Source organism: Eretmochelys imbricata, chromosome 2, assembly GCF_965152235.1.
Source record: "Eretmochelys imbricata isolate rEreImb1 chromosome 2, rEreImb1.hap1, whole genome shotgun sequence".
Classification (NCBI taxonomy): domain Eukaryota; kingdom Metazoa; phylum Chordata; order Testudines; family Cheloniidae; genus Eretmochelys; species Eretmochelys imbricata.
Genome location: NC_135573.1, coordinates 76,983,189 through 77,055,277, shown reverse-complemented (window position 1 = coordinate 77,055,277; position 72,089 = coordinate 76,983,189). Strand labels below are relative to the sequence as shown.

The 72,089-nt window shown below is 39.9% G+C and overlaps 1 protein-coding gene across 1 annotated transcript; it reads right to left on the bottom strand.

The window, feature by feature from the left end:
- Nucleotides 1–21,203: 21,203 nt before the first annotated feature.
- On the bottom strand, nt 21,204–59,631 carry LOC144260413 (desmocollin-2-like). Its single transcript, XM_077809036.1, has 16 exons — nt 59,557–59,631; nt 55,954–56,038; nt 52,504–52,706; nt 51,838–51,957; nt 50,270–50,425; nt 47,711–47,855; nt 39,644–39,810; nt 38,063–38,197; nt 36,715–36,900; nt 34,161–34,420; nt 33,921–34,054; nt 31,307–31,522; nt 26,501–26,728; nt 24,443–24,564; nt 22,405–22,632; nt 21,204–21,401 (listed from the first exon to the last, which is right to left on the bottom strand). The coding sequence occupies exons 1-16, from the start codon at nt 59,629–59,631 to the stop codon at nt 21,204–21,206; spliced, it is 2,658 nt and encodes an 885-aa protein (XP_077665162.1).
- Between the last annotated feature and the right edge of the window lie 12,458 nt (nt 59,632–72,089).

Sequence of the window (72,089 nt, the reverse complement as noted above, 5' to 3'; positions counted from 1 at the left end):
GGCTTGGGGGCTGTATTGCCTGCTGCTTCTGCAGGAAATGTGCAAATTCTGTCTTCCCACCCAATAAAGAATTTGAAGGAAACTTAGTGGGCTTGTCTACACAGTGTGTTAGTCTGTTCCAGAGGGGTGTAAATTCTGGCATGCATGAGTGTGTCCTGCGCTAACTGGTCTGTGTGGACTTCTGTGGTGTGCACTAAAAGTTCCCTAGTGAACACTGTTTGAACCAGTATGATGTCAATGTGCACTAGGGAACTTTTAGTGTGTTCCAGCAGGGTCCACATGGGCCAGTTAGTGTGCAACACACTTGTGTGCACTAGAATATAAACCCCAGCTGGTGCAGAGTAATGTGCCATGTAGACAAGTCAAATGACTAGAACATCTTCTCATGGGCAGGCACTATCTGGGCCCACAGTAAATAGGAGAAAGAGGGAGAAACTGGGAAATCTCTGAAAAACTTTCTGTGGCTCAAAATGAGTGAACTCATGAAATAGCCACTTGATGGCACCATAAGCTATGAAATGAAAAAGGGCTGCTCCTATTAATCAGGCCATATGTACAAACTCTGTAAACAAGACAAATTGATTCTGAATGTTCTGCCTCGCAGACAAATCTGGGGGTGGAATGGTTTGATCACATATCTGATGAGGGGTTAAAGCAGAAGAGAGTACAGGACATCACAGTTCCTCCTCTTCCTCTGCTAAATGCAGAGAGAAACTTCCCCCAAATAACAATAATGGGAAGATGGTAAGCACTTTTCCCAGAGAGATTCCCCACCTCCAAGTTATAGAACTATTTTCATAGCAGCACCATTCATTCCCAACTCTCACTCTGACCAGGGGTAGTCTTCTCTGGTTGCCTATTTCCTGCTCTCTGCTGCTAGGCTCCCTTTGCCAGCCTTTCTTTGCAATAGGCAGCCTGAGGTTTCTCAGCACAAGCCACACCTATTCTCCTTCCCAGGCCAGATCTCTCTCTTCATGGGCCTGCTATCTCTGAAAGTGGTGGAAGAGGGAATGCCACTCACTGGGGTCTGGAGGAAGCCAGGTCAATGAAGCAGGGAATGTGTTGAAAAGGAAGTGGGGACCCTGGTCAGAGATCTCTGTGTGACAGACACAGCTGCAGAGAGTGAGGGAGCATCTTAAGAAATGCCAGCAGAAGGAACCGTCAGTGTGGGCAAGGGGGGAAATGGTCAGGAAACATCCAGCCCAGCTGGAAGAGCAGCTGCTGTGGAAAACAGGGTAGGCATGGAGAATCACATGAGGGGAGAGGTGGTGATGAAAGCCTGACCAGAGAAACCCATGTGCCTTTGTCTCTGCCCTAGTCTTCCTCCTTGTCCCTTTGCACCCCTCTCTCTTTGCCTATCTGTCTTTGTGTCCTGGTTTTTAATCCCTGCATCTTTTCTAGCTCTATGCCCTTGAATCTCTTCAGGCCCTCTGCTCTTCTCCCTTTCCTCCAATCTGTGGCTGAGTGAGCAGCAGGAGTATATATTAGGCAGCAAGTCTACTAAAACCATACCATTGTAAAGCTGAAGTTACAGTTTAAATAGGCAGTGACCAATCAGCCTGTCTAGATATTTTACAGGTCTTTTTTCAGTTTTACTCAGCCCATCAGTGATTTGTAAAAGAATTTCAGACTCGCAATTCACAAATCATCACATTACTTCATATAGGTTCCATCTTTCTGCAAGATTTGAGGCTGCACTCTAGGATCTGAGTTTAATTTGGGCAAGAAATTGGAACCTTTCAGTTTTACGTTGTGTACTGCCATCCTGTGGCCAATCCGTGCTGCATACTACACATTGTGATAGTACAGATTGATGGCAAACTGTGTTGTACTGCCTTTGCCGAATGAATAATTGCATTGTGAAATAGATCATCACTCAAGCCTGTTAAAATATTACAATTTCAGCATGGGATCAATTTGTTATTGTCATTCTAAGCAGGTAAATCAACTCTTATTTTTAGTGAGCTCTCAAATGTCTATCGTATTTTAGTTTTGAAACTATGCTAATTGCTATTTTTATGGTTGAAGTTTAGTCTACATTACCTGCTCATTGACTAAAAGTGCCTGACTCTCTAAGATACCATTAAACAGTGTCTTTTCCTTGAATACCAAGTTTATGAATTTTAGATTGCCTGTAAAATTGATTGGCGATAGTATAATACTAACCACAATTACCAAATATTGCCCAGGCTTTGTGGGTCCTCAATTATCTCCAGAACAGCATAATATCTCTCCATCTTTGGGTCAGCTGTTTTGAACCTGCAAATGACTGGCTGTAATTAAATTTAGCAATGCATCACAACCATATGATGAAGGAGAACATTAAAAACATAGTAGCACAGTAAGGAGACAAAGGCAGAGCAAAACAAGAAATGCTCAGCTTCATTTTAACATAGATAAACATCCAAAAGCTTAGCTATATAACCAAATGATAAGATCTCTTACCAGGTCCTGTCCTCCACTAGGATGTACACAATGCCACCTCCCCTCCATGGGTTTCAGCTACACCCCACTCCCTTTTTAGCCTATAGGTAAGGCACAGGTAGTAATGCAATGAGCCTACAAGCCTTAGCTAACCAAGGCGTAAGTCCCAAAAAGCCTTAGCATAAGCAGTTTACCAGTAGTAACCCTAGATCATAAGATATCACAAAATGCTGTAATGATGAAACTGCTGACATATAACCACAGGATACCAGTTTATACCAGCTTAAGATATTTTCAAGTTAGTAGAACATCAGTAGATGTCCAGCCACAAAGATACCATGGTAGCTAATAGACACATATGTTAATGAACCTAAGATAAAAGGAGTAGCAGCTTGTGGGAGAAGGTCATAACAACATTAATAGGGTGAGGAACTACAAATAAGGAAAAGGGGATGAAACCCTTTACTGAATATGCAATAGGCATAATGGCATCGACATTACACGTTATAAAAGTTGTATCCCGGCATGTGTGCCTTGGGAGATGTAGCTCTTGGGAAAAGCCAGGGTTATGGTGACGAGGATGATACTGATGGTAATGGCTAACACTTCAGGTTGTTTTGCAAGGGATTGTGTGAGTACACAGATGCTCTGATGCACACTCTCTATTATCTCTATCTGCCTTGCTGGGTTGGAGCGTTTGTCACTTCGCTAACTATATTAGTAAAACCATTACAAATACAGAAGGTGTGTCCTAAGTCTGAGTGTTGCAACCACGCATGTTGGGGTTCCCAGCTGAACAGTAATTCTAATAATAATGGGCCTGATCATGGAACAAGAACCTATCAAACCTCAGAGTGTTAACTAAGAATTATTAAATAATTAATATAATTTATACACAATCAAAAGATCAGGCAACATCATCTGTATGCCATTTCTTCTTCATGGAAACCTTTATCCTGCTACCCATTCCAACAGCCAGTCTTTTTTTAATTTTAAGGTGGCAACCAGGAGTCCCCCCCCGGGCTAGTGGTTGTGCTAATTTTCCCTCCACTGCTATAGAGAGATCCATAGCAGAGATGTTCTAGCACAGTGTTTTTCAACCTGTGGTCCATGGACCCTTGGGGTTCCGCAAACTATGTCTAAGGGGTTCACGAAAGGTTGTTATTCCCATAGAACAGTGGTTTTCAACCTGTGGTCTGTGGATTCCTGGCCTTCCACAGACTATATCTAAGATTTTTAATTGTTTTTTTTTTTCAAATTTTTTAAATTTGAAATTTTTAGGGGTCCTGAAATGAAAAAAAAAGTTGAAAACCACTGGTCTAGCAACATCCACCTTAATATGGTGGAGGCTGTGAAAGATGGAGGACATAGAACAACTATGCCAGCCTTTGCTATTTGGGGATTCCCCATGCCAGGGGAATCCTCAACTGGGTGGGCTGGTTCTATGGCCCTTTTGCACTGCCAGAGCAGTGCAAAGAGGCAAGCTAGGAGCCAGGCTTTTCCCAGTTTATGACAACAGTTACCATACAGTGAAAACCGAAATACTGAACTTTTCCCATTTACTTAGAATAGCAAATAACTGTGGTATCTCAGGTAATTGTTGCATGCTAACTGTTTGAAAGAGTTGACTTTTTAATGGTGACCATTGTATGACATAAAACAAATCACGTGATCTCTAATTGTTGCCCTTCTCCATCAACACCAAAATCACATTTGTCTGTTGTGATCACTTGCTGTAGTGTGTCTAATCTCGCCTGTAGACAGTTTTACATATCTCTGAAGTGCCATGCACCTTTGTTACCTTAAACTGTGTCTCAAATGTTTTACCAGTTATATTTTAACTACTGCATTTCCTTCATTAATTTTGTAGTTCTAGCATCGTATGCAGTTAACAATGGAATGATCATTTAGACTGGTTCCAGGATCACATTTCCAAAAGTGACCAGTATCAGATACTTTAGGGCAGGGGTTGCCAACATGAGCCTGAGAAGGAGCCAGAATTTACCAATGTACATTGCCAAAGAGCCACAGTAATACGTCAGCAGCCCCCCATGAGCTCCCCTCTCCCCCCGCTCCCAGCGCCTCCCACCCACCGGCAGTCCCGCCGATCAGCACCTCCCCATCCCTCCCCACACCTCCCGATCAGCAGTTTCATGGCATGCAGGAGGCTCTGGGGGGAGGGGAGAGTGAGGGCATGGCAAGCTCAGGGGAGGAGACGGGAAGGGGTAGAGTCGGGGCAGGGTCTGTGGCAGAGCTAGGGGTTAAGCAATGAGCACTCCCCTCCCTGGCAAATTGGAAAGTTGGCACCTGTAGCTCCAGCCCTGGAGTCGGTGCCTCTACAAGGAGCCGCATATTAACTTCTGAAGAGCCAGAGCCACAGGTTGGCCACCCCTGTTTTAGGGGAAGATGTAGAACCCCCCTCCCCCCCACACACACACACACACACACACGCCTCCCATGGTCAGTTGTGGCATAATTTGCCAATAGGAGAAGTTTCTCTCCAGCACTTGTCAGTTAGAATTTGGCTTATAGTCTGGAACATGAGGGGTTTATCCCTTCTACATTTTCTATAGGCTATTTTAATGTAAATGTGAAGGTTCCCATCTAAATGGATGATCTCTTTGAATTCCAGTAAGCCCTTGGCTTGATATCAACATTCCACCATGACTCCCTTCTCCTTTCTCTCAGGGCTCTCTCTCTCTTGCCTCCTGCCCCAGTTTTTGTGATACCATGTACTTTGCACTTACAGGACTTATCATTCTATTCAGCCCTCAAGGCAAGTGTTCTGCCCCCTCCACGCCTTTGCACACCTACATGTTATCTGGTTTGACACTGCATATCTCTGTTGAACTTGTTGTGAGCTCATCAAACCTGTGATCCCTGTTCTACACTAGCTGCCTATGGGTTTCAGGACAAAGTTTTAGGTGTGGGCTTTGACATATAAAACCCTGAATGGCTTAGAACCTAATGATCTGAGAGACTACCTAATGATTTGAGATACTACAGATACCCATGGCATCTGTCACAGCTGAATCCCCACTCTAGCACTTCGAGTGCAGAAGGTGGGGGCCCGCAAGGATTCTAAAACTTAATACTAGCCACTCCAGGCTTGTATTAAACTCCCAGGGTTACAGCTTTTCTATGACTTTGGCTTGGTAATGCTGCCACCACCCAAATGCAGCCAGGACCCAGGAAGGAGCACTTGGGAATTCCTCCCTGTGGGGTACCCTCAAGTCCTTTCAACCCACCCTCCCTCTGGAGAAGAGCTGAGAAAGAAAACAAAGGAATTTAGCTGTTGCCACCAGCTAATCCAACAGCATATGCACAAACTTCTTAGGACACCAAAAATCCAGTCCCGTTCTTAAAAATGTATATTTTATTAAAAGCAAAAAGGAAGAAAATACATCTGGAACTTAGGCTTTTGCTAGATTTTAAAAGAGCAATTCCAAAAAATTAAGCTCCCAAAATAACTTTCTTGGGGGTTCAGCTTAAAGGTTACAAGCAAACAAAAGCATCCGGGGTTAACGCAGAGGAGATCCAAAAGCCAAAATAAAGAAATAACCTGATCGCATCTATCTAAACATTCACTGTCCCAATAAATCCTGCTAGGTATGGAAAATAATTTTTCATACCTGGTTCAAACCTTACACAGCATTCCTGCTTATAGCATTGCTGCTCCATGTCCCTGCAGCCTAGAGAGAACAACAGACAACAAAGGAACAGCTTCTTTTCCAATTTTAAAAAATTCTAGCCTTCCCATTGGCTGTTTTGGTCAGGTGCCCACTTCCTATTTTTTTTTAAACCTGGGGGACTTTTTAACCCTTTACAGGTAAAGCAAGCAGAGAACCGCTACCAAGAGGGATTTTACAGCTAGCTGGCTGGCTGGGTGTCCATCAAAGGGAGCTACCTCCCACTTCATTTATCACACCATCTTAGCAGAGTTGAGATCAACAGAGGTACTCAGGGTGGAGCCCCATTATTACAAAGGAGAAGGGACTGGTAGTCAGGTGTTCTCCGTGAGAGACCCTTTAGGGTTAGAATAACTCATTTCCCACTGGTCTGAAATTGCCTGAATCTGGGGATCTTCAAGGCATACTGAGATAATCATACGTCCTCCCCAAACATTTGAAAATTTAGGGTAGAGTGGTGAGGATTGTGTGAGTGGGGAATTGTTGAAGGGGAAGGGGAGCTGAGGTCCTTGGTTGCGTGACTTATTAGTGGTGGGTTATATTAAATTGTACTGTTGCACTCAGAGATTGTGATATATTTTAAGCTCACTCAAGGATGCTTAGAGCATATAGATAGACACCTGGTTTAGCACTTGCATAAATATAAATAAAGGAAGGGGTATTATGATCTTTTAAGCTCTCCATCTAGCCTTCGGCAGGAGTTCTTCATGTAGATTCAATGGATGTTGCTTATGGAGACACTGGCTCCTTCTCAAGCCTTAATTGATATGAGCCTTTGATGTTCCCCTAGTTATTTATTATGGTTATTGTGTTGTCTTTATGGTAGTAGTTTTTTTATTCTTAATAATGGATGTTTTTCTTCTTTAAAACAAATTCAGTTGGCTCAGTTGCTGCACATAAAATTTTCTCAGTTAATTAATTGAGAAGTGAAATTTCGGAAAAAAATCAACTTTGTAATTGACTTGTGAGAACATTTAATAATTAAAACATTAATGGAGTTGTTTGAAAGCCACGTAATTATGAAAATTAATACCATGAAGGCTCACAGTTATCGTATATAAATATTAGAAAAGGAAAAAAGTATAAATGAATCCAACTGATGTGGAGGGGGGGAAAATCCTTGCCTTTGGGGAAAAATAACATGAAAGAAAATAAGAACCATGCAGTTTGTCAATATTGATTTAAGCCTTTTTGCAATAACTGGATATGTATGTAATTATCATTTATGAAAACCCAGCATGTGTGTTTGCCATGTAAGTTGAATACAAATTAAGGGTAAGATTGTCCCTCTCTGAGTATATAAGGTAAAGGCAGACAGGGGGGGATCCATGAAGGGACTTAGGCATTGCAACACTGAGCATCACAGCACCTAACGTTGAGGTGCATAGAAAATCAAAGGAACAACACTATGATCCACAAAGCTGAGCTAGGTGCCTAGGCTCCCTGTGCAGTGTATGGGGAGAGATGGGTAAGAACATACGTAAGAACAGCCATACTGGGTCAGACCAATGCTCCATCTAGCCCAGTATCCTGCCTTCTGACTGTGGCCAATGCCAGGTCCCCCAGAGGGAATGAACAGAACAGGCAATCATCCATTCCCTGTCACTCATTCCCAGCTTCTGGAAATCAGAAGCTAAGGACAGTCAGAGCATGGGGTTGCATCCCTGTACATCTTGGCTAGTAGCCATTGATGGACCTAGCCTCCATGAATTTATCTAGTTCTTTTCTGAACACCATTATAGTTTTGGCCTTCACAACATCCACTGCCAACGAGTTCCACAGGTTGACTGACTGTGCATTGTGTGAGGATGTACTTCCTTTTGTTTGTTTTAAACCTGCTGCCTTTTAAAATAATTGGATGCTCCCTATTGCTTGTGTTATGGGAAGGACTAAATAAAACTTCTGATTCACTTTCTTCACACTGGTCACAATTTTATTTACCTTTATCATATCCTCTCTTAGTCATCTCTCTTCCAAGCTGAAAGTCCCAGTCTTTTTAATCTCTCCTTATATAGAAGCTGTTCCCCCCCGCATAATAATTTTTGTTGCCCTTTTCTGAACCTTTTCCATTTCTAATATATCTTTTTTGAGATGGGGTGACCAGAACTGCACGCAGTATTCAAGTTGTTGATGTACCATAGATTTATTTTGTGGCATTATGATATTTTCTGTCTTATTATCTATCCCTTTCCTAATGGTTCCTAACATTCTGTTTGCTTTTTTGGCTGCTGCTGCACATCATGTGGATGTTTTCAGAGAACTATCCACAATGACTCCAAGATCTCTTTCCTGAGTGGCAACAGCTAATGTAGACCCCATCATTTTGTATGTGGAGTTGGGATTATGTTTTCCAATGTGCATTTCTTGGCATTCATCAACACTGAATTTCATCTGCCATATTGTTGCCCAGTCACCCAGTCTTGTGAAGTCCCTTTGTAACTCTTCACTGTCAGTTTTGGACTTAACTAACTTAAACAATTTTGTATCATCTTCAAATTTTTCCACCTCACTGTTTACCCCCTTTTTTTCAGATCATTTATACATAATGATACCCTTAAGCAACATTTCCCCTGGAAATACTTTCCCCTACCATGAAATTGCCCACTCGGTAACAACAACAAAGCTGCCACATAAGAGCAACATTTGTGACATCATAGCCAGAGGTAGATATTGGAGGGGGGCATGTAGGACCGTTGCCCTCTGCAACAGTGTCTTTCCACTCCCTTCCTGGATCTTCAGCACATCTCCAGGGCACGCAGCCCCATCCACTTGCTCTGCCTGACAGAACCTGTGGGAAGATCTTGTGAAGGGGGAATTTTGAGGGGTGAGTCTGGAAGAGAGAGATTTTTCTCGGGGAGAGGGGGATGTTGGGGTAGGGGAAGCAGTGGAGGTGCAGCTGGAAGGTTTCCTCCTCCCTTCATTGGTTTCTGGCTTACAGGCAGTGGGGTGGGGGTTGCTATTTTGCAGTGGGGAGTGCCCCGTCCATCTCGGTTGCCAGGGGCGGGGTGTGGGTGTGCTGTTTTTCAGTGGAGGGGGAGAGGTCGGGGAACCCCCCTCCTCAGGGCACTGATCTGTCCCCCTTCCCTCCTCCTGTCTCCACTGTCTGTGCTAGAAGCCACCCACCCTCTCCATTGGATGCTGTGCATGGTGCCTTCCCCAGCCATCCATCCATCCCTCACCAGAGTGGAGCATGACCCTGTCAGTGGGAGCATCCTCAGCTTGTCCCTGGCAGCCGGGCTTGCTCAGGCATTTTGTGGCCTGGGGCCTCCCCTACCAAACTTAAGGCTCCCCATTCCCCCCAAACTTGGGGGTCCACCTTGCCCTCCTACCCCCCCCCCCCAACATGGCTGCCCCACCCCTTCTGAAATGCCCTTAAAAGCTTCATATACCTTTGGTCAGACAACACTCCTCATAACAGTGACACCTCTTAGGAGCAACATAGCAAAAGGGCACTGATATGTTGCTCCTAACGAGTGTCTAGTGTGTGTGTGTGTGTGTGAGTGTGTGTGTATAAAAATAAGGTTCCTAAGGGGATATTATACTGCAGAGAAAACTTATGGCACCGAGTCTCAGAGCCCAGGTCAATTGACTTAGGTTTGTGGGGCTTGGATTGCAGGGCTAAAAATAGCAGTGTAGACATTCAGGCTCCAGCTGGAGCCCAGGCTCCGAGAACCACGCTCCCTCCCGCCCTTCCTTCACAGGGTCCAGCCCTAGCCAACCATCAGCACTTTACTTTTAGCCCTGCAGGCCCCATACATGACTTAGCAGGCTGAATGCCAGTCTTCCCCCAGTTTGTAGATCATTCTGGGGCTTAGGAGGCAGTAGGCAGCAGTGAACATGCTCAAAGGCACGAAAATAGGGGCCTAGGGAACTTTTACTCTGAAAAATGTAGGTCCCAAGCGAGTGAGGTTAGGTACCTACAGAGTTGTCCCCTTTCTGTTATAATAGTGATTTAGCAATTAATTCCTTTTTTGCTGATTAATTTCACATGGCTCTGAAGAATTACATTTCATAATCTTCTTGTAACTATTTCCTCAAAGACAACTCTCCAATTCATCAAGAGAAGTACCCACATTCCCACCCAAACCCATTCCTATTTAAGGAGTAGCAGTGGCCTAAAATGCACATAAACAAGAGTTAAATCCTCAGAGGGATAGCTCCATTGAAGTCATTGGGACTATGTTGATTTATAGTAGGTGAGGATCTGTCTCTCAATGTAGTGGTTCTCAAAGCCGGTCCGCCGCTTGTTCAGAGAAAGCCCCGGGCGGGCCGGGCCGGTTTGTTTACCTGCTGCGTCCACAGGTTCAGCCAATCGCGGCTCCCACTGGCCACGGTTCGCCGCTCCAGGCCAATGGGGGCTGCGGGAAGGACGGCCAGCACGTCCTTTGGCCCGCGTCACTTCCCGCAGCCCCCATTGGCCAGGAGCGGCGAACCACGGCCAGTGGGACCCGCGATCGGCCAAACCTGCAGACGTGGCAGGTAAACAAACCGGTCCGGCCTGCCCGGGACTTTCCCTGAACAAGTGGTGGACCGTCTTTGAGAACCACTGGATTAGACCATTTAAAATGCATAATACCTGTCTTTGGGCATAGTGCAAATCTCACTTCCCTCTCACAACTCAGCACTGTGCAAGATATTTAAGTGTAGAGCCACAAAGATATTTAGGCCCCTAACTTCAAGTGAAGTTAGGAGCTTAAATATCTTTGTGGATTTGGGCCTCTGTGAGTCTTCCTCCCCGTTCCATAAAACCTTTAACTATTCATATTCTTTTAAAAGCAACTCCTGAGACACCTGTTTGTCTTCAGTGGGTATTGGATATGGTCTATAATCTGTAGGTTTCATTAATGTGCTAATTATTGACCTCCTTGTCCAGATCCTTAGGGGAGTTATTGTTGACCTAAATCCCTGTGACACCTCTGTAAAAACACTGGAGGGGTATAATACTGATAGATTTGAATGTCTGTTAGCTTGAAATGCTGGGAGCAAGTAGGATGACATAAATAATTGTGTTGTTAAGCTTTGCTATGATATAAAGGCATGTTTTACTAGTGTGAGGCCTAGTGTGATAAATTCATGTTAAGGATTTATTTTAAATGAACCAAACAAGTCCCAAGGGCATAACCTTGGCCATGAATTATGCTTTCTCATTCTGTGAAGCAAACAAGTGCCTAGAAGGGCAGGTACAACACAAGCTTGCAACCGTTATCTCGAAAACGGGACACAGTTTGGGGGCTTTTGCAATATAGTAATTAGGCAGTTATACCACATCAATGTATACGATTTATTAAGAAATTGATTGACGCAAATGGTTAGTGATAAGAAGTAAAATTATGGACACATATGGGAAATGGGCAGGTACAAACCTTATTTTGGTCACAAAACATGGGTAAATATAGTTATACATCCAAGTAGCTACATAAACAAAGAGTATAAAAGATCTTAATCAGGTCCCTAAATTTGGGATTGTCAGGGTCCTGAAATGATGTTAACTAGTTTGGGCCCAGCCCTCTGATGCGCTCCACTGACCAACTTCTTCTGTTTTTGTTTTCCATAAGCCTTAGGAGTATGTAAGTATGCCTATAATTCTAAGAGCTCTCTCTCTGTGTTTGTAGCTTTAATCTGTTTAGTTATATTGATGAGTGGACTTATTTGAATGTTAAGTAAAGCTTGTACTTATTTCTGTCATCTGTCTCATCAACCCCAATCAGTCAATCAATCAGTCCCAATCAAGAATTACAAGAATCTTCTAAGTAGCCACCTCTGGGGAAAGAAGCTGTGTTTAAAATAATTATAATAACTCTGTTACACACACTTGCAATAATTGATCAGGCTACATTATTAAATGAGATAGGCCCTAACACAATATAGGTGTATACCACTAAACAATCTACCCCATCAATAGGAACATATATGTTTGCCACTGTAATCACAATCCTTTTGCCAGTTTTCAAACCATATACGATATTGCCAATCTCTAATTGTTCAAAAAACATGTCAGACCTCCCAACCCCCACCCCCAAAATGAGATTTTTAAAACTAATTTTTATGTACCTTCTGGTTTGAGGCTTTAGGGTTCACTCACTAATTTTTATTGACTAAGAGCTAATGTGATCATATAACTCAAGGAGGTTGGGCTTTAAGAAAAACATGAAACATCACCAGAGTTAGCAGCACTGCGTATATTTTATTATTTTGGATGGTTCAAGAATATGTTACCCTATATGGGGGGAGAGGCTGTGGGCAAGATTATGACTTTTTCTGTGCTGCCATGCAGGGGAGAAAAGGGAATAAGGCTTTTCCGGTGCTACCTCCCCACATTGCCAGTCTGTGCCTGGAGAAAGGGAGGAAGGAAGAGCATGTGATGGACTGGCTCAGAGGAAGAAATCATCCATTGATGTTGTGGGCCAATAGATGATCCCATCCCACCCAGTTCCTCTTCTGGGCTGCACATGAGGCCATGCATAGCTGAGTGACCCTTATGCAGGGTGAGACATAATGGACTTGTCTACAGGGTCAGTTAGTGCATGGAAAGCCGGGGTGTAAATCTGCCACACACCAGCTTGTTCCATTCTAACTGGCCGTGTGGACCCTACTATGCTACTACGAGCTAAAAGTTGTGTAGTGTCTTTTAACCAACTGCTGTATGAAACGAGAGTATATCAAAATGCATTACAGAGCTTTTAGTGTGCAGAAGCAGGGTCTGCATGACAACTGTGTGCAGCAGGTTAGTGTGTTGTACATTCACACCCTGGCTTGCTGCACACTGAGTCTCCTTGGGGACAAGCTCAAGGTCTCAATCTTTCCCAGATTTGTAGAACAAACAGTAGCTTTGCTGAACTCCTCGGCTTTAGTAGTGTTTTTTGTTTTTTTTTAAATGGGGAATAACTCGGGGGTGGGGGGAGGGGTTTGACTTCTGTATGTATATACCTGTATTATTTTTCTGCAATGCTCTCTTTCAAGGCGCCTGAAACTGGACAATATGTTTTCAGGAAAATTGCAGGTAAAGGTATATGGAGTGAGTTTTGATTTATGGTAATATTTTTAAAAGCTTTTTAGGAAATTCCAGTTTTGCTTATCTTTAATATAAATCTGTCCTGAGCTACCTGAAACAATTTCAGAGTAGGCAACAAACTCTCAAAGAAGAGGATTAAACTACCCATTTCATATCTCTTTTCTCGCTTCTTTTTTCTTTCCTTTTCTCTTTGCTCCTTTTCTTTCTCCCTTCTTTTTCTTTTCGCCTTTTCTGTCTTTCTTTTTTTAAAGCCCTACAAGAAATGTTAGGTCTTTCCTTGAGGGAAATAATTAACAAATAATCCCATAGCCATACATTTGTATATAATCACGCATTGTTTTAAGTATAAAAAGCAAACAAAGGAAGTATTTCTTCCCACAACACACAGTCAACCTGTGCAACTCTTTGCCAGAGGATGTTGTGAAGGCCAAGACTATAACAGGGTTACAAAAACGAACTAGATAAGCACATGGAGGATAGGTCCATCAATGGCTATTACTCAGGTTGGGCAGGGATGGTGTCCCTAGCCTCTGTTTGCCAGAAGCTGGGAATGGGTGACAGGGGATGGATCACTTGATGATTCCCTCTGGGGCACCTGGCATTGGCCACTGTCGGATGACAGGATACTGGGCTAGATCGACCATTGGTTTGACCCAGTATGGGCATTCTTATGTTTTTATACTAAAACAGTAATGTAAAAATATCTCTTGTTGTGAATATGGGAATTGTATCAGTCATGAGCTACAGATTTATTCTTACTTAGAGTGAATGAATAGATAACAAATCAGTGACCGTGTAAAAGGGAACTACATGCTGGCACTCTATTGCTCCATGTTTTCGTTCTTTTAAATCTGTATGGGCTTATGTAAAGGCGTTGACTGACAGCCCTGAAGATGAAATTAATCTAGTATTTCTCCACAGAACAGGTACAGCTCAGGCTGTGTCAGGGAAGCTAAGCCATGCTATCTCATCCCACAAATGTGGCTCAGCCCCAATCTGGAAGAACTACTTTTAGGGTGTGAAGGTAATGCTGTCTCTATGTACATTCAGTGCTTGGGTTCTGGGCTGGAACTGTCAACAAAGCTACCCACAGTGGGGTGTTATTGTATGGCTATTTTCTATTCGGAACTGGACTGGTACGGTTACATGTCAGGGTGCAATTCAAACCAGTGAGAGGTTGTGTCACTGCTTGTCCTGTAACTCTGAGTGCCTTGCAGCGCTCTGCTGCTGTAGCTCCCTGTCTGGATGCTCCCAGACAGCACACAAGCATGCACTCAATGTCTGTGTGTCGAGCAGCCATCGTGCAGCAACGCTGATGCCAGAAGCTACAGTAACACTCTCATCTCCACCAGCCTGGGTTACTACTGGCCAAGTGATCCCAACACACCCCCAGTCCCAAATTTTCCCAAAACTATCTTCCTTGAAATGCCCAACCCCCTCCTGGAATATTCAGAGGAGTATTAAGGTCCATTGCTCCTATAAAGAGACAAAAGCACAACAACTTCTTGCTTTAACTGGTATTAATAATCACTTCAAGTGGAACACAGTAATAGATTGTTTTAGAATAAAAGATAAAACACGTTTATTTAATCAAAGAGAGAGAGAGCTTTTAAGTGAATTGACCGAGAGAGTGGCATTGAATAATTCAGTCCCTCCTATCCTCCCAACACTTATTTATTTCGGGAAACACTGTCAATTTGCCTCTTACTGAGTGTTTGCATGAGGAAGCCTTCACCACGATGTGTGCAGGCTAGTTCAGCTTTCCTGCATATTTCTTGATTGGCATGTTTCATCTCAAACAATCTCATCCCTCCCTCTTTATTCTTCTCTGTCTTGGCTAACCACCCTTGTAATTACTTTAATTAATTAACACATGACAATAGTCAACATCAGTTGCGCAATGTATCCCTAGTTTGTTCTACTACATTTATGTTCTATCTTGTTCGTGAATTAGTCATGTTGAAAGAAATTTTGCAATCACTGTTCCTTAGGAATTTTAGTAGTATAATCATTCTGATTAGAGCCAGTTAAATCATGTTAGTAAAACATGTTTGAACAGCAAGAGGCGGCTTCCCTGTAGCAGCAAAACAACGTTCAGGACAAGTGTTGAATCGCATCAAGCAGAAATCATCATGTACTGATGTTGGAATCTCAAATCACTTTTTGAAACAGGTTGAATGACTCTGAAATGGAGACTGAGAAACAAGTAGAGATAAATCTGATTTCTGTGCATTCACTGGTGAACTTATAGGCAGACAGCCATCCTCTGAGATTCCCCTTCCTCACTCATGGTTGCACTTTTTGAGTGCTTCCTTTACTTTTGGCAGGTGCTGCAGATATTAGCACAAAAGGAAGATTATGCTAGAGCCACGCTCTGCTCAGTCCCACTTCTGTTCTCAAAGCCTTTACCCTATTTCTGTTTGTCTGGCATGGGGGATTGATCCAAGTCCCATTTAAGTCAAAGGAAGCAGAAAGACTTAACTGGAGATGGAAAATGCTTTTTCAGAGGCCTCAGCAAAGTTGCCATGGTCTTTTTTTGATTTAGATAATCAAATCTGAAAACATTTTAAAAATAAATTTGGATATTTTAAAAGACTTTTTATGAGACTCTCACGCTCAGAGCTGTAGCTAGTGGATACACAACATGGCTTGTCTAAAGCTGACTTCACACTGCTTTGAGCAACACTTGCTCATTACTACGTTATCTAAATTTGGGCCACCCAGTTCTGATATGAGTGCTCTGCCTTCATCCCCACAACTCTTAATGGGAACTCTTTCTTCCCAGTGTGATGCTATCAGCTGCCCTAGATTCTAAATCAACTGTGTCAGCAAAGAGTACACACGTTCCCAACCTGCTCAGACTTGATGTTTACCACTTCTAGCTCAGCTCCAGACCTGACAGTGGATCCAGAGTAAGAAAGCTAGCAGATTCTGTATGTATTTGTAAGACCCTGCTTTAGAAAAAGCAACAGGATGTTTTGTGTTCAAGGCATTTTTCAAATGGATTTTTTTAAGTCAACAAAGTCTGTCTGTATAGTTTATATAAAAATAGGTTTTAATGCTTCTTGTGTGTGAATTAAACTGGCTGGTTCTGGTAGCAGCAGCTATGTTTGCAACTGCAGAGCTATAACAAAATATTGGACTGAGAGTATCTCCCTCCAAAATCAAATCAAAGTGAAATTTGTAACAACAGCAACATGTAATCAAACTGCAGTTTATTTTACTACAAAGCCTACTCTGGCTTTGTTGACAAATTAAATTATCTCTTCTCTTTCTAGCAAAAACAACTTCATTTGAACTATCGGACTGTGGTCAATGGCTTGCCGTATTAAAATCAAATCAAACCAGTTCTTCTTTCTCTCTTCACGTGTTCCTCCTCCTCCTTTTAAAATGAGTTATGTTTCAGGCAAAATGTCTAGCTATGTTACAATTCTAGAATATGAATTACAAGCTCCTTGTGCAGTTTTTTCTGTCCAGTCCAGGCTGTAGCGTTGCCACTGCTCAGTTCCCTCAAATGAACGGCATATGACCCAAATTGTAAACTTAAAGCCAAATTATATCTGGTTTTGTGCAGGTGCAAGAGAAGATGTGGAGAGTCCCCTCCACCCAGCATATCCATGCCATAATGCGTGTGCTCCAATCAGGAGTGCCCAGAATGGGCCAGCTAGTGTTGCCAGCAGTAATCACCGCTCCAGAGAGGGCCTACATGAGTAGAGGAGTAGTGTGGCCGGGACCTTATCCCTCCCCACCTCTGTAGAGAGAAGTACTAGAAGGTGAGTACTGGGAGTAGGGCAGGCCACACTTACTTAAAAATATCCCTAGGGGTATTATGCCTTACATAGACATAACTGTAATGTATCCTTCCACTACCATCAGAGCAGCTGGTGCTCTTCCCAAGCCAGGGGCTCCGAGTCATATTTTGACCTTCAATTTTTTGTTTTATATAATATATTCTAATTAAACAAGGTAAGTGCAAAGAGATATTCTCAAAGGATATGTGGGAAAAAATGAAATTAAATGATTTTAGTGAGAATGGTTATGGATGATCAGGTGTTATGTACCATCTGATACTTTCAGCAATCAATAGCCTGTTCACATATGAAGTCACCTACTGTATAAATGTGTACAGCCTTGGAGTGTAGTACTAACAACCACCATGTTTAAATACAGTTGCTGCTGGCATGCTGCTATCTCCACTTCCCTTACGAGTGTGAACTGAGTTTCATTCCCCCCTCCCACACACGACCATGTTACAGGCTAGCACAATCTATGCTACAGATGCTTGGAAGGATTAGATTTTTTTTTATCAGTAAATGTCAATTTACCTATACACACGACAACTGATTAAAAAACATTTCCACCGCTAATCATCAAAATTCACAGAATTAAGAAAAAAGTTGCTTGAGACCTTTAAGTCTGTTGACTGTGTATATGTTTACATGAGGTTGACAATTTGTGTTTGAACAGGTTTCAGAGTAACAGCCGTGTTAGTCTGTATTCGCAAAAAGAAAAGGAGTCCTTGTGGCACCTTAGAGACTAACCAATTTATTTGAGCATGAGCTTTCGTGAGCTACAGCTCACTTCATCAGATGCATACCGTGGAAACTGCAGCAGACTTTATATATACACAGAGAATATGTGTATATATAAAAGTCTGCTGCAGTTTCCACGGTATGCATCTGATGAAGTGAGCTGTAGCTCACGAAAGCTCATGCTCAAATAAATTGGTTAGTCTCTAAGGTGCCACAAGGACTCCTTTTCTTTTTGTGTTTGAACAGTTACAAAGCTTTAACTTTTTGAATCTCAACATCTGTCATTAAATAATTTCCCACAACTGTGAAATTAAATTGATAAATATAAAAAGAAACTGATGTCACAATTATAAAAAAGAAAAAAAAAATCTAGCACAGAATATCCCAGGGAGTAGTAAATAGCATTGTTTGACTAGAGCAGATCTCCGCAGGAAAAATATCACTTGGACACAGTGGTTACAGAAAAGGTTCTAGCAACACTGTCCTTAGTTCAGTGTGGACAAGGCTTAAAATCTATAGCAACTTCAGGTCTACATCTGTTCTTTTTCTAGTATACAAGAAATGAACTACTTTTGCAGTCTTTATTTTCCAAAAATCCACTTTATTACTCACTGTTGTACAATTTTTTTAAAAGACGACATTAAACAAGATAATGTTTACACAACTAGACAGTTTTTGAAATTACCTAGTTGGAGAGAACAAGTCATCCAAGACAGTAACAATCAGTGAAGTATACATTTTCAAATAATGTGTGCTTAGTGCAATTTTTTTTAATAGTTAAGTGTTTTAAGATTTATAAATCTTACGGTTTATACAAATTCTCAAATTAGATTAGACAATTTTAAAGTTAGTTTCCTAGTTTAGGCTATTACCGTTTTTAGCATAAGGTTACCAAATGTAATGGGAACACTACTAGGTAGCGATGGCACCACATTTAGGCTTGGTAGTAACAAAAATACTTGACAAAAATGAATAGTAATGTCAATGGAAAATGGTTTATTTGGATTTAAACATTCACCTGCTATTCAAGCAATGCATGCAGCAATGTACAAGTGAAACTGACTCATTTTAATTGTCCAAGCTGAGTAAAAATGTACAAAATAATCAAACAGGATAAATGGTGAATGTAAATTAGATTGGTAACATGCTTTTGGCTCCAATACACTCAATTAAGTCACACCAAGGATGAATATTTTTGGACCCTGATTTTTAAACAGAGTACTGTTCTGGTGTCTTCTTGAATAATGAAAACATAGTTCTGGAATTTTACTTTTTATATCCATTGTTTATAAAAGACTGGTGGGTTGGGTTTTTGTTTGTGGTTACATTTACCATGGACCCTCATGAGTCAAAGGCTTTCTTATAGCTAAAAAAATAAAAGATTCTAAAGGGAGGAGGAAATAAAGTCATCTTAAAATATCTACACCTAACATTGAAGATACTGTATATGAAAACAGAGAGGCTAATACTAAGTCCCTTAAGGCCTCATCTTCAATTGGTGTGAGGCTCATAGCTCCATTTGCATCAATAGAGATATGCCAAATTTATACTGGCTGAGGACCTGGCCCTTAATATACAAAGAAACTCACTGGTGTGGGTGAGTAGCAATGCCATCAGGATTTACTTTTACTGTAACAAGATTAGTTCAGAATACCTTCGATCTTATTAAAATCTTTGATGTCAGTGATGGTCTTGCCTTTAGCGTTGGCAGCAGACATTTTCAGTGCAGCTGAATTTACACTGAGCACACTACTGATAATCTAGAATACCTTGAACATTTTCATCCTTGTGAAGACTATCACAATTAGGTCTTATTAGAAATATTCTGAAGTCTACTTACAGTCTGATAGATAAAATATTAAAGTGTAAAGCTTCGTATCTACCTTTTGCAATTCTTTAGACAATTAGGGTTTTGCACTGATTTGTATTCATGTGTGGAATTCTCATGATCAATGGCAGTTCTCCACACAGACTCAGAGCAACATGACCCTTTGTCATAGATAACTTGTTTAAAAAAAAAAAAAAAATCATATAATACAGGTTAAAAACAATTTCCATCCTAAGGCACGTGTTTACAGAGCAACTCCAAAAAGCAGCATTAGAAAAAAAACAAAAGACCCTTAAGTTTCTCTTTTTTTAAAGAATACAAGGGAAATTTATTTAATGCACAAAAGAATCTTGGGAGCATAGAAAAGATGAATAATTTACCCAGTATAGCAAATATTAACCAGCTGAAGACTTACTGAATTCAGGAACTGGTGGTTTATATCTTACTATCACAATCATGAGGTCACAATCTTATATACAGTGTTAAAGTATTTTAATATGTCAACTTTAATTATGCTTGTGCAATATACTTGTTCATTTTCCTAAGGGGTCTATATTTGTAAACTCCTCATATTAATAAATAGTAGGATATTTACCGTCCACAACAGTGGGCATCATACTTGAATTTTTTTAAAGAAAAATTCGTCAATGCCATCTGTGTCCAGTTTTATGCTATATTTTGTCAGTTCTGCTCACAGAAAGAAATGACTGATTCCATAATACGATTAAAAATAAAGCTGTCACTGCCTCCTTTGCCTTGGGGTCCTTTTTCTCCAGCGACACAGACCTAACCTGAATTTTACAGTAGGCATGAGTAGCCACATTGTATAAAACTTTAGGAAATATTCACCATCTCTGATGTGGTTATACTGAAGCTCAAACAGCTGAGGAACAAATTATATCTAGAACAAGACAATAAGTAATGCTCTTGGAGTTCAAGATATGGTGTCTATTGCACTTCATTTACATTACAATAGTTATCCCTATATGCTGAATTCATGATCTCCAAGTGTATTACTTAAAGTGTTTACATACAATACTTATCTACATCCTTTGGGATAGTACATTTGGTGGGCACTAGTCCAATAGGAGGAAATATATTTTTGAATATTGTAACGTATATACTGGTTTTTCATTTTTTTTTTTTTTTGTTTTCCATCCAACAAAATTTCTTCCAATGTAATCCTCTAGTATCTTGGTCTGAAATTTTACTTGTAAAATTTAAGTCTTGGATCTCAATTTGTACAGCTAAGACATTAAAACTAGTTATTTTGATATACACTATTTTTTCCTAAGAAAAAGGATGAATGAAATAAAGCTTTCCACCTCTCAAGCCAAACAGAAGAAAAAATTTGAATACTTAAAATAAAGAATACACTAAGTCTTGTATTAAAAGTAAACACAATAGAAAATATAATACTAAGTAGAATGCAATATTATTGTATTCACATCATTTTAAAAGAAACACCTAAGATATAAACTTTAAAGCATAGGTAATGAGTACAGGTCAAAAATCTATTATATACTGCTGAACTAATGCAGGATTTACATCCTTATAACAACCCTAAATATATTTTGTAAACCACTTCCCTTAGCAAGAAGGAAGAAAAAAAAAAAAAAAACCACAGAATCGGCTACATTCAAGTTTAAAAATATCTATCCTCTGAGAAGCACGACAATACCATTTATTTACAGATTTCAGTACTCTGACAGGCACATTCATCTCTTTACACATGTTTCTGCTAATGTCCTAAACTTGGGTTCCAGCTGATCTAAAAAGTCAAGCACCTCCTCTTCTTGCTGATCACTGCAGCAGCCTACAGAACCAGCCAATGATCCTCTTCCTTCATAGTTATATGGAAGGACATAGTCTTCAGAATGCTTATTTTCTTCATCCTGTCTGCACATATACACCTTCTGCATAAAAAGAAAAAAAACATACTATTAGTTTTCTTAAACTGTTATCCTAAACATATGGCATAAAAATAATTTTTGATTTACCTTTCATTGTTTAATTTTTAATCAGAGTGTGTCCTCTAATGGGTTCCTACATACAAAAAATGCACATGATTGGTCTATATCATTCATACTATAAAATAAGTATTTAACAAAAATCATTTTCTAGTGATCACACACAATAAAATGTGAAGAAACCTGTTAAACAATTAAATCCATTTGAAAACAAGATTAAAAGCATGATTTACACATATACGGCCCTACCAAATTCACAGTCCATTTTGATCAATTTCACAGCCAGAGAATTTTTAAATTGGTCAATTTTGTGTTTTCAGATGTTTACACCTGAAATTTCATGGTGTTGTAACCATGGGGGTCCCAACCCAAAAGGTACCCAGGAGGTGGATCTGATCTCATTTCTCCCTTCCCTGAGCAGCCGTGCAGGGGATGGACAAGTCCTGTCACTCCCCAGCCTGGAGCACTCCCAGTAGCATGGGAACATCAGAGTCACAGGGAAGGGCTTATTTCAGCGTCCGTGACACGTTTTTCACAGCCGGGAAACTGGTAGAGCCCTATACATAAAACTTGGGTTTTCAGTTCATGGTGTACATACATTTTCTAATGTTGCACAGCAATATGTCCACCACATACATCAGGCCTTAAATTTTATCACTTGGAAGCATTTAGATAAAATCAGTACAATGGACAGTTAGACCAAAAGCAAGTACATCTGTGCACACACACACACAGCAGTCTCATTCTAAATGGAAAGTAACAGTTCTGCTTAAAAACTGTTTTGGTGTGTTTCTCTTTGGAGGTAATTGGAGATAGTTAAATGATTGTCTTCGTTTTGCTCAAAAAGTGGTCTAACAATCATGCGCGGGGGGGGGGGAGGGGAAGAAGGAATGGGAACTGTCGTAATTTCAAATAGCAGGATACTGGAGACAAATATTAAAATACTTACTTCACCTAGACGAGAATGCATGAAATTCTGCCATTCTGAGCATGAGTATCTGCCTTGTTCCATCGTGGACTGTCCATATCCCCTGACTGATTCCACGGTCTGATGTCCTCCTTTGGACATTTCAAAACTCTGTCCCCCAGTTTTTACTTCATGTCTTATTGTGCCCATGCCAACCCCTTGATCACAAGAATTTACAGTTGCAGCTTGTAGAGGAATTATATTTGGATCCTAAAAGCAAAGATAATAGTGGGGGTAGGGGGGGAAAATCTTACCAAAATACTCCAGGTGTAAATTTTTCTAACAAAGAAATATTTCCTTTTCTTTATCACCTTTGCTTTCGGACATATCACTTCAAAAGGATACAAGACTTGGAAACGGTCAGTGCTTAAACTGAAATGTCTCATTCTGTGTGCATACAGTATTGTACTGAATCCATGCTCAGCACTCTCACTGATGCCTAAAAGAAGTTTGTGCATAAATCATGGGCAGTTGATGGCCTTTATATGCACATAGTTTAGAGAGCCTCTTACAAGGACTACTTTGAGAAGCGAAAAGCACTCAGATACTTTCATTTTATAGATCATTTGCTAGTATACTATAAAGTTACATAAATAAAATAATGTTAGTTAGGTTGTAAAGTCAAGCACTAAAAAGTTGCAAAGCCAAATTTATAGTTGCTTGTGCAACCTTCATTCTGTTCCCTTGGGCATTTCAGTCTTTGCACTGAATGAGGCTGGAGTCCTGTAGAAAAAAATTGTATATGATCACATAAAGACTTTCGCAATGCCTAGGCACAAGGAGGCCAATTTAAAGTTACACAGGCAATCATAAATCTGACATTTCCTAACTTTTTGAAACCTAAGTAACATTTTAACATTTTTAATGTCATTAAATTTTTAATAGGAAAAAACTGCTACTGTAACACCTCACCATACACCCTAATAATGCATGATTATGATTTGAATCCAGAGCCTTCAGCATGGACTGATATTACTTGAGCAAACGTTAGGTAGCAGCAGAAGACTGTTATTCCACAGAGGGGGATAGACTGAGTCTGAGGGTGGCTGGGTGTGGAGAGCCCTGGCTTAGTTCTCACCTCCCCTCCAACTCATCCCTCCACTCACACAATCAGTTTGGGGAGCTCCTTCCCTGCATAGTGTCCCAAGAAGGGGAACTAGGCTAAGCCATGGCAGTTTAGGGTTTTTGATTTTTTTTTTGGAGGGGGAAGAGGAGAACCTGGTCAGGTTTTTCTTCTCCTCTCTGCGCCCCTTCCCTCCCGGCCTCCTGGAAAGTGCGGGTATTGCAGATTACTGAAACCGTGTCAGGTCAGAGATGAGAATTGGCTCTTTTTTCCTATCTCCAATGGCACAACTGCTCTGGCAGCTCCTAGGTGTTCCCATGGTGGTAGCCGTGCTGCTACAGCAGCATGAGCCCAGCTTTAAGACGCTTCAGGTGTTTAGTGACTTTGCCATTTTGCCAAATGAATGTTTCCCTTGCAATTCTGGCATTTCCAAACTTGAGTGCTTGATTTTACAACTTTAAAATGTTCTTTTAACCATCTGAGCTAACAGAGTAACTGATAGCAGTTACACGCTGTTATCCCCTGTACGGATCAGCCACCAAAGGTGGGGGAGAGGGAGAATTTGCCAGTGCATTTCTCATATACTTGCTTACAGCAGGGGAATGTGTAAGGACTCAGGATTTCTGGATCTAATTCCAGGTTATGGAGGAGAGTGTGTCCTAGTTATGAGACTCTTTTGTCCATGTCCTCACAGCCTGTCCGGGTCTCCCTCTGCTACACCCCCACCTAATCAAGAGTTGAGCCCCATGCTCCTTTTCTTATTTAACCCATCCCTCTATTTAAAAATTAAACCATGCTTTTCAAAGGAATACATTTACTAATGCATTATCCTAGCTTTTTATTATTTCACTTACTCGCTGATTCACAAATTTGCAAAGCGTCTCCATGTCATACTGTGTTAACTACAATATCTTCATTACATGTTCCTACAGTTAAATAAATACACACACAACTCACCATCACCTCTTCTCCTGGTGCTTCTGTGTTTGATATAATTAAGTTCTGATTAGCTAAATCATCAGTCACATGTTTACTCACTGCCCCCGTGCCATAACAGCCGCAAAGTGTAATCAGGATTACTACATAAGGGAAAATAAAATGAAAAAGCATCTTGAGTATAAGGTACTGGATTTTTGTATATGTCTGAGAGGAATATGTGCACAGTTCTGTATTGATAAAGTACTAGGATTTGTGTCTGGAGATAAAATACTAAGTGTGATTAGCGACTGGCAAATTTGAAACCTCTAAATATTCTGGTGTGCAAAGACTAGGGCTGTCGATTAATCGCACTTAAATCACACAATTAACTCAAAAAAGTCAATCAGGATTAATCGCAGCTTCAGTCGCACTGTTAAACAATAGAATACCAATTGAAATTTATTAAATATTTGTGGATGTTTTTCTACATTTTCAAATATATTGATTTCAATTACAACAGTATATAGAGTGTACAGTTCTCACTTTATATTATTTTTATTACAAATGTTTACACTGTAAAAATGCTAAAAGAAATACTACTTTTCAGTTCATCTCATACAATTCCTGTAATGCATTCTCTATCATGAAAGTGCAGCTTACAAATGTAGATTTTTTGGTTACATAACTGCACTCAAAAACAAAACAAAGTAAAATTTTAGAGCCTACAAGTCCACTCGGTCCTACTTCTTGTTCAGCCAATTGCTAAGACAAACAAGTTTGTTTACAGGAGATAATGCTGCCCGCTTCTTATTTACAATGTCACCTGAAAGTGAGACCAGGCATTTGAATTACACTTTTGTAGCCAGCACTACAAGGTATTTACATGTCACATATGCTAAACATTTGAATGCCCCTTCATGCTTCGGCCACCATTCCAGAGAACATGCTTCCATCCTGATGACGCTAGTTAGAAAAGTAATGTATTAATTAAATTTGTGACTGAACTCCTGGGGGGAGAACTGTGTCTCCTGCTCTGTTTTACCCGCATTCTGCCATATATTTCATGTTATGGCAGTCTTGGATGATGACCCAGCACATGTTGTTCGTTTTAAGAACACTTTCACTTCAGATTTCATAAAACTCAAAGAAGTTACCAATGTGAAATTTCTAAAAATAGCTACAGCACTCGACCCAAGGTTTAACAATCTGAAGTGCCTTCCAAAATCTGAGCAGGACAAGGTGTGGAGCATGGTCTCAGAAGTCTTAAAAGAGCAACACTCTGATGAGGAAACTACAGAACCCAAACCACTAAAAAAGAAAATCAACCATCTGCTGGTGGCATCTGACTCAGATGATGAAAATGAACATGCGCCAGTCCGCACTGCTTTGGATTGTTATCCAGCAGAACCTGTGATAAGCATCGACACATGTCCTTGGAATGGTGGTTGAAACAAGAAGGGACATATGAATCTTTAGTGCACCTGGCACGTAAATATCTTGCGACACTGGCTACAACTGTGCCATGTGAATGCCTTTTCTGACTTTCACGTGACATTGTAAACAAGAAGGAGGCAACATTATCTCCCACAAGTTCAACTTTCATGATCAAGAGAGAGTGCACTATAGTACTTGTAATGAGGGAATTGAAAAATACTATTTCTTTTGGTTTTTTACAGTGTAAACATTTGAAATAAAAAATATAAAGTGAGCATTGTACACTTTGTATCCTGTTTTGTAATTAAATCAATATATTTGAAAACAGAAAAACATCCAAAAATATTTAAATAAATGGTATTCTATTAACAGCGTGATTAATCGTGATTAATTTTTTTAACTGCTTGACAGCCCTAAAAATAACTATACAAAATCCCAACATTAACTCTCCCCCGAGGGAAGAAGAGAGAAGAAAAGAACCACAAGTGACAAATATTAGTCACATCATTTAACACAGTTCTGGAAGTTGCTCAGATACTATGGTGACGCAGGCTATGTAAGAATCTTAATAGAAGAGGCAGTATCAATTTTGAAACAGACTCTAGTATCTAATTTTAAAAAGATAATATTTTGCATTTCATATAAAAGTACTAACATACTTACATAGCAGTAATAGTGATCCCAGAATCATTGCAAGGATGGCCCATACACCAAGAGTAACAGCTGGTGCACTTTGTCGGATAACACCACAATCACTTGGAGTAATACAATCACAATAGTTAACTTTAACCACACTTGTTCCTTGTCTTCCTGCATTATCCCTCACGCTGATAAGAATTGTATATATTCCAAATGGAATACCATTCCTTGGTGAAAGATACATAGATTTAGCTGCAAAAAAGACAAAACAAATGTAATGTTGACTGTTAAAACAATTGTTACCTTTTCTTTGTAACTGATGCAAAGGAAATTTCTAAAGGCTCCAGCCCTGCAAAGGAATCCACGTGGGTGGACTATATCACCTAAATACATAAAGACCCGCTGAAGCCACTGGTGTACTAAATGAAGTAGGTGAGACACTGTACAGGGGTAAGGGTCTGCCCACAGAAACCTCACTGCAGGATCGAAGCTTAATTCTCTAGCTTTCAGTTACTGGATAGGAAAGCAGTTTTCTGTGCTGTACCATACAGTTAAGTTTTATCACTGACATGGACAACAAAAAATATTTCTAAGATTTACACCCCTTCTCTAAGTATACTTTGTTGATGATTAAGAACAGGAAATGAAAAGTGAGAGCTGAATTGTCCTCTTCTGAAGGTCCCTAGTATGAAACTTTGGTAGGTTTTGTTACTGTTTGTTTTCAGTTTTACCGATTTAAAATGATATTTGTTTTCACAGTGAAGATGCCAGCCTGTGCTCCTGATGAAGGGACATTCTGTTGTCTTTTTCTATTAAAGAAACAGAAGCTAATTAAATTCTTCCACCATTCCTTAACATGGGAACTGCCATAATCAATCAGATGAGCTGTCCTAGTTCAGTATCTTTTTTCTGGTAATGAGTGGTCTTACAGAAAGATGTCTTACATGCCTTACAGCAAGATGCAAGAAACCAATATTGGACAACAACGAGGAAGATGCCCACTAGAGAAGTTTCTTCCTAACTCCCATTGGTTACTGGCTGGCTTTACCCTGAGACATGAAAATGTATATCCCTTCTAAAATATTTCAGTTTGTCTAATGAAACTCTGGATTTTTTTTAATATAAATTTTTAATCACTTTTTAATCCCTCCAAACTCTTGGTCTCATTAATACCTTGTGGCAGTGAGTTTCACATGTTAAAAGGAAATAGATACACAATACAAAGTTGTTAGTTTTAAATTTGATGCCCCTCAAGGTAACAATGCGATGATTGGGAAAAGCATCAAAAGGCGTGCCTAACCAGTCAAATTTTTGTAGTTATCATTGTACAGGAGAGTTTGAAGAAGGAAACGTGAAATGGCTTTGAGAATGTTTACGGGGAGTTCCTTGTAGGCACTGGAGAAAGAACATAAAAATGGCCATACTGGGTCAGACCAAAGGTCCATCCAGCCCAGTATCCTGTCTACTGACAGTGTCCAATGCCAGGTGCCCTAGAGGGAGTGAACCTAACAGGTAATGATCTAGTGATCTCTCTCCTGCCATCCATCTCCACCCTCTGACAAACAGAGGATAGGGACACCATTTCTTACCATCCTGGCTAATAGTCATTAATGGACTTAACCTCCATGAATTTATCCAGTTCTCTTTTAAATCCTGTTATAGTCCTAGCCTTCACAACCTGCTCAGGCAAGGAGTTCCACAGGTTGACTGTGCGCTGAGTGAAGAAGAACTTCCTTTTATTTGTTTTAAGTGTGCTACCCATTAATTTCATTTGGTGGCCCCTAGTTCTTATATTATGGGAACAAGTAAATAACTTTTCCTTATTCACCTTCTCCACACCACTCATGATTTTATATACCTCCATCATATTCCCCCTTAGTCTCCTCTTTTCCAAGCTGCAAAGTCCTAGCCTCTTTAATCTCTCCTCATATGGGACCCGTTCCAAACCCCTAATCATTTTAGTTGCCCTTTTCTGAACCTTTTCTAATGCCAATATATCTTTTTTGAGATGAGGGGACCACATCTGTATGCAGTATTCAAGATGTGGGCATACCATGGATTTATATAAGGGCAATAAGATAGTCTCCATCCCTTTTTTAATGATTCCTAACATCCCGTTTGCTTTTTTGACTGTCACTGCATGGACATCTTCAGAGAATGATCCATGCATGACTCCAAGATCTTTCTTCTGATTAGTTGTAGCTAAATTAGCCCCCATCATATTGTATGTATAGCTGGGGTTATTTTTTCCCAATGTGCATTACTTTACAGTTATCCACATTAAAATTCATTTGCCATTTTGTTGCCCAATCACTTTTTTGTGAGATCTTTTTGAAGTTCTTCAGTCTGCTTTGGTCTTAACTATCTTGAGCAGTTTAGTATCATCTGCAAACTTTGCCACCTCACTGTTTACCCCTTTCTCCAGATCATTTATGAATAGGCTGAATAGGACTGGTCCTAGAACTGACCCTTGGGAAACACCACTAGTTACCCCTCTCCATTCTGAAAATTTACCATTTATTCCTACCTTTTGTGTCTTTTAACCAGTTCTCAATCCATGAAAGGATCTTCTCTCTTATCCCATGACAACTTAAATTTACATAAGAGCCTTTGGTGATGGACTTGTAAAAGGCTTTCTGGAAACCTAAGTACACTCTATGAACTGGATCCCCCTTGTCCACAGGTTTGTTGACCCTCTCAAAGAACTTTAATAGATTAGGTGGGAGGGATAGCTCAGTGGTTTGAGCATTGGCCTGCTAAACCCAGGGTTGTGAGGTCAATCCTTGAGGGAGCCATTTAGGGATCTGGGGCAAAAATTGGGGATTGGTCCTGCTTTGAGCAGGGGGTTGAACTAAATGACCTCCTGAGGTCCCTTCCAACCCTGATATTCTATGATTAGTAAGGCATGATCTCCCTTTACAGAAACCATGTTGACTTTTGCGCAACAATTTATGTTCTTCTATGTGTCTGACAATTTTATTCTTTACTATTGTTTCAACTAATTTGCCCAGTACTGTCATTAGACTTACCGGTCTGTAACTGCCAGGATCACCTCTAGAGACCTTCTTAAATATTGGCGTTACATTAGCTACCTTCCAGTCATTGGGTACAGTAGCTGATTTAAAGGACAGGTTACAAACCATAGTTAATAGTTCCGCAATTTCACAGTTGAGTTCTCTCAGAACTCTTGGGTGAATGCCTTCTGGTCCTAGTGACTTGCTACTGTTAAGTTTCTCAATTAATTCCAAATCCACAAATGTGTTTGTTGGAAAATCTGACAAAAATGGGCAACCCTTCCTTATTGGGAGAATGGAGGCCGAAAGAGACATCTCAATAAATGAATAAGATTTATAGGTAGGGTGAGATAGACCAGAAAGGGTCTAAAGTAAAAGGTCTTAAGTGAAGACAAGTAATTTTGTGTCTGACTTACTGGAGAAGGAGAGAGATGAGAAAAGGGGAAGAGGGGGGAATGGCTGAAATGACAAACTAGGAAAATGATCATTGGGACAGCATTTTGAATGCATATAAGTAGGGCAATGTGACATTTGTGAAGACTGGAGAGGAGGAGGTTGTAGTACTTAAGAAAGAATGTGGTGAGGGCCTGAACAAGAATTATAGATGTCTTGGGGGGTGGGGAAGAGAGGGAGAAAGAGAGAGAAAAGTCTGGATCTTACAGATGTTGAAATACAGGAAATAAATCAGGGCAAAACACAGGTCTGCAATTTTTTCCATCTGTTTTTGACTAGTTCCAGTATAACATGCTGTACCTTCTAATCCTCCAGCATAACCGTTCATTTTAAAGAGATAGTGTATATTTGTGTTAGCAGCTTGGCCATGTCATTCTTAAAAACCATCCGTTTCTGGTGACTTTTGTTGTTGTGTTTTTCAGTTTATTCCATCACCTCCTCTTTTGACACTTTAATCCCATCTTTATTATCTGAAAAGAGTGGGATTCAGATTCTGTGCTGTGCCTCTCAGAAGACACCATCCACCTCTGCACCTTCCTATTTCTGGGTTGGTCAAGGTGCCAGCATGGCTCTCAGAGTAGTTAGAGCTGCCCCTGTATCTGCTGTAACTTACAGGTGTTTCCCCACTGTTGCAAATGGGCTATTCCAAAGCCAGAATAGCTGGAGCACAGAGCTCTCTGGAGCGCCTCTCCATCTCTTTTCTATTCCAGGTACCCTCAGATGGGGGCTGTGCAGGAGGGCAGCACTGGGCTGCACGTCAGGGGCAATGCTGGACTGTATAGAGGGTTCTGTTTAGGGGGTTACAAAGGAAACTTGAATCTGGCCCTAGTTTGGAGTAGGTGGTTCCTTAACTTCCTCATTTGGTGAAGAGTGATGCCAAGAAATGTAGCATTTCTGCCATGTCCTTATTCTCCCTTAAGTGTCCCCTTTACTCCATTGTAATCCAACAGACCCACCTCTTACAGTTTTCTTGCTTATATTTAAAAATCTTCCTATTTGTTTTCAGACATTTGGCTATTTGCTCTTCAAAATTGCTTTTAGTCCTCCTAACTTACATACTTTTTGCCTGCATTGTTCCTTTTTATTGCTCGGACTTCCATTTTCTGAAGGATATCTTTTAGGTTAAAAAAACCTACCTTTCTATTTGATCATTCTGGTTTCTTTCTTGTTTTGCTACTTCCTGAGTGTTTGCACGCTTTCTGCGACTCTGGTATGCTATGAATAATCTCCAAATACTTATTGTAAGTATGTCAAAAAATACAAAAAAGTAGCACAAGTCTGCTTACTGAAAAAGATACAATAAATCTGGCAATTAATACTATTAATATTCTTGTTTTTAAAAAGAATACACAATATTGCATACCATCGTGTTGTATTGTTTGCCATCCTGAACCCACACTCTTGTCAGAAATATCAAATCTAAAAGGTGCAGAATAGGGATACTCATTAGGATTGACTGCAGTAATACAAACTGGTTTTCGGTCTCTGCATATTATGAAGTCTCTTGGAGTCAAGATGGGGTAATATCTGTTGCAAGCATCTATAGTAGCCAACACCGTTCCAGTACCTGTTTTACCACCTAGGAGACAGAAATAATAATTTCAGTGCTGTTTAACTTTTAATGCTCTCCACGTTTTAAAACTCTGTGGTTTCATCTGATCCAAGCTAGTACCCAGGATTTAAAAGTAAAAGCAGAGGGGGAGTTTCCCAACCTCTCCCCTAGCTTATAGGAGCACTGATTTCCCCTTGGCTGCTGATGCAAGGGCTCAATAGCCAGAGGACTGTGAAACGAAATCAGAAGCTGATGCCTTGCCGGGAGGGGGGGGGGGGGCGGCGGGGAGAAAGAAGACCCAGCATTTCTGGGAGCAGCATCTGATAGGAGGGGAAAAAGGTGTTCCAATTGGTATTCTCTTACTCAGCTCCTCTAAAGAAAAATCTGCCTCTTGCTGCCCCCACACCTACCTTTCCAAAAACAAAGCTGCAAGGAGCAGGGAGACCTACATTTGGGAGCTTTATCTCCACTTTAGGGAAGACAGACAGAGGAATCATTCATAAATAGATTATATGATAAATCCCTGTCTCGAATGGTCATGAGATCTTTAAAAATGCAGGCTATTCCACAGCATATTTCAAAATCATGTAGGAAAGAATTCTGCCTTTGTCCCCAGTCTCCAATATCTGTTTTTACATCATTACAGATTCTCCATCCTGATCAAACCTAAACGATGGTGTTTACAAAAGTGGGAGACTGGTGCACCAGGATGCAGGGGTCAAACAGTTCCACATGCTGATGTGCACACACTTTGTTTGGCTGGCTATGGTCCTGCTTGGGAATGTGAATTCCTTTCACATACAATTCTTCTATTGTCCCTCCTCTTTCCCTTGCATCATCTTTTGGTGATGGGATGCAGCAATGCCACATCACCATACAACAGACCTATGACAACAGCCACCAACACCAGTAAAATCCTCCTCTTAGCTGAACTGACCCACTGTCAACACCTGAAGTTATCTAGTAACCTCCACAGAAATGACTAGGACTTGCATATGCAGAATGCTGAAGTCAAATTATTTCTTACTGCTTCCTTTTATAGATATATCTGCTCACTGTTATATACTGCATTTACAGTTAGCAACTTAAATTGTAAAATTTGAGTAATCCAATTGCATCAAAGTTAAACTTTTTAAGTACAGGTTCTGCTTACAAAGTAATGTGAAGAACTTTAAATTTATTCCCATTCAGATTTTAACAGATAAGGGCTACATCCTGACACTGTGTTCAATGCATTTTTGCTTTCAATATGAAATGCATGTTCTAATGCCTCTAATAGTACTCATATTGTCACACCAAAATATTTAAGTCTTTGGGCTGCAATCACTAAATTTACCTTGAGGATCAAGTGAGCTGCAGCTCACGAAAGCCTATGCTCAAATAAATTGGTTAGTCTCTAAGGTGCCACAAGTACTGCTTTTCTACTAGCGACACTAAGCATTTGGGAAACAAAAAGGGTACTTCATTAGCTTATCTCAATGATGTCTTTTCCTAGGATAAAGAAAGGATACAGATGAGTACACATAAATTGTGTAATCAGAAACAGAGAACATGTAATCCTTTAATTTAATGTTAATTTTCAACACCAAAATCAGTTTTAGAGTGAGAACCTGATTCAGCAACCCTTAAGCATGATGAGTAGTACTTATCTGTCTGAGTAATCCCAGATAAAATAGGGACTACTAATCTGAGTAAGTACTACTTATTGTGAGAAAAGTTGCAGAATCTAGCCTTACGTAGGGTACTGGAGAAGAGAAAACAAATATATTATAGGGGGGGAAAACACAGTAAAGCAAAATTACTCTTAAAAGTGCTCTTAATTTATATGCTTCCTAGTTAGACTGCAAGGGATCAAACAGAAGATTAAAAATAAGCTTTACAGGGATTTTGTATTTACAGAATGACATCCTGATTCCACCCTGCCCCCTCCAGCCAACCTCATGGCTGTCTGTTGTACCATCAAGGGGATTGGTGGGGAGGAGGGTTATTTGGGAATAGAGAAGGAAACAAAATCAAAAGAAAAAAAAAGTGTTCACCAATGAAAGTATCAGATTTAATATATTTCAAAATAAATATCAATGTATTTTAAATGAGAACTGAGCTCTTGTTGAAATCTGGCCCCAATTGTGAGTGATGAATACTTTTGAAAATCTGGCCCTGAAAGCTGTATGCAGTTGCTCAAACTAGAACAGCTACTCCCAGTCCCTGTGAACAATTGTTATTCTTTTCCTCCTATTGGAGGACGGGAATTTCCGCTCCCCAAAAAAATGCAATGGTAAAAAGCCTGTCTCCATTACAATCAACTGCAGGTTTAGAGGAAAAATAGTTTAATGTGACACAGTTCCGTGAATATTTGTGTGCACACACGAGCATGTGTGATTCATTTATACACCAAATAGATTATACATGTAACATTTGTACTCACTTCGGTCTATTGCACGGATGGTAATATTGCACTGCCTGACTGCCATATCTTTGTCAAAAAGTGTAGTAGTTCTGAGCTCGCCTGATTTTTCATCAGTGGTGATCCAGCTGCATTGGTCAGGTGCTATCTGATAGCTAGTAAAAATAAAAGTGTTTAAAAAATAATTGTACAATGCTTATCTCCCCATATCCCCCAAAATGCTGTATATTTAATAATCTAGTATAATAAAATTATTTATACCTTATGCCTTCACTATTTCCTGTTTCTGGATCCTCTGCTAGGTATTTGCCAACCACTGTTCCAACTGTCGTGCATCCGTCAATTCTTATATGTAACAAACAAGGATTGAATACTGGTCCCTCATCAACATCTACTACGATAACTCTAACAGTACAGATGCCCTGGGGAAGTGCACTTGAATATGGTACTACTGCATAAGGTATCTCATTAACTACAGTAATCTCAAGTATCCTCAGACTGGCGGTTTCATAGTCCAATCCCTGTAAAATAAATTTAGGTCTATTAAATTAACCAAAACCTTCTATAAATTTTCTCATCACAGTATTTAACAATAAAGAGAGACCAAGTCATACATGGTCATGATTTTAGAAAAGGACTAATTATTTTGGGTGCTCAATTCTTGGGTGTTCCACCTGAGAAACCTTAAAAGGGCTTGATTTTCAGGAAGTGCTAAGTACCAGCTTATTTAAGAAAAAGAAGTGGCATCCCTAGCATGGCATAAGCAGCACCAAAAAACAAGGTTATATTTGTAACTCTATTGGGCTTCTCTCCACCTCAAGGGCTACTTTGAAAACTAAGTATGTTTATTTCTGTAACCGAGGCCTGGTTGGTCTACATTTAACAATTAGATTGCCCTAGCTATACCACTCAGGGCTGTGGACAATTTTGCACCCTGAGTGCTGTGTTTAGGTTGACTTAATTCCCAAGAATTCTTCCATTGACCTAGCCTCTTGAAGGGGTGGATTACCTACATTGGTAGAAACACACCTTTCATTGATGTACAAAGCGTCTACGCTATGGTGGCATAGCTGCTGCATCATAGCTGTGCCGCTAAGCGTAGACATGCCCTGACTTTCTTCCTAGAATACTTGCTACCTTTCCTGTCTGTTGCCACAAGTCAAGAATCCTTTCCTATTAGAAAGGCATATAGGTGCTTAGTGAGAATTCAACAACAGTAAGAGCCTCTGAACCTATAGTGCAGCTGGCATGACTAGTTTTTTTTTGTACATGGCGTCTAGGCTGTCTTTAATGGTGGATCTCACCTTCTAAGCCTCCCATTTATAAACACTAATAGAGATATCAGGTTGCTTTTACACATGCAGAAATACTGATAAACACTGATTAAAAAAAAAAACACATTCTTGAAATGCTTTGATTACCTCACACTTTCCAATATAAAAAATTCTCCTCTTTAAGAGGACAAATATGATGAAGCCATGTTCCATACAGCAAGTATGGACATTATAAGGAAAGCATAGTGTTAACTCTTGAGCTAAAACAGAATCCTCACTGCAGAATTGTTAGAAATGTTATCATGTGTGGGCCAGTGAGTAGAAGGTAACAGTTATCTGCACATAATAAGAGCTTTACATTTTCCAAGTACAGAGAGACAGAGAGGTTAAGGGTCTTGCCTGGGAGAAATTGTGATCCTCCCTTTGTCTTGTATTGCCTATCTGTAAAATAATACCTATATATTATTTTACAGACCTAAGCATATACAGGAACTGAGGTGTATACAGCCACAGAGAGGTAGAAAGGCAAGAATCATTTACCTACACACTCCAAATTACACAGATAGTTAAGAAACAAAGGTTAAGTGACTGCTTTGAATGGGTTACTTAAACTCTGTAAGCTTCTGTTTTCCATTTGTAAAATATGGGAGGATAATATTTCCTTCCTTCACAGTAATTTTATGAACCGTAGTGAAACATTTGTAAAGAACTATGCTAGATAAGACCGAAGTGTTGTTATTAAGGGCAGTCATTGGCAGAGATAGTATAAGAACTCAGTACTGCCTGGTTTTAAGCCCTCACTTAATCCATTAAACTATATGATCTTTTAAAGGAGAACCTCTTAAGAACTTGAGCTAGCCCCCATTGGACTTAAATGGAAGAAAGATCAGCACTTAAGAAAACTGGAGGTGAACCTGCAAACCTATACATTAGTATTATACATTCTTTAGCTACTTAGTCTCAGTGTACACTTTACAGGCTTGTCTACATGACACCACAATCTGGACTATAGGGGTGGGGGGCGGGATGTGAATTGCAGGGCACTCACAAGCATTGTGCTCTAACTGCTCCATGTAGACCCTGCAGGTGTGAACTAATAAAAAGGTACTTAGTTCATGCTGATGTAGTCCTGTTTCAATTAGTGAAAGGCACCATTCCTTGTCAAAACTAGATTAAGCCAAAATGTGGAATTTTGGCCTAGCTATTACAGAATTAAAATGAATTACTCCACTCCATCCCCAAAACACATTAGGAAAACTCAAAAAAAGGGAAATACATCTAAACATTTTATCAAATCTCACTAAACACGTTGTCCAATTTGCTACACATTTTACAGAAAAATTCTACCCCGAGAGAAATATCAGGTGAATTTTTTTGTTCAATTTGGGAAGGAAGCAGAGCCAAAATCCAACAGATAATTAAGTGTTATTAACTAACCAGAATTTATAGCTACAACAAAAAAGTGAAAACTAGGTTTTTTTTAAAAAAAAAAACACAAACAAAAACCCAGACTTTTGGCTGATGTTTTCATCTTTGCTTACCTTAACAACACATAATACCCCTTCATTTGTTCTTCCATCTGTTGTAATAGCAAAATGGTTATCTTCATTTCCTTTTACAATGCTGAATCTACAGTTCCAGGCAGGTGAGTTAGGCTCATCCTTGTCCAAACAAGGAATTCTCATTATTTCCACATTCACTTGGTTTTCCTGTACTTTTGTTTCATACTGAAATAAAATATTATCTATTGTTTAAATAAATATAAAATACAGTATTACATAGTTCAGGAAAGAAAGTTATATTGTGTTTAAATGCAAGGCCTTAAATCCAACGGCCAGTGTAAAGCTTTGGTCATGAGGTTTTGGTTCTTGGGTTTATTTGTTTTTCTTTAAGTGAAACATTAAGCATCCCTTTCTGTGATTGTAGGTGAAATTCTCTGGATGAAATCTTGGCCCAAGTGAAGTCAATGGAAATAAGATTTCAACCAGAGAATTTCACCTTCCTGAAAAGGAATACTTAATGCATTGCTTAGAGAACAAACAAAAACATAAAACCTCACTACAGCAGCTTTATAGTTTAAACTACCACCAAAGTGACATGAGATAAACCAGAAAAAGGCCCTCTTGTACCAGAATAAGAATGTCCTTTGTGAGGAGTTATACCAGTATAACTATAGCAGCTTAAATTCGCTCTTTTCCTTATACCAGTATAAACTTCCTATGTAGGCAAGCCCTTAGATGGTCTGCTTGGATGACTGGGAGAATCCAGTCGGAGATGATAAAAAAAGAAGACTTCCCATCTAGGCCCTGTAATAAAGATAATTGAGAAATACGGTATTTGGAGACCAGGGACACAGGGAAAGGGATAAACAGTCTGGGAGAGTCACTCTCGGAGAAACAAACAGGGTCCCGACTGGATCCTAAGAGCTCCTTGGTTTCCTTGGAAAAAACGTATATTGGGTCTGTTCTTTTCCTGTAATTCCATAGAAAAACCCATCTAAATTTAGTTTGTAATGAAGCATAAGATTAGAGGAAAGTAAATATGCATGTATACTATTTATCGTTTTGAAACAGTTTTATCTAATGCTGTGTTCCATTTGCTAATAAATATACTTCTTGTAAAAAGGCTGTTGGTCAACATACATCACTGATTAGCAGGCTGTCCGAAGAAAGGATCAAGCAGGTATATGAACTCTCATCGGGCCTGTTGGCAAAGACAGGGTATTGTACCAGATTCTGCTCTAAGAGTGGGAAAATTGCAAGATTCCACTCCAAAACAGGTAAGGGTACGAGGCCTAACCCCTCAAGGGGTGCACTCAGAATCCAGAAAGGGACAGAGGTGCAATCAACCCCACAATTGTGACAGCAGCAGAATAACAAACACACTTACAGATGAATGGCCACAATATGGGGCATGGTCATTTATATCTCCAACGTTAATGACAACTGTTCCCGTATTGCACAAACCGAAAGGCTGACCTGCCATATCTCGTACTTCAATTAGCACTATATGTTTGTCTATTATCTGAAAACAAAAAAAATGGTTACAGATAAAACTTTCACATTCATGTAATAGTATGTCACTTTTATTGTAGAATTAAATGCTTTACTTCCCTCCCCCTTCTTTCTAAAGATATGTTAAACATGTAATTTTCTAGGATAAAAGAAATAAAACAACCAGCTTTTTTAATAGACAAAACAGTGAAACACACAAGTAAAATTTTTTTCAGCGGCTAAGCAGCACACAGAGCTCAGAAAGTTTTACTAGAAACCTATTAGTCATGTTGAACGCCAGAGAAGGATCTCTATAATGTCCTACACTCACAATTGTCTCCTCTTCCCTACACACACACACACACACACACACACACGTGGCAGCCAGGCCTTCCCCATCACACACACACCTGTCTGCTGGGAAAAGCAGCAAGGAGTTCTACATAGTCTGATACACTATTGTTGGGTGGTAGTGGGAAAGTTTCCCATATACTATACTGTTTCTTCTATGCTGTCTATACTATGCTGAAGAGCCCACTCTCTTCTCCAACTACTCATGGATAGAGAAAAACAAAGATGCTTCCTTCAGTGTATCTTTTAGTTCCATAATCTTGTGCTGACCTCTCTCATGCTGCACCTTGAGTAAAAGAGTGGAAATGTTCCTGTGATCAGTCTTGATATGATAAGGCATGCTTGTCAGCAAGGTCTGACAATGTAGGAGCAGCACTCTTACACATCCAGATAGGATCATTGAGGGGAGGGGAAAAAAGCATTCAACTGGACAATAATTTGAGTCACAGCAGTAAGATGCCAAAAACCACCTGAGAGAGAGTGGCTCTGGTAGATTAGGGCTCCCTAGAATTGCTGGGCTAAATTTGGTTTATTGGGAAAAGGGGATAACTTTGCTTCATAAACTCTTCACATTCATCTGTAGGAAATAAGTGATGGTACTCTACTCTCAAGATTCACTTTCCATGGCCATCACCCCAATATTTCTCATTCACAATACCCACAATCTCAACATTATTTTTTTTCTAAGACTTTGTCTACACCGGGAAAATTGATGGGCATAGCTATTTCACAATATCCTTCTGTATGGATGTTGCAGCCTTCTTTAACATAGTCCACTCCTAAGCCCCACTGCTCTGTTTCTTCACTCTTTGTTGCTTGCCTAGGAACCCGCTGCTCCGTTTGCAAGTAGCAGTCAAGTGATGCTGACAAGGTACTTCAGAGATTGGAGCAGAAAAGCAAAATTGACACTCACATTGGGTCAGGGAAGCAGAAAAAAGTTCAGATTCCAGTTCATCTGTGTTTTCCCCCAAGCTACAGGAGAGTCTTGCTTCTAAATCATTAGAGACCATTTGAAATCATATATGGTGCCTCTCTAGTCTCATTAAAATCTTGCATACTTCTCTGTATATATCTGCTCACAGAATCGTGAAGTGAAGCTAAATATAATGCTGTAGATAAAGGTTACCTCTCTATCCAGTTGTGATGTTAGTGTGGTAATTACACCTGATTCACGGTGAACAGAAAACATTTTGGGTAATGGCGGTTGTTCTGATACAATTCGATATCTCAGGGTAGTGTGCAGAGTATAAAGTTCATCTCTGTCTTCTGCAATGACTTTTCCAACTACTGTACCTGTATATACACAACATTATCAATTTTAAATTCCAAAAATCCCCCAAGTAACAGTTTCAACTAATCATTTGGTACTTATTTGTACATAAGATAGAAACACACAAATGTTGCTTCTTTACATGACGTGACAAGTTGGGGGAATCCGTGTACTATTTCTGATTGTGTGTGTGCGCGCACACGTGCACATCTTTATCCAGCTACAGACTTCATTTTGAATGTGTTGCTTGTTTGCCTTCTCGTTTATACTTTTACCTCCATGTTGAGCTGGAATTCCAAGGGGGTAGTGGTATAGGGCTAAAACAAAGACACATTAAGTCTCTATGGTCCACTAATCAAAAGGAAGCCTTCTAGACAATAGGCTAGTTCCTACCCAGGATAACTGCTTTAATCAAGTCTGTGGTCATCGGAGGCTGATCAGGGAGTCACCTATCAAAGGGAGAGCAGGGACACAGGAGAAGAGACCAGAGACTCCATATTCTGGATGAGAAGCCATGTGCAGGAAAGTGGAAGGGAGGGGGAAGGAAGAGGAAAGATCCTAGACTCCGTAGAATATTCTGCCCAAAGCCAAAGCACTCATCAGAGTGGTAAGGAAACTGAGACAAGGAAAAATGCATACAAATGTTTATTACAGTGGGAACCCAATAATCTAACTGGAACTGGGGCCAGATCGGATAACCAAAAATCCAGATAAACAGGAGAATGGATGGCCAGGGCTTCTGCTGTCATCCTAGGGTAGACAACAGCGCGAGTCTCAGCTGCCTGGGGTGGATGACAGCCCTGCGTGACTCAGTTAATAAGGAGAACCAGATAACGGATGCTCAATTAAATGGGGTTCTACTGTATTTTGTCTAGATTTGTGTATATCTCCCAGGCTATATAAAAAGAGTAATAATGTTTAGAAACCTGTGCAAAGGCTGTCAGTCTGTTTTGACTATCACATATCCCTGAAGTCGTAAACTGTAAACCAGAAGGCTCAGCCCTTCGGTGGAATTCTAGGAAATGTGCCTGAGCCACTAGTGACAGTTGGAAGACAGAGCACTAGTTTCAGGCCGAGGCAACTGGACTGCCAAGAGAGGTATCTGAGAGTGCATGCCGAGAGGTCCAAAGCCCAGGACGATACCTAAACTCTCCCCAGCACCAGCACAGTAGGGGGCACATGAGATTCAACATTTGGATACCCTCCCAGCAGCGTGGCAAGCATCCAGTAGGTGGAAGCTTGACCACATCTGTTTACTATAAAAAACAAGACCTGAATCATATTGAAAACCTAGTAAAGTGTAAATTCGTATTTTCTATTTCTGAGCATTTGCCTAATTAATTTTTAAATTTCTATTTATGATTGCCGTCAGACAGAGAAGACACACAAAATAGGTAAATAGGGTCTTTAACAGAAATACAAAGGATCAGATTTTAATGAATGATTTGTATCTGAACAGCCCAAACACAGAAACATTCCTGAAAAGCTTTAAATATATCCAAATTATTTCTCCCATGGAATACTGTAATTTGATTTATCCATTTACTGAGGATTAAATTCTGATACAATGAGTAGCACTGTACTCCATGCATAGTCCTGCTGATATTCAAAGGTCTAGACTGTAACCCCATAATCTGCCTGATTTAAGAATAGAGGAAGCTGCACTGCCTCAGGAGCAGAGTGGAGAATGAAACATGACTCAGTCACAACTCCACCCCTTCCCCACTATTATTCTGGACAGAGAGTAAGTTAATTCATCCCCTTTTTGTGAAGCAATTTACACCCCTACCCTGTGCTCCTGGCCAGTAAGGAAAAGGAGAGGCGGCAAAGCCAGGGTTCTTTCCATTCCTTGTCCCTTCCTGTCCATTCACTTGAAGTAGACTGTTGCAGGTAATTAGGTCCCTGCTCTCCTTATGACTGAGCCTTAAATAATCTAACACAGTGAGATCCTAAATTGTGAATACAGGTGGCAGAATCTAACCCTTACTTTCCTTTTCAAGAAAACAGCAATTTTCACAAATTCACCCCCAGAGGAACTTCCACTGAAGTTACACTAACAGTGAATATTGCCTTCGTGTTTGGCTCCAATTCTCCTCCCACTGAAGGCAACAGAAGTGTTACTATGGATGTTGGTGGGAGAAGGAACATGCCCTGTGGATGCATGGCCTTTATGTAACTTCTGTGAGAGAGAGAGAGAGAACACACCTAACAGTAACTAAGGGTAAAATTTTGCCCCTTCAAAAGGAGGACAGGTAAGAAAGATCAATAGATCTTATGCTATAAGGGCAGCATAATGTACAATGTACTTTGCTTTGTTTTTTAGGATGAGAGAAGACAGCCCAGGGCAAAAAGGAATCCTATATCTATTATTCTGGCAAATATGGTCAGTGTTTAATGTATATATATTGTACTCCTGTGTGTGTTCATTCTATATTTAAGTATTTTTGTATATATCTTGGACTTCATTCTAGGTATTCAGCCCAGAAGTGACTTTAAAACCCACTTTTAAAATCAGATATAATGTGGACAATAATACTTGGACTGAGAATCAACCAATATGAAGAAACAAAATGCTATAAAAAGTTTACAACTCTTATTTTGCAATCTTAAAATGAATTGTGGGTGAAGAATCTGAGTTATCAGTGTCTTTATATGTTGGCTAAACATTAGTCACAATGAAGTCAATGTGACTATTTCCAGGCTTAAAGTTAACCATGCTCCCAAGTGTTTGTAGGATCCAGGGCTCAAAATTTGTGGATCAAGTTTAGTAAATCAGTTCCACATTTCTGCTTAAAATTATCATTCCCCTGCCCCATGAATTGAATGGTCTCTATAAGAGTTTGAGATACCACAAAATGAATTTTCAAAACACAAGGCCAAAAGTTTATACTTGTGGCTTTCAAAGTAAACCTGCATTGTCAATTCCAAACATTGACCCTGTGATAGGAACAAAGGTGGTATTTCACAATTTTTTATTTGAGTTTTTGAGCAATTATCTTTGCACATTATGGCTAAAAGGCCCTATTTACATAAAATACATGCACAGTTTTTAAGCTAAGGGCTGGGGAAAAGCTAAGCGGTGCAGAGGAGCACATGATTCAGACAGATGTCTCTTAGGGCAGGATTTATTAAAAGGAATTTTCTATATTCTGGTAAAGAAGACAGGACAGAAGTTGACAAAATACAGGTAGAAAAGAAGCAGTAAAAAAAAAACGAGTCCCATTCAATTACATCACATGAAGGCAGACAACTAAATACGGACAAATTTTATAAGTGCTTGTACACAAATGCTAGAAGTCTAAATACTAAGATGGGTGAACTTGAGTGTCTGGTATTAAGTGAGGATATTAATATAACTATGTACCATAGAATCTCCATGAATAGAAATTCCATGCCTGAATAAGAAGACTCTAGCAGTAGGAATATACTACCACCCATCTGACCAGAATGGTGACAATGACTGAAATGTTCAGAGAGATTAGAGAAGCTACAAAACAAAACAAAAACAAAAAAAAAAAACAAAAAAAAAACCCACCCCACAAACAACCCCCCCACCACCACCCTCAATAATAATAGGGGCTTAAACTATCCTCATATTGACTAGGTACACATCACCTCAAGATAGGATGCAGAGATGAAGTTTCTAGACACCATTTTGCTTCTTGGAACAGCTAGCCCTGGGGCCCACAAAAAGAAAGGCAACTCTTGATTTAGTCCTAAGTGGTGCACAGGATCTTGTCCAAGAAGTGAATATAGTTGAAACGCTCAGTAATAGTGACCATAATGTAATTACATTTAACATCCTTGTAGGCCAGAAAATACCAAAGAAACCCACCACAGCAGCTTTTAACTTCAAAAAGGGGAGCTACACAAAAACGAGGAAGCTAGTTAAACAGAAATTAAAAGGAACAGTCACAAGAGTGAAAGGCCTGCAACCTACATGGAAACTTTTAGTTTGAGCCTCTATTGTGGTGGTTTTAAAATGTGAACTACAAATAAAGAACAGTAAGAGGACCAAAAATATACCACCAGGGCTAAACAGAGTAAGAGTAGTAGTTACAAACAACAAAAAAAGACATCCTTTAAAAATTGAAAAAGTTAAATCCTACTGAGGAAAATAGAAAAGACCATAAACTTTGGCAAGTCAAGTGTAAGAGGAAAATTAGGTAGGCAAAAAAAAGAAAAGACACCAAAAACGAACCAACGAACGAACCAAAAACATTCAAGTGCATCAGTAGCAGGAAGTCTGCCAATCAACTAATGGGGCCACTAGATGATTGATGTGCTAAAGATGCACTCTAGCAAGACAAGGCCATTGCAGAGAGTTTTCCATTGGTCTTCACTGCAGAGAATGTGAGCCATTCTTTTTAAGTAACAAATATGAAAAGCTGTCCCACATTGAGGTGTCAATAGAGAAGATTTTGGAACAAATTGATTAAATAAGAAGAAGTCACCAGGACAGATGACATTCACCCAAGAGTTCTGAAGGAACTCAAATATGAAATTGCAAAACTACGAACTGTGATACATAGGTTATCACTTAAATCAGTCTCTGTACTAGATGACTGGAAGGGTAGCTAAATGTAATACTAATTTTAAAAGGTTTCAGAGTAGCAGCCGTGTTAGTCTGTATTCGCAAAAAGAAAAAAGGAGTATTTGTGGCACCTTAGAGACTAACCAATTTATTTGAGCATAAGCTTTCATGAGCTACAGCTCACTTCATCAGATGCATAAAGTACTGAGGAGATTTTATATATTTTTTTCATGGTCTGTGTGTATATACATTGTAAGGAGAGTGATCACTTAAGATGAGCTATTACCAGCAGGAGAGTGGGGTGGTGGGAGAAAATCTTTTGAAGTGATAATCAAGGTGGGCCATTTCCAGGAGTTAACAACAACGTCTGAGGAACAGTGGGGGGGAAATTGTTGAAATCATGGTGGAATTCCTCAAGGGCTTCTTTTCCATGGGTCCACCATCAACCTCAGCCTGGACCAGTCCACAAAAGAGATCCACTTCCTGGACACTACAGTGCTAATAAGCGATGGTCACATAAATACCACCCTATACCAGAAACCTACTGACCACTATGCCTACCTACATGCCTCCAGCTTTCATCCAGACCACATCACACGATCCATTGTCTACAGCCAAGCTCTACGATACAACCGCATTTGCTCCAACCCCTCAGACAGAGACAAACACCTACAAGATCTCTATCAAGCATTCTTACAACTACAATACCCACCTGCTGAAGTGAAGTAACAGATTGACAGAGCCACAAGAGTACCCAGAAGTCACCTACTACAGGACAGGCCCAACAAAGAAAAATAACAGAACGCCACGAGCCATCACCTTCAGCCCCCAACTAAAACCTCTCCAACGCATTATCAAGGATCTACAACCGATCCTGAAGGACGACCCATCACTCACAAATCTTGGGAGACAGGCCAGTCCTTGCCTACAGACAGCCCCCCAATCTGAAGCAAATACTCACCAGCAACCACATACCACACAACAGAACCACTAACCCAGGAACCTATCCTTGCAACAAAGCCCGTTGCCAACTGTGCCCACATATCTATTCAGGGGACATCATCATAGGGCCTAATCACATCAGCCACACTATCAGAGGCTCGTTCACCTGCACATCTACCAATGTGATATATGCCATCATGTGCCAGCAATGCCCCTCTGCCATGTACATTGGTCAAACTGGACAGTCTCTACGTAAAAGAATAAATGGATACAAATCAGATGTCAAGAACTATAACGTTCATAAACCAGTCGGAGAACACTTCAATCTCTCTGGTCACTCGATTTCTGATCTCAAAGTGAGTATCCTTCAACAAAAAAAAACTTCAAAAACAGACTCCAATGAGAGACTGCTGAATTGGAATTAATTTGCAAATTGGATACAATTAACTTAGGCTTGAATAGAGACTGAGAGCGGTTGAGTCATTATACTAAGTGAAACTATTCCTCCCCCACTTTCCTCAGACATTCTTGTTAACTCCTGGAAATGGCCCACCTTGATTATCACTTCAAAAGGTTCTCTCACCCCCCACCCCACTCTCCTGCTGGTAATAGCTCATCTTAAGTGATCACTCTCCTTACAATGTATATTTTTTCATTGCCTGTGTGTATATATAAAATCTCCTCACTGTACTTTCTACTTTATGCATCTGATGAAGTGAGCTGTAGCTCACGAAAGCTTATGCTCAAATAAATTGGTTAGTCTCTAAGGTGCCACAAGTACTCCTTTTCTTTTTACCGTTTTTAAAGAAGCTCCAACGGTGATCCTGGCAATTACAGGCCTATAAGCCTAACTTCAGTAGCAGGCAAATTGGTTTAAACTATAGTAAAGAGCAATTATCAGACAGACACAGATGAACACAATTTGTTGGGGAAGAGTCAACACAGCTTTTGTAAAGGGAAATCATGCCTCACTAATCTATTAAAGTTTTTTGTGGGGGTCAACAAACATGGACACAGGTGATCCGGTGGATATAGCATACTTGGACTTTCAGAAACCCTTTAACAAGGTTCCTCACCACAGGCTCTTAAGCAAACTAAGCAGTCATGGGATTAGAGGGAAAGTCCTCTCCTGGATCAGTAACTGGTTAAAGGACAAGAAACAAGGGGTAGGCATAAATAGCCAGTTTTGAGAGTGAAGACAAGTAAATAGCTGGTTCTCCCAAGGATCTGTACTGGAACCAGTGATGTTCAACATAGTCATAAATTATCTGGGAAAAAGGGTAAACAGTGAGGTGGCAAAGTTTGCAGATGATACAAAAGTACTCCAGAGAACTGTCAGCTTTGGACTTAATTATGTGTTACAAAGGGATCTTACAAAACTCGGTGCCTGGGCAACAAAAACGGCAGATGAAATTCAATGTTGAAATATGCAAAGTAATGCATACTGGAAAACATTCCATTTAATACATACAAAACAATGGGTTTAAGTTCTCCTCCTGGAGTGGTAAAAGTTATTTTGGCATCACCATAGATAGTTCTCTAAAAACATCTGCTCAATGTGCAGCAGCTGTCAAAAGTGCTATTAGGAACCATTAGGAAAGGGATTGATCATAAGACAGAAAATATAATGCCACTGTCCATGGTACGTCCATACTTTGAATATTTTCTGCTGGTTGCCAAATTTTTATATATGAAAACATACAGAGATGGGCAACAAAAATGATTAAGGGTATGGAACAGCTTGCCAGGGCATTTTGTGAAAGCCAGAAGTATAACTGGGTTCAAAAAAGAATTAGACAAATTTGTGGAAGATAGGTCCATCAATGGCTACTAGCCAAGATGGTCAGGGATGCAGAGGTTGGGACTGGATGATGGGATGGATCACTTGATAATTTCCCTGTTCTGTTCATTCCCTCTAAAGCATCTAGCACTTGCCACTGTCGGATGACTGGATATAAAGCTAAGGGCCATTGGTCTGAACTAGTATCACGTTAGATATACTTTTCTTACTGAGTGCACAGAATCCTTTTTTCCCCCCAAGACTATGCTCTATTTTAACTTCTAGTATATGAAAACCCTCCCTTCATGAAGTACAGTACCATAGCACACTCAGTAAAGCCACTTTTCCCAAAGGCCTGCTGATTTGAGTGTGAATATAAATTTGTCCATGTGTACATGCCTGGCTAACTATCTGGCATGCATATACAGGTGTGGATATTGCATGCAAATTGGAGCATGTGCAAATTTGAAATAAATTGGAAGTGCTTTGGAAATGTAGCTTTCAATATAAAAATATTGATCAGTTTTTCAGTAGGAATAACTAATCAAACATCAGAATTATACACACTCATCACTGTGGTATGTCACTGTTGGAAGATGATAGCATTTTAGATATTTATTGATAAAAATCATAGTGCTTAAAAAAAAAATCATAAAATTATGCTTACCAGGTTTGCAATGTTCAGGAACAACAAACTCAAAAAGGTCCTGTGTAAAGCATGGGGCATTATCATTATCGTCTTCTATTCTGATTGTATGCAGTAGTGGTTTCTCTGGTGAATATCCATCTGCAGTGGTTGCAAAGCAAATTATCTATAAAAAAAAAAAAGAGAAAACCTTAGTTGCCCACTGTTCTAGAACAGGATGCAATATTCCTTTTCAGCCTAGTGGATAACATGATCTACAGAATAATTTCTGCAAAGCACAGTATATCAAATATACCTTTTTCATAAGCAGACCATAATAGAAGTAAATGGCTAATGCCTGCAATAGATATTTTGCAGCTATTTGCATATACTAATCTTTCCTTGTTGACCATGGAGGACAAAGCTGAGCTCTTTCTAGCCATTGGTCCACCGGGTTTCTTTTCCTTTTGTTATTAATGGTTTCTGCTTCAGGACAACAAGCTAGAGCTAGACCCAATTTCAGTAACAAATTTGTCTTCAGTCAGATGCAAGAGGAGATGATTGATGTTACAGGCTGGCAGTGGTAGAAGTAATGCATTTAACTGCTTCCCAGCCCCCAAGACAACCATTTGCATTATTTTCCACAGTGACACGTGAAAGATTTCCATCCTGGTATTTGAATATACTGAGTAAGAACTTACATTTGACCCACTGTCTGTCACAAAGAGACCATCCTTAACCAACCCATCTTGTATCCAAGTGTCACACTTAGTGGTGCTCACTTGAGCAGAGTGCAGCTTTTGGCAAAAGTGGAAACAAAGGAGTGAGCAACCAGTGCAATACCAGCAATTGTGTGTGTGGGGGGACGATGTAGATGCAGATGCAAGAACAACAAGCTATAGAACAATTGCTTCAGTTTTACTGAAAGTTCCCTCTGCCTCTGGGGTAGCAGCAGCACTTTTTGTAGACTTTCCACACTATAGAAATAACATTAATTCTCCTTGGTGGGCAATCTGAAGCTGCCTTGTCTGACACTTTCCTCCTCACTGTCAAAGTCAGACACACTTGGCAGTTCTACAAATTCCTGTGGCAGAGACACATTATGTAATTCCATAAGTTCATCTTCTGGCACACCTCCCTCCTCACCCTACAAAGAAACGTTGGCTGACATTAGCATGCCACACTGGTGGTGTGGTAGAGTGTGCCACAGCAGCACACATTGCCAAAAACAGCAGAGCCAACACTTTGTATAGTTTTGCTTGTTTCTACCTGAGACAACAGTCAGGCAAGTAAAAACAACATGTTTTCAGTACTATATAGGCAAATGGTGTCCAAACATAGCAAGAGTCTTTGATACTCTTCTAATTAGTGTGTTTGAGGTGCAGAAAGTGAAGCAGCAATGGTAGTAGACATAATTGACCATGTGTTTCTTATTTGCTTTCTTTTCAGTTAAGGCATAAGACTGGCTAACCAACTGCCTAAGAGAAAGGAGGAAGCATATTCACTTAGAAAAACTGGAGAGAAGCAGAATGAACAAACCAATCTAATGTGCAGTGGAATTATTAGACTGTCTTATTTTTACTATTTCCTTATTGTGTAGGAAAACAATGGAATATTCATGTTCCCAACAGTCCATTGGAAGCAGAGCTATCCACTTCTGCCACCTCCTTACACCTCTCAGCCAGCAGAGAGAGCAGTTTACCCATTTAACAAAACATTAAAACTGAACAGGTTTCAGAGTAACAGTTGTGTTAGTCTGTATTCACAAAAAGAAAAAGGAGTACTTGTGGCACCTTAGAGACTAACCAATTTATTTGAGCATAAGCTTTCGTGAGCTACAGCTCACTTCATCAGATGCATACTGTGGAAAGTATAGAAGATCTTTTTATACGCACAAAGCATGAAAAAATGGGTGTTTACCACTACAAAACGTTTTCTCTCTCCCCCCACCCCACTCTCCTGCTGGTAATAGCTTATCTAAAGTGATCACTCTCCTTACAATGTGTATGATAAGGAAGTTGGGCCATTTCCAGCACAAATCCAGGGTTTAACAAGAACGTCATCACTTTAGATAAGCTATTACCAGCAGGAGAGTGGGGTGGGGGGAGAGAAAACCTTTTGCAGTGGTAAACACCCATTTTTTTTTTTTCATGCTTTGTGTGTATAAAAAGATCTTCTATACTTTCCACAGTATGCATCCGATGAAGTGAGCTGTAGCTCTCGAAAGCTTATGCTCAAATAAATTGGTTAGTCTCTAAGGTGCCACAAGTCCTCCTTTTCTTTTTATTAAAACTGAACAGAACAAGCAAATGCTGTGGAACTAATACAGCTGTCTTGATGATTATCTTTGTCTCATTTTAATTTTACATGGACTTTTTCAAGTCTTCCACCAGAAAAGAAAAATAAATCTTGTAAAACTAGATCTTCCTTCACTCCCACCACCAATTTCTGCCCTGTAAATATCCGGGATACTATTTGGGATAGTTGTCTGAGCACAAATGCATTTTCCTCCCATTCCTGTTAGAACACACCAGTGAAGTACTTTAGCAATAGAATGAAAATACTAATACATTTAATTGTGTATACAATTTAGGCCCTTACCTTAAAGCTTGGATATTGTTCACGGTCTACTGGGCCAGTAGCAAAAATATTCCCAGTTTCTCTCTCTATATAAAACAAACCCTTTGGATCTTTATCAATTCCAGGACCACTTGCAGAGTAATAAATGGTGTAGTTTTGGGCTGTGTCAGACTGGACCTATAAAGAATAATTCGTTAAACACAGACAAAATAATTCATCATTAAATACCTTTCTATTTCTGTGTTTTCTGAATTAATGTAAGTGTGGGATAGAAAATAGTGTCACACTTCAGAAAGGATGTAGAAAATCCAATTCTTAGGTTCAGGAACTACAGCAGCTCAAACTTTTACACAGAACAGGAAAATGGTCTGCTCTGTGCCAATCTTAACTACCTTTACAGTAAATGCACTTGTGAGAAAGGCTGCTAATCCTTCACAAATACCAATGGAAGAAAATCCATCTTGTAGTAGAGTGCATGGGGAAGGGGAAGATGTGAGTAAAATATATTTAGTCTCAGCATCAGAGACGGAGCTGCCAGGTGTAGCAAAGGTTGCTTAACGCTTTTCATTAGAAACCCCTATTTTCAATCACTCAACCATTCTGGTTAACATTTTCTATGTCTGAGATTGACTTTTTAGGCAAAACTGGTTCAGCCATTTATGACTGGAAGTGGTTTGTGGGTTTTTTTGCCACTGTTAGTTCCTACTAAAGTTTCTTTCAAGAAATCTAGAACCTTCTTTCTTTGGAGCAGGGACTTGATATTTGACAAGGGGATAGCACTAGGGTCAGGGAGATGCCTTTTTGCCTTGTCCTCATAAAAATCCACCCAGATTTTACCCAGTTATAAGCCTCTGAATACGCGTATTTACACATACGTAGAGCTTTTTAGAGGAATGCTGCTAAAATCTCCAGAAATGCAATAAGCATGCTCCAGCCCCACAGATCTCCATGGCAACTGCAATGAACATATTTTCAGGCCCCACCCTGTTTCCTACATAGCAGGCAGAGAGCTAGTGCTCCAGACAGAACATAAACACAGCAGCAGGATCTCTCCTCTTTCGCCTCGGTGAAGAAGTGCTGGGCAAGGCTGATGTTAATAACTTTGCACAATTCACAGCCTTTATTATTGAGCTAAACCTCACGCTTCTACTTTACTAGGCATGCAAGTAGCATTCTCTCTCCTTTACAGACTGGGTAACTGCCTGTGCACCCTTAATTTAGCTCTTTATATATATGCATGGTACGGTCTTCAGTGACATGATCATATTTGTTCTATGGAACCCCAGTATAGACAAAGAATGAGACAAAAAGTTCTGGGAAATAGGACTGGGATTCAGAAAGTTGTGTTCTAGACTTACCTCCGCCTCAGACTTCCTATGTGTATCTTATGATATTTTTCCTGAAAAGCAGTTACTAAGGATTACCGTTAAAAGTTACCGTTGCTTTTCTAAAACAATAATTTAGTTGGTTTTCTTCACTTTTTTGCTAAGAAGCCATCTGAATCCAAAGGCAATGGCTTACAGTATTTTGTACTGGTCAGATAGGAAAGTAACTTACATTATAAAAATAGCTGGTGTATAAAAATGTACCTGTTGAATTTGCATTGGAAAAGGTCCAAGAGAGTTCTCCATCATAGAGGATGGGATAGGAGCCCACCTTCTTTTGGTTCGCCTGAGGACTGTATCTCTAGTATGTCTTGTCTTATGTGTCTGCATTTAGAAGACCAAAACAATTCATTAAATAAAAGATCAACCCATAATTTCTTAAGGTTTATATTCTTGTTTGTTTGCTTCCCCTCCTTTTTCCCCCCCTCACAGATTTTTCAGAACTCCCTCCAAATCTTAAGGACCAGTTTTTGCTCTTTTAAATCCTCTTTTTCACCATTCTATTTAATCCTGGTGTCTTGAGAATTCTTCAGCCCTGTGCAACACTCATTATTTTAATACTTCCTATCAATATACAGTGCTCATGAAGTTTTTTAATTGCTTAAAATTTCCTTTTATAAAATCTTAATGCCCTTGATGAAGGTCATAATTTCCAGGCTTTGCCAGCTCAAGAAGGAGTCCTGAAAATTTAAAACCTATGCACCTTATTAGGTATTGCTAAATTAGAAGTACACAATCTACTATACAATAGCTATGCCTGATCATTTTAAGAGTTATAAACAACTTTTATACAATGAGAAGCCAAACTGTAAAAAGGCAGACAGTTTCCAAAAATAAAAAGTAAAATGTCTGTAGCAATTATGAGCCTACCTTTTCTTGATGAACTAGCAAATTGACATGTATCTTCTTTTCTTCATGTCTTTGAATGTTCTTGAGTAATATGGTAAAAGTCTTTTCTTCAGAAGATAAAGAAATGATATTTGTTGTATACACAGAACCATCTTCTAGAATTCTAAAGTCAGGATCGCTTGAACTGATATGTTCTGCAGACTTAAGGCACTCTCTCAGATTTACTGTAAGAAAGAAATTTCAAAGATTCTCTCACGTCACAACAAGACAAACGCTTTTAAACTTACATGCCTAAAGTTTGGTTTATATTTATGCACCTATGTAAAAAGTGGCCCGATTTCAAGTCAATGTCCTTAGCACCTCTGAAGATCAGACTACTTTTATTTCAGAATATAGAGCCCAGCTTCTGAACAAGTTTACATTCATGTTGCACATCCATCCATTCATTAAGCACATTAGGCCATTTGCCAAAGGATACTTGGCCATAGTGAGTACTTTACACAGGCACTGTCAGAATGGGGGCAAAAACAAGTTTAATTTGGTGACTAATATTTCCCAAAGTCATATAATTCTTCTTGTGTATTTTTTGCCCCGCAAAGTGCTTACCTTTCCTAAAAGAGTGCCATCACCCATGTACATAAATAATTCTGCTACAATGGAGAAAAGATTTCACCGACTGTTTAGAAGTCACCGGCAAGATTCTGACACACTTCAACAGGACCAGGATTTTTTTCCAGTATGGGCAGATGATGGCAGACAAACTTATTCATTAAAACAGATTCCATATCAGTGTTTCCTAAGTATAACCACTGAGGGGGTAATTTGACAGTGTTCCTTTCTCTTCTTAAAAACAGCCTGCCTTACTGTTGAATGTTCAAACATTATTATAGAGCATTTCAGCAAATATCACCCCTTATTGGTCAGCATTCAAGACACCATGGAATTTTTCTTCAAAGAATGGTCTGCTTATGGCACGGCTTTTCCATAAGTGAGCACTTGAATATGAATTCTACTTCTGAGGCAAGGTAAATCAGCATTATTCCTAGTACTGAACAGCTCAGTGTATTGTTATATCCTGTAGGATATTAAAATCATACAGAACTTGGCAATTGTGGGGGAAATCCTTGCTTATTTTACTATTGTGCTATGAGTCACCAGTTGTATTACAACAAAAAAGGCATCCTCTCTCAATAAAATGTTAAGGAACAGCATTCAGGCTACAATGGCATGGATAAATGTTTGCAGACAAACAAATAGATGCATTGTATAACATTCTTACATTCTTCCTGTATGGTTAAAACTTTTTGAAATATTCTTCTTCAATAAAGTGAAATTAAATGAATTACTTTCATATTCATTCAAATTAAAATAAGATACATACCCACCTCCCTCATACAAAATACACAATGATCAGCTGCATAGATTTTCATTATAAAAAACTGACATTAAGGTTAGCTTCTCCATTGGATGTCCTTTTTATTCACCCTCATTTTAAAGGTAGTCTTGATTAATAAACTCTCAGACTGTGATGGGATAAAAATCTACTGTTCCTTCAGTAGAGACTAGGGCCACTACCCTGGACCATGCTCCAAAACTGTGCCAATACTGGTATAAGACAGCCTCAGATTCAGCTCTCAGAGGATCTCCATTGTGTAGGAAGATCCTTAGGTGGCACAGAGCATCTGTAGTAACTCCTACATCACACCCTTCCCAGATGCTGCCACAGGAGACTAATCTGGAAAAAGAGGGTGTTGTCTGGGCTTCCCTAATCCCCATCAAATTGCTCAAATGTGGGCTGCTCAGCCCAGTCCAGAACAGCCCGAGGATTGAGGAACTTCTCTCCTGAATACTGCACTAAATACTTCATAGCCACAGCTGAGGATTTGGCCATATGTGATTTCACTGCTTATATGTCAGTGACACAGGAAAAATCTGTTTTTGGTTGTTTTTTTAAAACAACCCAAGTTAAATACTATAGGGCTCTACCAAATTCACGGTTCATTTTGGTCAATTTCACTGTCATAGGATTTTAAAAGTCGTAAATTTTCATGATTTCATCTATTTAAATCTGAAATTTCATGGTGTTGTAATTGTAGGGGCCTGACCCAAAAAGGAGAGAGCGTGAGTGTGTGTGAGGGGGTGTCTCAAGGTTATTGTAGGGCTGAGGGGGAGGGGTTGCGGTACTGCTACCCTTACTTCTGCACTGCTGCTGGCGGCGCTGCCTGCAGAGCGGGACGACTAGAGAGTGGTGGTTGCTGTTCAGGAATCCAGCTCTGAAGGCAGAGCCGCTGCCAGCAGCAGCACAGAAGAAAGAATGGCATGGTATGGTATTGCCACCCTTACTTCTGTGCTGCTGCCTGCAGAGCTGGGCCCTCGGTCAGCAGCCACCTCTCTCCGGCTGCCCAGCTCTGAAGACAGCACAGAAGTAAGGGAGACAATACTATGACCCCCCTGCAACTCCATTTTTTTCATAGATTCATAGATATTTAGGTCAGAAGGGACCATTATGATCATCTAGTCTGACCTCCTGCACAACGCAGGCCATAGAATTTCACCCACCACTCCTACAAAAAAAACCTCACACCTATATCTGTGCTATTGAAGTCCTCAAATTGTAGTTTAAAGACCTCAAGGAGCAGAGAATCCTCCAGCAAGTGACCCGTGCCCCATGCTACAGAGGAAGGCGAAAAACCTCCAGGGCCTCTTCCAATCTGCCCTGGAGGAAAATTCCTTCCCGACCCCAAATATGGCGATCAGCTAAACCCTGAGCATATGGGCAAGATTCATCAGCCAGATACTACAGAAAATTCTTTCCCAGGTAACTTGGATCTTACCCCATCTAAAACCCATCACAGGCCATTGGGCCTATTTACCATGAATATTTAATTACCAAAACCATGTTATCCCATCATACCATTTTAGGTCAGGACCCCCAATTTGAGGAACACTGGTCTCCTCCATGAAATCTGTACAGTATAGGGTAAAAGCACATAAAAGACCAGATTTCACGGGGCAAGACCAGATTTCACAGTCTGTGACATGTTTTTTATGGCCGTGAATTTGGTAGGGCCCTAGCTATAGAAAATGTATCCCTTCTATGTAAGCTGTGAGCGTTCAGCACTTGCAAGGATTAGACCACATATTTAGATACTATCTTTAGGTATCTAAGTTTGAAAATGCTGGCCAAAACTTCTGCCTTGAATCAATCAATCTGCTAGTAATTGGTTATAACAAGAATCAAAATGTGCACACACTGCCGATAAGCAGCGTTAAAATGTATAACAGAACACAGCAAATCCTTCAGTAAAAGGCTAATCCAATATGCAGCTGAATTTAACTAACTAGGTGTTGTCCCAACTGCAATAAATTGTATTACAAAATAAATCAGTATCTCCCCTTCATTGTAAAAGCAGTTACAGAAATGGTGAAATGATGATGTAGAGTTTTGAAGGGCATCTTGAAGCTTCTCACCTCTGCCAACTAGTGTTCCAGCCTCTAATTTAGAAGGAACATTAAAAGTGACTTTCTTGCAAGCTTCACAAAATAAACTCAATACCTAAAAAGGAAAGAAAACAAGAAAGAATAGTCACCCTTGCTGTGAAATTATTTTTAAACATTGTTTGAAATCATGGCATAAAAAGTATATAGTAGCTAGATTTTTAGTCATGTTAAAAAACACCAAACATTTTCCATCATAGAATATCAGAGTTGGAAGGGACCTCAGGAGGTCATCTAGTCCAACCCCCTGCTCAAAGCAGGACCAATCCCCAATTTTTGCCCCAGATCCCAAATGGCCCCCTCAAGGATTGAACTCACAACCCTGGGTTTAGCAAGCCAATGCTCAAACCACTGAGCTATCCCTCCCCCCTTGAAATGCGTATTACATATTTTGGTGACTGATTTCAATTTACGTGAGTACTGAGACATAAAGGGAGGTTTTTTGTTTTGTTTTTTAAAACAGTCCAGTGAAACAACCTAGAAAGTATCATTTATTACAAATGACAGGAAAGCACTGTGGCATAATGTACAGGGTTAGATCTCAGAAGATGCAGGTTCTGATCTTGACTCTCGCTATGACTTGTGTGACTTCGGCAAAGACATTTAACCTGTGATTGAAATGCTAGGCCCATTGACGTCAATGGCAGAACTCCTATTGACTTCAACAGGGTCATGATTACACTCAGCCTCCCACTTTACCACATTTTGAAGTGGGAAAATAAAAATGTATCTTCCTTTAAAGAGTACTTTGGGCTCCATGGATGAAGTGTGCTAAGAATTAAGACTCAACAATTCATGAAGTTTATTTCCATATGGTTGCATTGATTTGTAATGTTTAAAGGAACAAATATTTTATTTATGTCATAATACTTGGCAAAATACATATTAATTTGTATCTTCAAAAGTGCTTTACTAACAAACTACTTAAGCCCCAAATCCTTCAATTGTATCTGATTAAAATATGGGCAGAGGTCTGTCAACTTACATATATCGTATTACAGAATTGGGGCTTCAAACTTCAGAACACCCATCTGTAGCCTGTAAATAACCACCACATTTTATAAAATGAAGTGGAGGCATAGAGTGGCTCCTAGTTCCCAGCCTGAGCTCAGACCATGTGTCTATCCAAGGTTTTATTCAATGAATTTATATTCTAATCTAAAGTTAGAGCCACTCAAACTATGGAATATAGAAAATCAAGAAGGGGTTTTTGTGCACATGCACACACAGAATGGGAGTACTTCTCAACAAACAATTTATAGGAAAAAAACAACAAATTTAATAGTCAACAACAGATGAGACACCTTATTTTGTGAAAGCTTTTAGCCGTATATTGAAGGTACTATTAAAAAAAAAAAAGAGAACAGCAAATTGAAAAGTGAAAGGAGTTGCTTTTCCTGTGAAAATTAGCTCGTACATTTTTAATTCTTTAGAAAGCAAGCAGTCTTTTAAAATCATGATTGGCTAGAATTTCAAACTGATTAATTTTGAAACACTCTGGATAACCACAGCATTTAAGATAATTAAAATATCATATATGCATCAGTAAAAGATACTTTTCCTATTTAAATTATTTCTGTTGTTAACATCCTTTCATGAATCTCAACCATATAACTAAAGTCACTATTCATTTCCCAGCTAACATTTGGGCTATTTGTAATAGTAATTAATCTTTACAAAACTTCCCTCTCTCTCCTCTGGGGACAAAAAAAATTGTGTTTTTTTTTTAATTAAAAATAATATACAACATAATCAAGCATAGTTTAGGAGTTTTTCTAGGCCAATGAAATGTAATTTCAAAACATTAACCAATGAGTTTAGTCTGATATTAACATGAAGAGTTATGGAAGTAATATATACAGAGACAAGATAAGAATAGACCTGTTGGTATATATAAAAGGGTTCAATATGCTCCGAGTGTACATGACACAGATGCCTAAACTTGCATTATATAAGGAGTGTTTGTTATGTTGAGTTTTGTTTGTTTGTTTGTTGCGGGGGTTGTGGGAAGTGCAAGAGAAGGCAGGGGAATTTTGCTTTCTTTAATTGGATTGGTGAGTAAAATACGATTAGCATGGCTTTTCCCCCCTCCATTCATCGAGATTACAGTAAGAGTAAGTAAATGGAAAATTCTCACCAAAACTTACATGCCCAGACACAATCCAAGACTGAGTGCATTACATATAAAAATAATCAATTTAGCCTGGCAATAGTATTGAAAATGTACTTATGCAGGGACAATCTACTAAACTATTCTTTAGTCTGATTATGATAGTGGGGAGTTGGGGGTGGCCAAGCTAACGTTACTTTACTCACCCATTTAAAAGAGTTTTTTTTCCTGAAGGCAAATAGAATTGGTCAGGGCTGATAATTATATATGGGTATAAATAAATACATTTAAATGGGCCAAAAGCCGTTCACCCTCCAATGCATGGACCCTTTGAAGTAAATAGGAGTACTTGTGTGAGCATGATTTGGCTTCAAATGAACAACTGAATTTGATTTTTAGAAATACAGCATATAGACATAAAGACTTTTTCCTTTTCATACCTGATTTATTGACTAATAATACATATCTGTATTATGATGATCCTTTACTGCTGTAATAAACAGTAGAATATAGAATATTAGGGTTGAAAGAGACCTCAGTAGGGCATCTAGTCCAATCCCCTGCTCAAAGCATGTCTAGTCTGATAGCCCTAATCACTTTAAAAAAAACCCAAAAAACACCTAAGCACCATTTTGGGCAGTAGGACTAAACAGATCTATAAGTGTAGGTGACAAAGCACCAAAGTCAATTTAATTTTTCTGACTCATCTAGTCTTCCCTTTCTGAAGTTCATGTACTTAAGGATTCCATACCAGAAAAGCACATATACTTTTCACCATACAACATGATATTCCTTCCAGGGCATGGAATGGTGCCTCCAGACACTTTAATTTAAAAAAGTTAATGTAAAGGGGGAAACAGCTATTAAGCCCAACCTAAAAAAATTTTAAAAAAGAGAGAAGCCAGGAATGAACTTCAACAAGCCTTCACTGACAACTGGGACCCAAGAAGGTTGAAATAAATTTCGGGAAAGATTTAAAAAAAAAGAAGAAGAAGAAGAAGAGGAGGGAGAAAAATGATTCTCTCTGAATCTAGACTTTGAAACTTTGACTTAGATGCACTTTTTTTTTTCCAAGTGAAACTTATTCAATAACCAGCAGGCACACCACACTGTCCTAACATTTCACTAACGCCCACTACGTTTGGTTTCTTCTATCTAGAAATAAGGGGCTGCTCCGACTGATCTAGACAAACCAAATCAACCCACTGCTGGGGACAAACTACTCCGAATGCGCGCGACTCCCACCGACCTAGCCCTGGCACAGACAACAGCTCCCCCCGCGCCGCCGCTGACAGTCTCGCCAAAACCTTGCCGGTAACGACTACGGCCGGTATCCTGCGCGGATGGCGCCAAGGTCTTCTGGGCGGCGGCGGGGACCAGCCCGCAGAACACACCGCGGGACCGGGGTAAGAGGCGCGGCGCTGCTCGGCGCCCCCGGTGGGGTGGGGAGCGCTGGCCACACTCACCAAGAGGCCGAAGAGGAGCTGGCGACAGGCGGTTCTGCAGAGCGAGCCCCCCGGGCGGGCTGCGGCGGGGGCCATCTCCGGGCGGCTGGGGGCGGCGGAGGCGCTGGCTGAGGGCGCCCGCGAAGGAGCAGGGGGCAAGGCTGCTGCCGGTGCGGTGGCGAGCGGGAAGGCGGCGGCGGCAGGAGGTGGCTACTTTCTTTTCCCTCTTTTCCTTCGGGGCGGGGGGGGTGAGGCGCAGCGGCAGACGCGCCGTGCGGCTCCTCGCAAGGACTTGAGTTGTTTGCTCCGCTCCTCGCCTGGGCCAGGAAACTCCCTTCTCGGCCAGCCCCCTTCCTCCGCCGGCCAGGTCGGGCCAGGCGCTGCTTCCCCTCCTCCGCCCGCCGGGGAACCCGCCCTGCCCCGGCGCTGGGCGTAGCGGCGCACGAAGAGGGCGGCGCCAGCCACACCTGAGCCCCGCTTGCCTGGGTGGCTGCGGCTTCCGCCCCCCTGGCTGGGGGCAGTCTCGGCGGCGGCGCCCTTGGGCCGCCGACCTCCCCGCTGGCAGCGCCCTTCCGCCTTCCCCTGCCCAGCTGGGGCCCCCTGGATTCATTTCCCTAGAGAGCGAGTTAAATCCGCCCCGGGCACGCTGCGGAGCAGGCAAGGGCGGCGCCCGAGTGGGCCGCCGGAGCCGAGAAGGCGGGGGCCGGGGGCTCCGGGTTAGTTGCGAGGGGAAGGAGAGGCGGGGATGTGTGAAGTGGTTTCGCAGGTGAGCTTGGTGAAGTTGACAAAGTCCGCAACTGCGCTGCAGAGAAAAGCCTGGGGGCGTTCGCAGATCAGCGCTTGAGCCGCTGTTGTCAGCCCCAAACCTCCCGCAGCAAGCCTCGCAAGTCACAAGGCGAGCTTTAAAATGATGAGATCTTTTAAAAAAAAAAAACGTTTGTGGGTTTTTTATTTTGGGGTGGGGGGAGCTTCTGATTTTTATTTCATTTAGAGTTCACATTTTCAAGCAACCGAGCTGTCGGGATTTGTTTTTCTCTTTAAAAAACAAACATACAAACTTAAGATTCTCACTTAATTACAGGTTTCAGAGTAGCAGCCCTGTTAGTCTGTATTCGCAAAAAGAAAAGGAGTAGTTGTGGCACCTTAGAGACTACCAAATTGATTTGAGCATATGCTTTTGTGAGCTACAGCTCACAGAGCCTGAGGTGTGAAGAAAAAGCAACAGTTGGCATTGCTGAGTATTCTGTGATGGTTTTAAATATTCAAATGGACAGTGGTTTAAAAAAAAAAATTCCCCCCACAAACTGAATATTGCAGTGTTAAACAGAAAACGAACCTGAACAGAAACAAAGGTGAAGATGAGTTTTTTATTTTGTTGTCCTAACTGAGTGAGGTACAAAAAGTAAACAAACTACTTAAATAGTGAAAAGTAAATTATTATTTTTAAATACATTCCATTTATCTTCTAAAGAGCTACTGGGTATAAATTAATTGAAAAAAGTTCACTAAAACTTTTTTAACATGGTAGTGTCCTGTTGAACCTAGGGGCTTGTCTGCATTTACTGCACTGCTGTGACACTTGGTGAAGATGCTACCTACGCCTACAGAAGAATTTCTCCTGTTGACATACCACTGTCTACACCAGGGGTTAGGTTGCTAACTACGTCGCTCAAGGGTGTGGATTTTCCACACCCCAAGTGATGTAGTTATTTCGACATAAGTGCCTGGTGTAGACCAAGCCCAACCATCTTTCACTCTACTTTGCTTCCAGTTTGTCCTTTCAGTTAAAGCCCTGATTATCCCTCACTTTGTACATTATAAGTCTGACGTATGGGATTTCTGCACAGGCTTGTAGAATACGCCCCTTAGCAGGAAAGAAGTCATCTGTACCATACATTTTCATTACTGATTTTTCTGTATTTAATGATATTGCTAATGAAATATTTTCTGTCAGATATTTGCGCCGGGAAACTGGAATTCGGGTGTTAACATTTGGGAACTGGGAGCTTTCCCCCTTTTTGCTTAATAAACACACCCTGCCAATTCCCATGGTGGCATCAAGCTCTCTTTACTATTCTGTGCCATCTATCCATACTGTGAATGGCAGCATGGAGAGACGAGTTGCTTTCTTGGGACCATTGCGTGCCTCATAATATGTGAATTTGGATGGAGAGTGGATGACCAGGAACAGGGAATACTCCATCCCCCTGCACTAGCCAACACATTACACCAGGGAGTATGTACTGCACTGGGTATAGGGCTGCCACAGGTTACATACCCCCTGGAGCAGGGAAACAGATTGTGAGAGCTCCTGGGGCAGCATAGCTGTGTATTGCCCCATACATAGGGCTTGTGGCAAAATCACAATTGTCCCATAGTAATTATATTAGAATGAGTTACAGTACCATGCTAATCTTCAAAATATTAATGGGTCATGGCCTACCATCAAAATTACACAACTTTAATTCATTTCAAAAAGAATTGCAGACATGGTAAAATGCCAGGTTATGGCTACAATTTGGACCCACTTATGACACATTTTCAAATGTAATGCTCCAAGTGAATCAGACTGCTCATATTAGTAAGCATTATGCTCAACAATAAGTTTTTGCCCTTTTGAATCCTTAGTTATGTGTCAGCATATTTGCCTGGAGAAATTCATCGCGGTATAGTTAAGAGTTGGGTGATTCAAACTCCTTATTCTGAAGGAGTGGCTAAAAACCTGAACCCTCATATCACATTTACATAAATATTTCAGTTCTTGTAGAATTGTACTTTGAATGTATTTACCCTTCACCAAAGCTAACAAAGTACTGTCTTTAAGATAAGGATATACTCCCCTAATTGAAATCCCAGTATACTTTATTGTACTACTTTTACTGGTCTCCATTTCTACAGATCATTATGGGCTTCTGGTGGTTGCTTTCTCCTGGCAGGCCAGTATTCCTGGGAGCCAGCAAAGTAATAGGTCTGTTTCATTGTTCCAAAATCTATTTGCCAACTGGACTCAGATAAAAATTTTAAACAGAAAATTCCATTGGGGTTGGTGAAGAAAAATGTTTTCATATTTCACAAACAGATTAACCATGCCCTTCATATGCTCAGCACTACATGAGGTAACTAGGAGCTCATTTATATCTACAGGTGGATATAATCTCAATTTATTCCTGGCTCTAGTGGATTCTTATTTTCTTTTATTTTTATTTCATCTGCTCACTTTCACTTCTCTTTAATTCATCCATGGTTCTTCTCACACATTTTAAACTTCTGCTTGCTGCCTGTCCCCTATTTCTTTCCTCTAAGGTGGAGCCTGCTTCTCTTACTACATTTTATTCAGTTTTCGCCTCCTCATTCTCCCCCCACCAAAAATCTGCCCATTCCAGTTTTTACAAAAGCTTTAAGAAGGTTGTGATGCATCCCTTCACTGAAAACATATTCCTTGATGTTTGAATAGAAAGAAAGAAAGAAAATTATTATACCAGGTGTATCCTACAGCAACAGTATCCTGAAAACAAAACAGTTGTTTAAGGTGCACCCTTAAGTTTAAATTCAATAATAGATTTATAGAATTTGTTTGAGTGTATATATGGATTAATGTATATTTTCATTACGTTCTTAAAGAAAATTAGAAGAAACAAACAACAACTTCCTCAAATGTCTTTTACTAATCACTGTAGTAAGTACTCCAAAAGTGGAATTGTTCTGGTATGTGTTTACTTTGTCATCAAAACAAAAATTCAGATATGACACTTGTATTAAAATAAACTAAAACCACTAAGTTTGGGCAATAGTTTAGAATAAAATTTCATTAACTACAGTTTTAATACCATTTTAAGATATTTCTTGTCTTGCAAACTGTAACCGAAAGCATGTACTAAAAATTATGGCAATAGAAAGAAGAGTAATTGTGTTAGTTCACTTAGAGTCACTATAGAGTTTTGCAAAACTTTCATTAACATCAATGACAATTCCAACTGCAGAGCAATAGGAAAATTCAGAACATCTGCCTTTCTGTGTTCAGGTAGAACTTACTACAATCATTCATGTCTTTTTCAGCTACAGGAAGAAGTACCACAATATGGCTACTGTTGAAGACCATTCTGAAGCCTCGGGTAGTTAAAAATGTGGTGACTCACGTGGTTAATGTGATTACAGTAAACCCATGTCCCATTCATTACATGAGTTTTCCATCAGCTTCTGCATGCACTTCAAGGTGTTGGTTTTTAACCAATAAAACCCTATATAATTTATACTCGGGTACTATAGGGACAGTCTCTCTTCCTGTGAGTCATTGCAATGGCTTCAATCAATTGTACACTTATGCTGAAAGTCCCTAGATGCGTACTTTTGAGGCCTAGTGGCAGGGGCCCATAAATTGGGGTAAAGTTTGGCACTTTGTACCACACTATTCTGAGCATGGAGCCCCTTCAAATGGGCCCAAGAGGATCACTTTAGTGCTAGGTGGATCCTCCAGTGGTATAAAACAGTGTTGCAACTCCAATACCACCTCCTCCCTACTGGTGGCATAAATGTGTGGTCTTGGAAAAAGGGATGTGGCATTTGCTTCACTGATTACTAATTGATCCATGGGCCCCTGGGAATATAATCTAATTCCAAGTGTTCTGGCAGTTTGAAGTTACTTAGGAATGTCAGAGCAACACACCACAAACCAAGAATTGGAGTGGGGGTCCCAGAGACCACCTTTGCATCTTCCCTTCTGAGTGGCACTGTGTGCTCCTTAACTGCAGTAGCCAAGAATCTAGATCAGAATGTTTTCAGTCCACATTACGGGCTCTGAAACTCATTCCCTTGGTGGTCCACCAGAGGCTATATTTAGTGAACTTCAAAATATGGGTCAAGACATACTTTTGCCAAGCATTAGTCTATGAACTGTTCTTTGTGTTGAGGGGAGTCTAATGTGGTGAATGTTATTAATTTAGATCACGCACTCAGTTCTGAAGGGTATATAATAAATAAATGAGACTGTCCCTAAGAAACTAATAACTCTTCAAACTCTGCCTTTAGTAATCCATCAGAGGGAATGATATGCAGCTTGTCTTAATTATGAGAATAACTATTAAAAAAATGTTTAAATCCTTCAGACTTTACTCATTCCCAGTTGACATTTGGACTGTGTAAGACTGCAGAATATGGCTTTTACAGTATGTTTTCTTTTTGTCATAAGAAACCACCTAAAACATCCAGAAAGTCTAAATAAAATGTCTAATTGTCTAAATGTCTAAAATTATTCTTATTAAAAAGTTTTTGTTTAATAATTTTTTTAGAAGTTTTATCAGTCTCTTCCCTAAATAAAATGATACACCCAAGAATACTTTAACTAGCTTTTCTTGTTTTTACCTAGTGATTTAGATCAACATTTTCATATGAAAATCACCATCTGCCAAGACAAAAGGTGTATTATGTCAGGCATTAATATACTTTTTGTCATGGCAAAACCGGATTTTCACCCAACCTCTTTGAATTATGAGATCATTACAGATGCATGCTTCATTGTGCCTAGTCATTCAAGTAATAGATAATGTCACTTGCAGGTTTAAATGAGTGTAAATGGTGGTTTCTCTGTAACTTGAAGTCTAAATCATGATTTAAGGACTTCAGTAACTCAGACAGAGGTTATGTGTCTGTTACAGTAGTGGGTGGGTGAGAGTCTATGGCCTGCAATGTGCAGGAGGTCAAATTAAATTATCATGATTGACCCTTCTGGCCTTAAAGTCTCTGAGTCTTTTTACCAATACAATTTAAAATACATATTTTCAGAACTTAAAACAACTAAAGAAGATGTATTTTAAAGGAATACATCTTTATTATCAAAATTATTTTATTTCCAGTATTTGAAACCCATTCTTTATAACATGACTCTGGGTTCTGTACAATATTTGAATTGCTTGAAGAATATAGCATACAGTGTGGAAACTGTTCAACAGTTTCAATGCTGGAAGAACCTTATTCATTACTGAACAATATACTACCTCCAAAAATGCTCTTTTCAGGCAAAACCTGAGAAAAAAGATGGATGGATCTTACACCATGCTTTGAAAGCCAGCTGACTTGGAATCTACTAGACTAGTGGGAGAAGTGAATACAAGAGTGAAGGACCCTCATCTGGAAATCTCTGTCCCCATTCCTAGAAACCAGAAGTTCCCATGCTGACTTGTGGCAGATACAGTAGAGAGACAATTTTTCAGGTAGACAGCACCTCACTATTTAGGGCTTTACAGATGTGTATGACCTGGAAGTAAACAGAAAGTCAGTTCTATCCAGAAATTAATTTGCTATAGCTCTCTTCATCAAACAGATGAGAACTTTATTCTGTACTAGTTGTAGCCTCTGAGCAGTTGTCAAAGGTAGCCTATGTACAGGACATTGCTATAATCCAATCTGGAGGCTAAAAGGGCATGAGGAACTGCAGAATGGTCTTTGTCAGAAATAAATTATTGGAATTGCCTTATCGGGTTTTTTTTTTTTTTTTTTAAATTTAACTGCTAATGCCACCTGAGAATCCAAACAATCAGAGATTGGAAAGCACCCCTAAATTATGAGTCTTTTGGATAAAGGATGAGTGGACCCCCTAAATATTGGAACAGATTCCATTCCCACCATAACTCCTTAATACTTCCTCTAGCCACTTGCATCACCTCCATCTTGTAGCAAGCATATGAGCTGAGTTACACATTTAAAAGAATCAGCAACTGGATATGACTTACTTAGATTAAGAATTTCCTGGGCCTAGTGACACATGAGGCAACCCAATTTTTCCATTGCTGTCTAACTCCATTTTACTTCATCTCCATGATGGCAGCATTCTTTTAGTTCCTTCTATAATAAGTCCCTTCTCTTTCCCTCTTCTCAGGGGGAATCTAATCTAAGACACCTTCTGCTTCTTCCACACGGTAGCCTGATGACATGACCAAACCACCATAGTCGTCGCTATCTGATTGTTGAGTCTGCTGACCTGTTGGTGCAGCACTTTTGTATTGGTTAGATAATCTCGCCAATGGATTCCCAAGATTCTTATTAAATAAAGTTGGTGAAATATTTTCATTTCCTGTTTGAGTACTTCCACCATCAGCCATATTTCCAAGGCGTACAGCAGTGTCAGAAAGACAATAGCACTGTATAATCTCATTTGAGTATGTAGATGTATCTTATTCTTCAAGATATGAGTCCATTGTTAGAAGGAAATCATCAACCAGCAAAACTAGCCAAGTCTCTCTGCCATGCTCAGGCCAAAAGCCAGAATGAAAGGGAATTTTTATCACTTCAAATTATATTAAATCTGCCTCATCACAATTTTGTCAATAACCTGATTCAAAGAACAGGAGGATTAAAGGCATGGTGATAAGTGATTAAATAACATCATAAAAACATATTTTTTTGAGCCTGGGCCTAACACACTCAGCCCAGAAAAGCTGACATCCTGACACTACCAGTCTCACCCAACAACAGATCTGATAGTTCCATACTTGATTTTCCTAGTCCTAAGGAATGAAGGCCACCATGCACGCCTTTTAGCACCTCTAGAATCATATTGAATTCCTGTTCCTCTCTGTGAGAAACACTCAGTTCTGCTTCTGAGCAGAAATAGCATAGGTTTGCCAAGCTGACTACCACTTGGAACAAGTTCTCTGGTCAAGTTTACATGGACATTCTAGTAGATGAGAAGAAGCGTGCTTTGCTTTCACTACAGCTACCGTATAAGATTTCAAAAGAACTTCTTGGCATAAGATATCAGACTCTGTGCAATTTCTGCCTCTGGTGTTCTCGTCGCCTCCCCATGCTTCATTTTTTTGCATGCTATCTGTGCACCCATGAGAATGGTGTAAAAGGAGAATAATTGAGGAGCCGCTGCATGGATAGGCAAGGACAAAAGATGGCTCTGATAATTAATGGTATTAACAAGAACGAAATCTTCAGTTATTACTGTATTGGATGTATTATGACTCTTGGAGATTTAAACTTTTTGTGCTCAATGAATCATACTTGAAAGTCTGGATTTAGTGCTGTGATAACTCATGTATTTTTTTACTCCTGTATTCTGAGACAATTATTGTTAAAAGATAATTATTTATTTTAAAAGAATAAAATAGCAGAATTAAATTATAACTTCATCCAAATGACTCTGTTACAGACTTCATAATGGTAGAATTTTTAGTTTGCATATGTTTCGGCATTAAATTTATATGGGAAAGACTGATGTGATTGCAATTGTGACAGTATTATTCACTAAACATTTCTTTCGTATGCTGCATTTATTACACTTAAGATTTATAGATTCATAGATATTAAGGTCAGAAGGGACCATTATGATCATCTAGTCCGACCTCTTGCACAACGCAGGCCACAGAATCTCACCCACCCACTCCTGCGAAAAACTTCTCACCTATCTCTGAACTATCCAAGTCCTCAAATCGTGGTTTAAAGACTTCAAGGAGCAGAGAATCCTCCAGCAAGTGACCCGTGCCCCATGCTACAGAGGAAGGCGAAAAACCTCCAGGGCCTCTTCCAATCTGCCCTGGAGGAAAATTCCTTCCCGACCCCAAATATGGTGATCAGCTAAATCCTGAGCATATGGGCAAGATTCACCAGCCAGCTACCCAGAAAAGAATTTTCTGTAGTAACTCAGATCCCACCCCATCTAACATCCCATCACAGGCCATTGGGCCTATTTACCATGAATATTTAAGGATCAATTAATTACCAAAACCATGTTATCCCATCATACCATCTCCTCCATAAATTTATCAATTTTAATCTTAAAGCCAGATAGGTCTTTTGTCCCCACTGCTTCCCTTGGAAGGCTATTCCAAAAGTTCACTCCTCTGATGGTTAGAAACCTTTGTCTAATTTCAAGTCTAAACTTCCCAATGACCAGTTTATATCCATGTGTTCTTGTGTCCACATTGGTACTGAGCTTAAATAATTCCTCTCCCTCTCCAGTATTTATCCCTCTGATATATTTATAGAGAGCAATCATATCTCCCCTCAACCTTCTTTTAGTTAGGCTAAACAAGCCAAACTCCTTGAGTCTCTTTTCATAAGAAAGGTTTTCCATTCCTTGGATCATCCTAGTAGCCCTTCTCTGTACCTGTTCCAGTTTGAATTCATCCTTCTTAAACATGGGAGACCAGAACTGCACACAGTATTCCAGATGAGGTCTCACCAGTGCCTTGTATAACACTACTAAAACCTCCTTATCTCTACCGGAAATACCTCTCCTGATGCATCCCAAGACCGCATTAGCTTTTTTCATGGCCATATCACATTGGCAGCTCATAATCATCCTCTGATCAACCAATACTCCAAGGTCCTTCTCCTCCTCCGTTACTTCTAATTGATGCGTCCCCAGCTTATAACTAAAATTCTTGTTATTGATCCCTAAATGCATGACCTTGCACTTCTCACTATTAAATTTCATCCTATTACTATTACTCCAGTTTACAAGGTCATCCAAATCTTCCTGTATGATATCCCGGTCTCTCTCTAAATTGGCAATACCTCCCAGCTTTGTATCATCTGCAAACTTTATTAGCACACTTCCACTTTTTGTGCTGAGGTCAGTAATAAAAAGATTAAATAAGATTGGTCCAAAAACTGATCCCTGAGGAACTCCACTGGTAACCTCCCTCCAGCCTGACAGTTCACCTTTCAGTAGGACCCGCTGTAGTCTCCCTGTTAACCATTTCCTTATCCACCTTTCAGTTTTCATATTGATCCCCATCTTTTCCAATTTAACTAATAATTCCCCATGTGGCACGGTATCAAACGCCTTACTGAAATCTAGGTAAATTAGATCCACTGCGTTTCCTTTGTCTAAAAAATCTGTTACTTTCTCAAAGAAGGAGATCAGGTTGGTTTGGCACAATCTACCTCTTTATTCACATCACATCAACACTGAAACTCTATCTTGTTTGTCTTGCGTATAATATTTTGTCAGGTTAGATGGAGGGTAGAAAGGGCAGGCTGTTACTGTTGATAGTCATTAAAGAAATGAGTGACACAACTGTGAGTTGCTTCTGCCCTATATATGTGTGTGGCTGTAAACCCCACTCCATTAGCAGGAAAATGTGGATGTAACCTGGAAAAGAAAATTCACAGAGTTTTCTTCCTTGTAGTATATACATTGTAGAAGGTGAGCTGGACCAGTATTTTTATTGTAGTCCCTGTTTTAAAATACACACAGTAGATTAACTCTACTCTACTCTATCTCTAATTCTTACAACAATTTCATATGTATTTCAGTAAAATACTATTCCCCAAACTAATTCTATCTCAAATATAAATTACCAAATTCTGTTCTAATTTAGACTTGTAAATCCCATGAACCTCACTGACTTTCATTATAATCATATCAAATTACTGAAGATTATACCAAAATAATTATAAATTGACCCGGACTTGTTAATTTTGTGTCCCTTTTTTCAGTCACTGAGTAGGGCTTCCCCAGTCAGACACTTCCTCTCTCTAGGTATGAACATTGAGTTTCTCATCTGCTCACAGGGCCTTTTTTCTCTGGCAGTTCCTGAAGTATTACTCCTCCTTGCTCTATCACAAATGTTTATTCCCAGAATATCAAAGGTCTGTTTTCCTTGTATTAGCTGCTCTCAAGGTATAGGGCTCAAGAATAAACACCTCACTTTAAGCCATACTACTGTTTCTCTTCCTCTCAGGATAGCTGTCTGTTCAGCCTTCCAGAACCTTTTGGTCTAATATACTTTCCCCATTTCTTTTTAAAGAGACATCACATGAAAATGTTTTCCTGCATTTTAAATATTTCTGACCTAGTTAAATCCTTCTAAAAATGGTGTTTGTGTATGTGTGAGAGAGTGAGCTGTTGCACCCCGTTAAAGAACCAACAGTCCTTCATAATGAAACACTTTCTGTTATCCCTTTTAACGTTCCTCTTCTACTGTATGGAATTATGCAGCACTTTTCTTCTAGTCAGGTTGGTGGGGAGGTAACAGCCCTAAGATGTAAACTGGTTAGTCTCTAAGGTGCCACAAGTACTCCTTTTCTTGTTACTAGAACTATTGACAGCAAGCGAGTGTTCAGTGAACAGTTGTTAGTTTCTACTCTGTATTGCATTGGCTTTGTAGTCCCAACAAGAGAAAAAATTAATGAAACCTTTTTGTTATCACTTAAGTAAACAGCTGTGATTCAGAACACACATGGGAGTAGATCTATTGTTTAATAAGGAACAATTTTTACAAACTTGCTTTTTTAACTGTGTCTATACTTAAGTTTTCACCTCTAGATATTAGTACATACCAATATTGTTCCTAACTCAGTATGCAGTTTTCCAATACTCCTCACTTTCTTAAATCAAAATAATTTTTTTACCTAAGAAAAAAGCATGTTCCTTGGTGTGTGCCATGATCCCAAACCTGCTCCTGTTCTTTTTGTGGATACAGACTAACACAGCTGCTACTCTAAAACTTTAATTCCCATTGAGTTCAATGGGGGTAGGATTAGGCTCTATGTATCTGCAAAGTTTCAAAGTCTAGCCATTTTTCCTGTGGCCATGTCTAAAAATGCGTGTACAATTCCCCCTCTCCAATAACTGAATAAGGATTGAAAGGATTTTATTCCAACACTTAAAACAAAATAATCATCACCTTTGGGCAGAGAAGAAACAGCAAATGTCAGCCTCCTTGGTAATTATTCTAAAAGTTATTATGAAACAGTGAAAACACTGTAGAAATAGTGTATTATAAGGGACAAAGGGGAAACCATCTTGCAGCCTTTACTAGAGGAGTTGTGGATGAAGGATTTCACCAATATGTGTTTCTTTCTTTTTTAGATCATGATTGGTCAGATAATGTTTTGAAAAGGATATACAAGTAGAAGCAGATGGAAGCCTAAGTCACAATACACTTCTCTGCTTTTGACCCTCAAGTGATACTTCACTACAATTTTGACTGATTTTACAAATATTTGAACAGTGATTAGGTGTGTCATTTGATGAATGCAATATTTTATTCATTTAAAATGTTGTATAGATATTTTCCGCCTTGTACTTTGTAGGTCTCTCTCCCTGATCAAGTGCTAAAATATATATACCAGTGAAAGATGAAGTTCCACCAATTTGGAGATGTCACACAATAGAATTAATGCTCTGGTTTGCATATTTGATGATTATGCATTAATTTATTTTCATAAACATTAGCATATGTTCTGCTCACCAAAATTTAAGCTTGACAAGGCTAAAGAGTGGAAAAGTCCTTAGAAACATAGGAATTGCTATGTTCCTGGTTGGCTCTGATATATCCCTGGCTTGGTGTTCAGGTTACTCTTGCAGCTCCTTGAGGCTCTGCTAATGGAGGCTTCTTGTCCTGGACTGGGTGCAGGGCAGTGGTTGGGTGGCTAGTCCGTGGTGCTGGCTGCTATTTACCTGGGCTAGTAATGGAATTTGGTTGTTTCCTGTTGTGGCTGACCTGCTGGCCCTTATCTGGGTGCCTAGCTTGTTGCTTGCTCCCTGGCTGGGGATGTTCTGGCCCTGTTTGTTGCTTCCCGATTAATGCATTCAGGCCCATGTG

Excerpts from the sequence above, each read along its gene's own strand:
- LOC144260413 (XM_077809036.1), bottom strand. The coding sequence starts at position 59,631 with ATGGCCCCCGCCGCAGCCCGCCCGGGGGGCTCGCTCTGCAGAACCGCC. Across the intron at positions 50,426-51,837 it reads TTCCAATGCAAATTCAACAG|GTCCAGTCTGACACAGCCCA; the intron begins GTACATTTTTAT and ends TATTCTTTATAG. Across the intron at positions 36,901-38,062 it reads CATATTGTGGCCATTCATCT|TATGAAACAAAAGTACAGGA; the intron begins GTAAGTGTGTTT and ends ATTTTATTTCAG.